Raw genomic sequence first — 72,089 nt, forward strand, 5'->3', positions numbered from 1 at the left:
TAATTAACCGTACTATAACGCATAAACATGTCTGTAGATCGGTCCAAATGTATGTTTTTTTCATTATCATGCAAAATGGTGTTGGAATATTTCTCAAAATGGGTGTAGGCAGAACTGGCTTATTATCATATAAGGCAGCGCAGCAGATGGCAGTAATAAACAGAAGCAGCAGCGTAAGCGCAAATAAATTGACTTGAACAAAATCTAATTGACATTGGCGCTAATTAAATGCAGACTAATTAAAAAATGCGCAGCTTGTCAGCGTTAGCGCAATAGAGGCTAGATTTCTTTAAAAAAACAATTGTGATAGTCGGTTCTCGAAGGGATGATATATAGTCATAATAATCTCGCATATCTGATTTGAACTCCCTCGACCTTTAGAAATTTCTAGACAGGGAAGTTAATAACATAACCGACTAACGTCGGCGGGCGAATCGCTCTCAAACGACCGGCGAGAAATTTTTGTACTGAGAAATTTTTGGCAAAAAAGGTTTTTTCAATGGGTTTTTTGACCGAATAGTGCATAGTTATCCGATTTTAGCCAATTTTTTTGGCCAGTGGGATTATAGTATGTTGCTTGTTACTAATCTCGCACTCCATATAAAAATCGGCACTGAAATTCTGAAACTTTCAGGAGCGTGTTATAAGGGAGAGAGGGGATCTGTTTATCTATGAATGGGGTAATCATCAAACGAGTCGCAGTTTTAAGAGGCATAATGTGATAACTTTCTATTGTTCGCCTATCGAGAAACTTAACTTAAACGCGCATCAAGAATGTCACGAACAGAAAAACAAAAATAAAGTAATTATGTGTACAAGAATTATGTGAAACATGTTAAAACAGACTGATTAAAGATTTCGTTTCTGGTATTGGGATGGTTGGAGAGGGTGGGGTAGTGGGGAGGGGTTGTAATTAACCGTACTATAACGCATAAACATGTCTGTAGATCGGTCCAAATGTATGTTTTTTTCATTATCATACAAAATGGTGTTGGAATATTTCTCAAAATGGGTGTAGGCAGAACTGGCTTATTATCATATAAGGCAGCGCAGCAGATGGCAGTAATAAACAGAAGCAGCAGCGTAAGCGCAAATAAATTGACTTGAACAAAATCTAATTGACATTGGCGCTAATTAAATGCAGACTAATTAAAAAATGCGCAGCTTGTCAGCGTTAGCGCAATAGAGGCTAGATTTCTTTAAAAAAACAATTGTGATAGTCGGTTCTCGAAGGGATGATATATAGTCATAATAATCTCGCATATCTGATTTGAACTCCCTCGACCTTTAGAAATTTCTAGACAGGGAAGTTAATAACATAACCGACTAACGTCGGCGGGCGAATCGCTCTCAAACGACCGGCGAGAAATTTTTGTACTGAGAAATTTTTGGCAAAAAAGGTTTTTTCAATGGGTTTTTTGACCGAATAGTGCATAGTTATCCGATTTTAGCCAATTTTTTTGGCCAGTGGGATTATAGTATGTTGCTTGTTACTAATCTCGCACTCCATATAAAAATCGGCACTGAAATTCTGAAACTTTCAGGAGCGTGTTATAAGGGAGAGAGGGGATCTGTTTATCTATGAATGGGGTAATCATCAAACGAGTCGCAGTTTTAAGAGGCATAATGTGATAACTTTCTATTGTTCGCCTATCGAGAAACTTAACTTAAACGCGCATCAAGAATGTCACGAACAGAAAAACAAAAATAAATTAATTATGTGTACAAGAATTATGTGAAACATGTTAAAACAGACTGATTAAAGATTTCGTTTCTGGTATTGGGATGGTTGGAGAGGGTGGGGTAGTGGGGAGGGGTTGTAATTAACCGTACTATAACGCATAAACATGTCTGTAGATCGGTCCAAATGTATGTTTTTTTCATTATCATGCAAAATGGTGTTGGAATATTTCTCAAAATGGGTGTAGGCAGAACTGGCTTATTATCATATAAGGCAGCGCAGCAGATGGCAGTAATAAACAGAAGCAGCAGCGTAAGCGCAAATAAATTGACTTGAACAAAATCTAATTGACATTGGCGCTAATTAAATGCAGACTAATTAAAAAATGCGCAGCTTGTCAGCGTTAGCGCAATAGAGGCTAGATTTCTTTAAAAAAACAATTGTGATAGTCGGTTCTCGAAGGGATGATATATAGTCATAATAATCTCGCATATCTGATTTGAACTCCCTCGACCTTTAGAAATTTCTAGACAGGGAAGTTAATAACATAACCGACTAACGTCGGCGGGCGAATCGCTCTCAAACGACCGGCGAGCGGTTGGCTTCGTCAGTAGCTAGGCAAAGTCTAGTGAAGCTAGCTTTAGCTTAATTGAAAGGGCGTAAGTGAGCGCAGCGGGGGGGGGCACCGGGGCGCTGATGGGAGTGGCAAGTGGGGAGGGGGGGGGGGGGGGGGGGGGGTTAATCTCTAACAACCGCATCAGGTGAAAAAGCTTCAACTGTATGTTCAAAAATATGCAAAACGATATATGAACATGAATAGTAATACCTAGCAATCTATAGCTAAGGCCTCTAAGCTATTTGCTTTTTGATTTATGCGCAGTGCAGCGAGGTTAACAATAATTGGTCATTTCAGGCAAGTTTCCCCCCTTCTTTCCCCTGAAGGTATGAAATTTCCGGTATTACAGCACGGTTCGAGCAATCTATCGGGTGCTTCACAAACTTACTATGTTCGTTCTAATTCGCATTCATAAAAAGTGACATCTTCTAAAAGTGACATTTTGTAAAAGTTACTTGTTGTAATCAGCAGCAGTTTGTGGAAAAAGGCTCATTAATAACCAATAAAAACATGACCGGCAGATTGCCGGAAAATAGCCGCCGTTGTTTCCAATAAGCATGATTGGCATTGAAAGAATAGATAGAAAGAGATTGAAAGAAAGATTTTTGTACAAAAACATTTTTTAAGTCCGATTTAGTTTGATGGAATTTCGTAGTTGAACATAATTCCATTTCTTAGAGAGAGGCTACAGGGGCTACTATCAATACCAATAAGCATAAGAGATGGTAACTAAGACTTATAGGAACGACGTTCAAATAGCGGGCATCTAAAATTGGGCTTTATGGGTTTATCCTGTTTCTATTTCTGACTTCAATTTTTTATTCTGACTCTGTTCAGTTTGAATTGCTTTGCTGAGCAACTGATGTTCAAATTCACTTTTAGCAGAATGAGAGAAGAGAGAAACTAGCCTAGAGTCAAAAAGATTTCACGCAAAATGTTGAAAAAGCGGCAAAATGGTAAAGGGAAAAAAAGTTCGACGAAGTAAAAAAAACATAGCAGGACAAGTCCTGACGTACAATTCAAAGAATTTTCATTGACTAAAACTAGACCTAGAATGGACTGTGAATTAATTGAGAAAATAATTTTTAAAAAAATCAGATAAAAAATAAAACAGAAAATCAATGTCAGAATGCAGCATGTGAATACAAAAAACCACTAGCGAGAAAGCTAAATTTAATTCAAACAAAAAACTAGGCCGAGAATGGCTGTGAATGGATTGGGAAAACCATTTAGAAAAAAAATCCGATTCATAAAACCGAAAAAACAGTAAAAATCAGTGTGAAATTGCCGCATGTGAACAAAAACCACTACCTAGAAACCGAATTTTTGTTCAAATACCGTTTTCTCACTCTACTTTAAAATTAGAGCGAAAAAAATTCACGCCGCAAAACCACTAGCTTTTTCGCTGATTCGGCGTGACCAAAATCACTACTCCAGTTTGACTTCAAAAATCCTGAAAATGTGTGAAGAGATCTTAAAAAAAACATAGCCGGAAGAATTCCGGAAACGACTCGAAGGAGAAAATTGTCCATAATTAGGATTAAACAACTACCACAACTATTATGAACCCTGAACCTCCACAAATGCCATAAAAAATTTGAGGAATAATAGAAACGGCATTCAAAAACCAAAAACAAATTGAAAAAAAAAACTAGAAAAATTTATTGACTTTTTTTAATCGTACAAGGAAACGTAAAACCGAATAAAATTCCATTAGAGCAATGAAAAGCTTTCGAAACAATGGGCAAGTCATGATAGGCTAGGATACTTTTCTAAGATAAAAAAAAAACCTGCAAAAAAATAAGAAAAATGGTTTAAAATTTCTCAATTTTTCTGTCAATTTTGCCAAAAAAAATACTCTAAACCAAGAAAACTTTAGCCAATTGGTATTTGAATATTATGTAAGTAACAATCTTCTATTCAAATCCCATTTAAGCATTAAAACAAAAAAACAGGCAAAAAATCAATAAATTTCGTCTAAAATCGGAAAAACTGATCAAAAACCTCCAAATTAGCATTAAACTCAAATCAACTACTTGAAACCTTCAAATCCTATCCTAAAACTAATACACTATCATAATCAAATCTAATAACCATCAAAAGTTGCTAAAAAACTGCTTTTAAAAGCCGCACGTGAACAAAATTTTCGCTCGCTTAGAGAAAATTTTTTCACACATCAATATCTCGCTCTCTCAAAAACAGCGATATGAACAAAAACCACTCTCTTTTCGCTCCGCTCTTCTTTTGTTCAGCACCAAAATCACTCCAAATTTTTTCACTCGTTTCATTTCCCTCTTCAAAAATCACTCCAATAAAATTGATAAAAAAAGGACTTCTCCAATACTCCTCTTCGAGTCGTAAAAAGACAGCACCCCAATATAATTCAAATTCTTTGAATTGTAAAAAATAGGAGCGCTATAATAGCCGGCTGAGAAGATGAGGGCGGCTATTAAAAAACGAAGTAGCAACAGCAAGTTTTTGGCAGAAACAAACGGAGATATCAAAAACGATCGAGCGATTTATCAACAAGTAGTAAGTTTTCTATTTGAACACTACAGCACCCTATTTTTCCGGTTAATAGAACTCTAGTGCACACATGTTTTGAAATAGAGTACTAGAGATCAATTGAACAGCCAATACAACAGACCTGAGTTTCTGAACACGCCAAAAACTATAGACCTATCTTATCAGTCTGTTACCAGTGACATCTAATATGGTAGAAAATTTTACCACATTAAGTCATCACTAACTTTTTGTATCAGAAAAGACTGGAAACATAGAAGCAGAGACAAAGATAATTCTATCTTCCAGGCTTCACCTGTTCATCCCGTTTTGAGGCCGAAAAGATAAAAGGGAGGGTCAGAGGAAAAATTAGTCAAGCCAAAAATTGCTCGAAATGACCGCAGCATTAATATAATTGTTGCACAAACTTTGTTTGAGAGCAATTATAAAACATACCCGGCAGATTGCCGGAAAATAGCCGCCGTGGATTCCAATAAGCATGATTGGGATTGAAAGAATAGAAGATATTGAAAAAAAAAATTTTTGTACAAGTACAAAAACAATTTTTAAGTCCGATTTATTTTGATGGCATTTCGTAGTTGAACATAACGTACTTCTGTTTCTTAGAGAGAGGCTAAAGGGGCTACTATCAATAACGATAAGCATTATAGATGGTAACTAAGACTTATAGGAACGATGTTCAAACAGCGGGCATCTAAAATTGGGCTTTATGGGTTTATCCCGTTTCTACTTCAATTTTTTATACTGACTCTGTTCATTTTGAATTGCTTTGCTGAGCAACTGATGTTCAAAATCACTTTTAGCAGAATGAGAGAAGAGAGAAACCAGCCTAGAGAAGTCAAACAGATATCACGCAAAATGTTGAAAAAGCGGCAAAATGAGGTAAAGCGAAACATTTTTTTATTCGACGAAGTAAAAAAAACATAGCAGGACATAACGTACAATTCTCATTTCCTAAGAATTTTCATTGACTAAACAAAAAACTAGACCTGGAATGAACTTTGGATGGATTGGACAAACCAATTAGAAAAAAAATCCGATCCAAAAATCGAAAAAACAGTAAAAACAAAAGTAAAATTGCCGCATGTGAACAAAAAACCACTAGCGAGAAAGCGAATTTTTGTTCAAACACCGTTTTCTCACTCTACTTCAAAATTAGAGCCAAAAAATTCCACGCCGCAAAACCACTCGCTTTTCCGCTCTATTTCCTGTTTCGGCGTGACCAAAATCACCACTCCAATTTGACTTCAAAAATCATGAAAATGTGTGAACAGATCTTAAAAAAAAGACAGCGCCCCAATACAATTCAAATTCTTTGAATTGTAAAAAAAATAGGAGCGCTATAATAGCCGACTGAGAAGATGAGGGCGGCTATTAATAAGCAAAATAATGTCAATATAAAAACTTACTTATTAGTACTAAATGTCACTTTTCCGTGTCAACATAAATGCGAGAGATGAAAACAGCTGATTTTTTCTTTTTAAATTACTAGATTGTGCAGCAAGACAAAACACCTTCATGTACAATGCGTGATAGCTGATGCGCGCAGCTGTATTAAACACATTTTAATTCGGGCTTGTTCCGTTAGCGTCAGTTCTCGGCTTCGAAAACTTAGCGAATTATTTGTAACTGAAGAATTGGCAGGCAGCAAAAGCAGCGTTAGGCGCAAAATAACCCTTTCTAATTCCATTGTAAGGCAGTTGGAATGCATAACAGCGTTCTGGCGCAAAATAGCTTAGGAAGCTCCAATGTTTGAAAACGTTATTTTAACACTTTTCTCCCTTATTGTATTGCGTATAACTTCATAACTATATAAGTTGCGTTTATATTTTTGAGATCTTCAGCGAGATCAATAAATAGCAGCGTATGGCGCAATTTGACGTATTCAAGATGATTTTATTTCAACCAAGTCTTGCGTGGTTCGACAGCGATATTACCTTAAAGACATGCGAGTAATTATTAATGTACTATGGCTAGCTAGTCTTTAATATTGAAATTCATCATTTCTTCAAACGACTCTTATTTTCCGTACTTCGAATATATTGGAAAACGCTGATTAAATTTATAGTTTTTTAGCGGTGTCGAAAAACCCACAATTTTAGATAGGAAATAAACCCCCACTTTTAACGAGCTGCGCATTTATCGCACTTTACCATGCCTTAGCGTCCCGTGAGACTTGATATGAAACTATCACAACCGAACAAATTATCACAACCAAAATTCAAAATTTAAATGGGGGTTTATTTACTATCCAAAACTATGTCCGTTATTTTTCTGTGGAGTTTTATTTCCTAGACCTTTTTTAGCCCCAGCAAAACGTTGTAGATACCGGCTTTTTGATTAATCATTCAAAGATCTGAACCGTAGGAAGCGGTTTTTATTGCCAGAGCCCGCAAATCGCGCACCTAATTCTAGACATTCAGATCTCCCACTTTCTTACTGCTTTCACTCAATACACCCCAATCTATGTCTCAAAATCTTTAATGTTTTATAACAATTTGGAATTACAAGAAACGCCGAAAAATCCTTAGGAGCTTGCTTTGCGGTTATATACTTGCATGTTCTCATGGATCGTTTGAGAAAACTATCACTCCGAAACTTAACAAATCATCTAGTGGCACATGGGATTATTCCAAAAAACATTAAAAGTTTTGCAGAGAAAATCAGACCTTATCGGTACAAATTCTAAAGCGTTACCGTCGGACGAATTGCTCCCGAACGACAGGCGAGGCTATTTAATTTGGAAAGTGGAGGGTTGTAGCCTTAGTGATAGGTCAAAAATATTTGGCACAATTTAGAATGTATATGTGTGCAAAAAGTGCGTACTTTGGGATGAAGGGGGTCAACTCAGCGGCCTCCGAATACCAAACTCCGACACTAAATAATAAGATACCGACTTTTAAACTATTCTCGCTTACAATAGCCCGCAAGTGGTGAAGTCACTCAAGAAGTCAAAGATTATAGAATATTCTAGAAAACTGTCACCCAAAATCTTTGCGAAACTGACACATACGTTTTCAATAATTACTTCAAACTTTGTTCGGGAGCAATCAAAATTATAAGAAATTTTAAAACTTTGCCTACTGCTACAAGTAAATTTATTGCTTTTCAAATAGCCTCGAAAGCAACTGCTATGTTAAAGAACTGCTAAAAAATATATGTCAAGAGTTTTTGGTAGAATACAGCTCGTACGCAACACTTACAACATGCAACTTAAATTAACATCTAACCAAAAAACGACAAAAAAACTGATTGATAAGTCAGTCGAATTTTGCAAAATAAAAATTTTTAGAACAACAAATCCTTTGGGTTATTTGCTTGATAACATTTTGATCATATATACTGAACGCGAAAAGTAAGTTAGCACCTCCTATTTTTACGAAATAGAAACTCATTTTTTGAGGCAATATTACACCATCTTAGAACACATTTCGAAAAAAGCTTTACACCATTGATATCCAGCACTAGTCCTCTCGCCTACCTATGGAATTCAGATGAAACGCAACGTTCACTTGCCGGAAATGCCATGCATCCAAGTTCCACAGTTAAAAGAAAGTTGTTTCTTCCCATCTGTTTTAAAGACATGTTCTCCGATATGGAAATTTATAAAACTTGTATATTGTTCTTTTTGGGATTTATCGTTTAATCTGAATTTCATAGGTAGGCGAGAAGACGTGCTGGGGATCAACGGTGTAAAAAATTGTTTGAAACGTGATTTTAAGATGAGCAAAATTACACTAAGATTGTACTAAGAAGTTCAATAGTGGGCTTCAAATAACCACATTAAAGTTTAACATATACCACTCTTTAGATTTAAAGTAAAAAATGACACCAGTTTCGGCGCACTTTTCATTTGACTTCTAGTTTTAAATTGCCGCCAATTGAGTTCAGCTGCTTGAAATTGTGATTGAGAGAGAATTTTAGATCACGCGAAACGCAAAAAGTCCAAAGGCGTAAAAGTCACTCGAAAAGTCAAAATTGTCAAGTGAAAATTTTGCATAAGACACACTTTTACAATAATTGCTATGAACTTCTTTCAAGAGCAATTAAAAAGAGCAGTTGACGAAGCAATAACCGAGAGTAACGTTATATAGGTAAGCTCAGCTTACTGCTATAAAAAGGTTTCCTCGCAACTATTAGAGTACTCTTAATGACATCACCCATATAGCTTGTCAACAATCTGTTGGCGAACAAAGATTAAAATCATTACCATTGGTATTTGATATTAATCATTTGGCTATGGTATAATTCAGAGTTGTTTTACATAAGTACTGAAAGGCCGACTGCTACGAGTTTGTTTCAGCTACCTTGTTTCAGTTCAAATTTTTCTCTATATGCCAGATATTTCTCAATTGCAAGCATTTTAGATAGCCAACTATGTTTGAGACATTACCACCATTACATTTGTCGAGATAGACCAATGCACAATAGCTTGATCACATGTCACCACGTTTGTCACCCAGAAGTTGTCGATTCAGTCGTGGATGATTTCCTGCAAACATACAGCAAAAAATAAGCAAAATAAAAAAAAAACCGCCAAAAATGTCACCAAAAAGAAAAGCACAGATGAACTAAAACAACATTAGCACCGTAAGCACCCGAGGAGCTGAACATAGATGGCCGTACCTAAACATTTAACAGTTCCGTTTTATTACAATTTGCACCAATTAGTCGTTCAAGACTTTGTTGAATCGTTTTCGCGCGTTTGAGGCTTTTAAAACTGAATTATCATGAATTGTTAGTAATTATGGATTAGTGCTATAATTGTACGAATTTCTTCAACTTCAATATTATGATCAACTTTTTTTAGGAATTATTAATCGGAAATCACAAAATCAAACTTTCCATGAAGTAATAACAAACGCAAGGCATCAATCAGCTCATAAACAATAATATAAAAGGAAAGAAGCATATAGGAATGTGAAAGCACCGTCCGACAATAGAACAACTAATCTAATCAGATTAAAATTATAATAGTAGTGTGCCAAAAATTACTCAAATCTTCCCTCAGCCAAATTTTGATTTTATACAAATCATGGATGGAAAACGTACACACACAACTATCTGGTTTGGGTATGGAAAAATAAATTGAGAGTGAAATAAAATTGAGTTTAACATAAGGCATTTTTAAGCAAATGGAAAAGATTAACAGGAAATATACGTATCTTTTCAGTGAAGAGCTAGCTTTGCTCATTTTAGTTCTGATGCGTAGTAGTTAAAACAGTAGGAAGCACCCAATACACATTGGGATTGAGTTTTCATTCTTTCCAAAGTCAGCCAACACCACTACATCACCCGGCATCATCAGCAATCGTATACCGATCCTGGATCTGCCCATCGCCGAGCTCTCGTCTCTGCATTTGAAATTCGATCATTCTCGCCAGTTGCGACTTTCTGAGCTTGGCCAGGAATCGCAACATCTGTCGGTGGGACATCCAAAGCATTCTTTTTTTTTGGAAAACTCAGTTCCACGAGCGTCCGAAGGCTTTCGTTTCATTTGAAACCACCTTTCAATTCTGGAAGTGCATCGCACTGATACGGAGTGAAAACAATCTTTTTATTTACACATGGCGCAACTACTGACATCCACAATTCGTACAGCCACGGATAACTTTTTTGACCCACTGGCTAGGAATCGAATGAAAAATTGAAGCTTTGCTATTGAATACAAAATATTTACTGGTATTGAATTCATTAACTTCGGGGAATTCTTTGGGCACCCCTTCGCTTTTCATATCACCGTTTGTTTGTCGTGCTTGAGTTCTGGGTTATGTGCTGATGATGGTTGTGGTGGTGATGATGATGGTGGTGGTGATGCGGACTCTGGACTCCACTACCCAGATTGCCTCCGTAATTGAAGGGCGAATGCGAGGGTGAGACCATATTCAGATGCTGGTGATTGAGGTGGGTTTGCTGCTGTTGTTGGTTATTGAGAGCAGCGGCAGCCGCGTGGGATATGTTCATGTTAGCACTCCCTGTGCTGTGTCTGTAGGGTGAATTGGGGGCACTGTTGCCCATTGCAGATGAAAGACTGTGTTGACGCGACAGGTGGTTCGTGTTGTATATATGTCGTGTGTTCGAATCTCGCGCCCTGCAAAAATTCCTTGATTTTACATTCTTAATTTATCATATTAAATGGATAAAATTTTACACATGGGCAGTCTCATCACATTTTTATGCTCTTAAAGTTAAACTCACATTCTCGTTTTCTCAGTGATTGCATATCACACATCTTACAGCTTTCAGCTTCACGTTAATTATGACATCAAATCAATACAAATTTGAACATATCACAGACTAAGTACAGTAAAAGCCAAAATCATCAAATTGACAACTTACAAGTTTTGATTATCTCCTGGTGCTGTAGGATTGACCAGAGACGCTCGATTGTTTGAGGACTGGTTGTGTTGTTGTGGATGATCGCCATTTGATGAACCATTGTTGTAGTCTTCTTTGCTGTTGATACTTGCTCCCAGTATCAATCTATCGCCCCTTCCAGAGACTGCGATGGCTGATGAACTATGGGGGAGTGATACTGCGTTTGAAGCACTGCTCTGAATAGCTGAAATAAATTCCATTTAATACTACTTTTCACTGATTATGATTAACATATATGCTCTTTGCACTATAGCTTTCAGAATCGACTGTTTCTGCGATGAAAATAGATCCATTCAAACAGAATCAGCTGAAACTTCAATCAGCAGTCTTTCACAAAAAGAATGAAATGAAAACAACAACCGTCTAGACTTTCAATAGTAGTTATAAACAACGATGATCAACAAGCGTTACAGGCAGTACCATTAGCCAATTCGTTGCTGAACAATCGCATTTTAATTTTTCAAGATAAATTTACGCGTTTAGAAAACCTCAGGAAAAAACTACCTAATTTTAGGAATAAAATCTAGGAACCCCTCCCCATCCCCTACGGAAATAAACCCCACTTGATAGTCAAAGACAAAGACACGCATTTAGCGAAATTGCCAAATTTTGCGTGCCATGGCCATGTCTTAGCAACCCGTGGGACTTGATGAAACTCGACCAAACAAATTATCATGACTGAGTGCAATGGGGTTTTAGTTCCTATCAGAAGACTGGGGTTATTTTAGCGGCTATTTTATTTCCTAGATTCAAATTTGATGGTCTATTAAATAAAAAAATTTGATGCTATTGATTTATTAGTTTAACCGTGTATAGATGAAACTACAGTAAGGTAAGTTAACAATTAAATTCTGAATTGTACACTTACGCAGTGATTCTGGAGCATTTGGAGTGTCCGACTTCATCTTGTATGGGTAGTGTGCCAACTCAGTGACGTGGTCCGCATTCAGTCCCTGTTCATACCTCGAGTACACTTTGTACATCAGTCTCTCCATGTCTCGTGCATACTGTTGAGTGTTGAACAAAATACCATCTCTCACGTTGTTCCACACCTGAAGACAACTCGCAATTATTACGAATTCTTCGATAACAAAACTGAAATCCAGCTTAGACATCTCTGTGATATTTTTACAATTCGAATGGTTTTTAACCCAAATTATTTGGTCAATTAGATATTTTGATTTCAAGCTCAATCTCTTATGGAATTTAGTGTATTTAAGCACTTCAGAAACAGCAAATATATTATTACGTAGAGACATAGTATAATACTTTCATAATAGTCACAGAGCTCGTATGTGTCCAAAATAATATTGCATGTACATTCTCTAAAATTCATGTTACAATCTGAATTCAAATTCTAATTCTATTATCAGAAATTTATGATCCATAAACAACAATGCTCAGAAAAAAAGACATCCCAACATATACAAGCAACTATAAGCGCTAAGAATGGTCACCTTCTCTCTAGTTGCTTTGTAGAATTCTCTGTCATTGCCCAATCTAACAGCAATGTCCAGGTACTGCTTGGCGGTGTTTGCAACTAGTTCTGGACATCCCAACGCATACAGCTGAGATGCAGCAACTCGCGATGCCAACGTCGTCAACGGCTGACTCACCATCGGAGTTCCAGTCCAAAGAATATCCATGCCTGCAACAGACAAACAAATATTGAAATCTAGGAAGAGTTTAGAGAAAACAATCCAGATTTGCTTAGTCCATTCATCTAAATTTAGGCATGGACCAAGTTCAACACTGAAATTTGGACGAGTATTAATACAGACTGCAGAATAATGACAATCTTATCTTTCTCATCCTTGATTAATCCGAAATTCAGGCTTTTCAAAAACAACCTTGTGGAAAACTCACTCCTTAATAAAAGTCATTCCAACTCCACCAGGCTACTCAAACCCATTTTTACTTAGTACAGCAAGCATAAAGTTATTCAAGAGCCAGTAAACAATTTCACACAGCTCACCTGTTGTATGGCCATTACAAATTGGAGTATCCAAGCATACATCCGCAAGTTGTCCGCGTCGAACGTGCTCCTCTTTAGGCGCCACATTCGAGAATATTATTCGCTCTTGCGGATTCTCAAGGCCAAACTGTCTCGCGAAGTTGAGCACGTTATTTTCACCCCACTGGGGGAACCTCAGCAGCCATAAAACGCTATTTGGTACTTGCGAGAGAATCTGCAGCCATAAATGCATGGTTCTTGGATCCAACTTGTACAACTGGTTGAAATTGCAATACACGAACGCATCTTCCGGCAAGTTGTATTGAAGTCTGGACGTGACAATATGTTGATTTGGACAGAGCTCGCCAGTTGCTGTTTTTGTGTTGATCTGTTGGTTTGCAAGTCCATTCTGCAGCACTTGTCCATCGGCCAGCATCGCAACTGCTAAGTTATTCTCCAACAGAGCTTTGATAGGGTGCACTTGTTGCAATTCTAAATTCATATTGAGCAGTTATACCTTAACCATTCGTAGAGAACATAGGCAGAGAAGCATCTATCAATGTTGATCCTTTCAATTCTTTTAATAAAACTTTTTTAGTCTCACATCCTAATACTAAATTTATAAACTGATCGTAGAGCTTTGCTTTCTGACTAACACAGAGAATTCATCGTGTTCACCGCGGGAAAAACTTAATATACAAGTATCCCAACACGATTATTTTCAAACAATCACTTCGTTTTTGTCCAACACTAGATCTCCAAAAACATCACACTTTGAGAGTTCTCCGATTTCTGATTTTTTTTACCTTGGTTAGGATTGGTAGTGGGCGGTGGTGGCCATTTGATCTGAGCACACATGAATGAGGGATAGGAGGAGGTCTCTCTAACAGTTAGACATCCACTGTTCATCAACTGAGACACATTGTTCGTGTTTATTACTGTGTGAGTTGGTCTACACTTCCCGTTCACCTCCAGCAGAATTTTGTTGCGCAGATGTGGGAACATTTGTTTGTGATCGCCTATATAGAGAACAGTAAGCTTAATACGCGGAATCTTGGCAAAAGATCAGACATTGTCCCTCTTCAATTATAAGGTTTCAAGCTGAAGTAGATTGACATTAAAAAGTAACCGCTGATTTCCTCCATTTCCTTGCTTTGTGTTGATTAATGATCAGAACCCTCAACGTGTTTGAAGTCATCTATAATATGTTAGAATAACCTGGGAAGATACAATTCAAAAAACAGTTCACTACAATTATTTTCATTCACTTAATTCGCAGCTTTTACTTCATTCTGTATGAGGATAAGAATGTAAGGGGAAACGTTGATTAAACTTCCTCACCAACGAAGAAAGTTCTGGGCATGTAGGCGAACTTCTCGCTGTAATCAGCCTCAACTCCCTCAAGGGGAGAGGTGACACAGTCTGTTACAATGTAGTCCATGTAGTTGGCACCAGAAGTACCAGGGTAGCCCAACCACATTACCTGGAACAAAAATAACAACTAAGCTGATAAGTGTAGAAATAGGCGAAAAAAATAATCTGTCGTGATCTCCAGCAAGAGTACAAAAGTTTGTTGCCGTATAAGGCATGAATTTGAAATGTCCTCAACATTCAAGTTCTTTAACATAGCCGGCAGATTGCCGGAATAGCTGTGAAAGAATAGACCTGCGTGCCATATAATAGAGATAGAAACAGATACAGATCTAAATTGAAAAAAAAAATCGACGCCGCTAAAAAAAATTAGGTAAAAAACATTCAGCGATAAATTAATAATTAATAATGCTTGTTAAAATTCATTCCGCAGAAGCCTCTTATTAAGGACCTTTACTGCACAAATGAGTTCCTTTGACCTTAAACAAATTCAAATTAAACTTAAGTTTTAAAGTGCAAAAGTCATTTTATTGAGTGAGGTAAGTCATGTATGATCAAAATCTTATCACGCAAAAAACCTAAAAACTTTTGCTAAAGCGAGTGAGAAATGACGTCACGCGCGCAAATGCCGTTAGTGAGAGGAAGAAGTCATTCAGAAAAGTTGACTTTTTCAGCTTTGCTGTGTGAACAAATGTAAAATGAAAAAGAGCGTCAGACCACGAAACAAAAAAACATAGCAGGACAAGTCCTGACGTACAATTCAAAGAATTTTCATTGACTTAACAGAAAACTAGACTTAGAACGGACTACGAATGGATTGGGAAAGCCACTTAGAAAAAATTCCGATCCAAGTAAATGAAGGGTAAAAAACAAAGTTAAATAGCCACATGTGAAAAAACCACTAGCGAGAACGCGAATTTTTGTTCAAACACCGTTTTCTCACTCTACTTCAAAATTAGAGCCAAAAAATTCCACGCCGCAAAACCACTCGCTTTTCCGCTCTATTTCCTGTTTCGGCGTGACCAAAATCACCACTCCAATTTGACTTCAAAAATCATGAAAATGTGTGAACAGATCTTAAAAAAAAGACAGCGCCCCAATACAATTTAAATTCTTTGAATTGTAAAAAACCAAGAGCACCGCAATATAGCTTCGCTCAGCTTACAGCTATAAAAAGTGGTGTTAGTCGTTATCTATGTAGAGATCAACTAATATCCGCAAGTGAATGTTATTAACTTGTCCATTTCATAACGTAGCCGGCAGATTGCCGGAATAGCTGCGAAATAATAGACCTGCGTGCCGTATAATAGAGATAGAAAGAGACATATCTAAATTTACGCCGCTCAAAAAGCTAGCTAAAAAACACTCAGCAATATATTAATCAAGCTTGTTAAAATTCAACACACAGAAGCCTCTTGTTAGGGAATTTTACTGCACAAATTGAGGTCCTTTTGCGGTCCCTGCACAACCGAGTAATGTCATCTAGTAATCGCTCTAATAAACTTTGATACTGTGATAACCTACGACACTGACTTAATGACCGGGCTTTATAGATTTATCCCGTTTCTTTGATTTTGCTCTTTTGACTTCGACTTTATTCACTACATTGCTTAATTCAATGCCTGCAAGAATTTAAAGTCCATTCAGTTGAAACAGTGAGGTAAGTCGAAGTCAAGCGCGAAAATGGTGACTCATGTAAAACCAAAACGTGATCAAAAGGTAAAGTGAATTAAAAAGGAGAGCGCCTAAAAGATGCAGTTGAGAGGCTATTCAACAAGCACTTTTTTCTTGAATTAAAAGAGTTCACTAATGGTTGTCCAAATCACTTAAGAGTTTATTATGGACCACCATTAGGATTTACAGTGAGAAAACAATAATTTTGGCGCCCTTTTCATTTGACTCTTAATAGTAAACCACCGCCACTTGAGTTCAACTGCCTAAAAGTGTGAATGAGAGAAATTTGGACAGAGCAAAACCGATGAAGTCAAGGGCGTCAAAGTTACAGTGGGTCAAAACAGTCAAGGAAAAATTTTGCATAAAAAGACATGTTCAAAATAATTGTTTCAAACCTCGTTCAAGAGAAATTAAAAAAACCTCATTCCCATTAAACGAAGTTAGAAACCCGAGTTGGGAACCGGATGCATACAGATCACAAAACTTTAAACATATGTATCACGCTTTTGTTATTCTGTGCACAATTAATTGAAACACTTGCACCTGACATTAGAAAATCTAGCGGTATACAAGTGTGAGAAACACTTTTGATTAAAGCATAAATTGAAAAACTATTACCGTTGGATCTTTATTTTACTAAAAATGCTAAGACACGAGTTTTAGATTAAGAACCTTCGTATTAGATTGAGAACCTTCGTATCAAGTCGTGTTAGTTTCATTTTACGGAAGTGAAGTTGTGAAGTTTGTAAAGTTCGCAAATTTTCCGAATGTAATTTTATTACCCGCTAAGGCTACAAAATAGACTACCGGGAATTAGTAAAACATACCCGGCAGATTGCCTGAAAATAGCCGCCGTTGATTCCCAAAACCACGATTGAAAGGAGAAATGAAAATTGAGTTTTGTAGAAAAACAATTTTAGAGTGAGAACTATATTGATGTCAGTTTGTAGTTGAACATAATCCTATTTCATAGTGAGACCATACAGGAGCTAGTATCAATATCAATAAGCATGAGAGATGGTAACTAAGACTTAAAAGAACCAAGTTCGAGTAACAGTCATCAAAAACTGGGCTCTATGGGTTTATCCCGTTTCTATTTCTGATTTCGTTTTTTGATACGACTCTGTTCATTTTGAAGTGCTTTGCTGAGCAACTGCTGTCTTAAAACACTTTCAGCAGAATGAGAGAAGAGTGAAACTAGCCTAGAGAAGTCAAAAAGATTTCACGCAAAATGTTGAACAAGCTGTGAACTAAGGTAAAGCGAAAATTTTTATTCGACGAAAATAGGAGCGCTATAATAGCCGGCTGAGAAGCTGAGGCGGCTATTAAAAATAGCCTTCAAATTGCCGGAAAATAGCCTCAGTAGACCCACATGTATCAAAAAGTTTTTAAATTTGCATTTTAAGTTAGATTCTAAAATTTAAATTAATTCAGCTTCTGTACTGAGGGATAATAGCTTGGTAATAATAATTGCCAGCAAGCGACCACTCCAATGAGTTTTGACAGCTTAATGCAATATGACCTAACGTTTCTTCTAACTTTGCTCTTTTGAAATTGACCGTTATAACTACATTGCGTAATTCCATGAGTGATAGAACTCTAAATCCATTCATTTGAAACAGTGAGGTAAGTCAGGATTCAAATATGAAATTCGTTACTTAAGTAACATAGCCAGAAGGATGCCGGAATAGCTATGAAAGAATAGACTTGCGTGCCATATAATGGAGATAGATACAGATACAAATAAGTTGAAAAATGTATCGACCCCGCTCAAAAAGCTATGTAAAAAACAATCATCGATAAATTAATGAAGCTTGTTATAATTCATTGCGCAGAAGCCTTTTCATTTGGAACCTCTATTACACATGAGTTGCTTTGATCTTAATTTAATTCAAATTAAACTGAGTTTTAAAGAGCAAAAGTCATTTTTATTGAGTGAGGTAAGTCACGTATGATCAAAATCTAATCACGATCAAAACTTTTGCTACAGAGAGCAAGAGTGAGAAATGATGTCACGCGCGCAAAAGCCGTTAGTGATAGGAAGAAGTCATTCAAAAATAATGACTTTCAGCTTTGCTGCGTGAACAAATGTAAAACGAAAAAGAGCGTCAGACGAAACAAAAAAAAAAAATAGCAGGAAAAGTCCTGACGTACAATTCGAAAAATTTTCATTGAATAAACAAAACACTAAACCTAGAACGGACTATGAGTGAATTGGGAAAACCATTTCTTACAAAATCAAAAACAGAAAATCAATTTCAAAATGCCACTAGCGAGAACAAACCACTAACGCGGATGTAAATTTGACTCTAGCAAAAGAATACGCCCAGAATGAACTATAAATGGATTGGGAAAGCCACTTAGAAAAAATTCCGATCCAAGTAAATGAAGGGTAAAAAACAAAGTTAAATAGCCACATGTGAAAAAACCACTAGCGAGAACGCGAAATTTTGTTCAAACACCGTTTTCTCACTCTACTTCAAAATTAGAGCAAAAAAATTTCACGCCGCAAAACCTTTCGCTTTTTTCGCTCCACTTCCAGTTTTGGTGTGACCAAAAATACTACGCCAAATTGATTTCAAAAACCATGAAAATGTGTAAACAGATCTTAAAAAACAAAGCCGGAAGAATTCCGGAAACGACTCGAAGTGGAAATCCATTTAAACGCCATCCAACTACTCTTCAATCTAAACGCGCCTCCACTAATTAATGATTATCTTGAAAAAACCATAACACAAAAAAGTAAAAACAAGAAAATCAAATCTGTTAAAATATGATAAACCTGAACAAATTGTGTCATATATCGAGATTCCGAAATAACAATCTCTGCCAAAATTATTTCATCAAGAAAACTAGTACTTATTAAAACCACTTAGATGAATTTTTTTAAAAAAATACTTGAAGCCAAATTATGAACAGAAAGCTCTTACAAAACTTGCACTAAAAAACTGGAAAAAGTTAATAAATTTTTTAATATTACAAAAACATATAAATCCAAAAAAAAATCATTTTAGCCAATAGGGTATCCAGATGCTCGCAAAAAAATAGGCAAGTCATAATAGGCTAAGAAACTTGTCTAAAAAACAAAATAAACTGCAAAATTAAGAAAAAAACTTCCAATTTTTGCCATTTTTTGTCATATTTCTCAACAAAAAAATTATTCATATCCAAACTGTAGCCAATTTTTATCTAAAATTTGCTCAAGTAGAAGGGGTCGTTTCAGTACCCATTTGAGCCAGTAAAACAAAAAAATCGCTAAAAAACGCAAAAATAAAGCTCAAAAAGAATTTTTATTGACTAAATAAAAAACTAGACCTAGAATGGACAACTATGAGTGAATTGGAAAAACCATTTCTAAAAAAATCAGATCAAAATTTTTTTAAAAAACTAAATCTATCTCAAAATACCGCATGTGAACAAGATACCGCTAACGAGAAGTGGAAATTCGGTTCAAACAAAAACTAGGCCTAGAATGAACTATTAATGGATTGGGAAAACCATTTAGAAAAAAACCCGATCCAAAAAAATTGAAAACAGTAATCAAAGTGAAATTGCCGCATATGAACAAAAAACCACTAGCAAGAAAGCGAATTTTCGTTCAAACACCGTTTTCTCACTCTACTTCAAAACTACAATTTTTACGCCACAAAACCTTTCGCTTTTTTCATTCCACTTCCTGTTTCGGTGTCACCAAAATAACTACGCCAATTTGACTTCAAAAATCGTGAAAACATCTGAACAGATTTTAACACAGCTCGCAAAATGTCAGAAAATAGACGCAATAGCTTCAAAGATCTTTAGTCTAAAAAAGGTAAAAAGGCAGACCAAAAAAGAAACTTACTCTTTTCATTAAGGGCTGATATGTTAGATTTTGAATAAGAATCTGTATAACTTACTGCTGTTTCTATTAGCTGCTCTCAAACAACCTTCTATTAGAAGGACAAACGCTCATTTGACCTTATCTCTTTGAATTAAAGCACAGAAAAGTCAATTTCAGAGTGAGGAAGTCATTTTTGAGAGTGAGTAAGTTACGTGTGACCAAAAATTAATCACGCGAAAGAACTCGCTCAATTAGGAGCGAAAAATGACAACACGCACGCAATTCAGTTGAAATTGCATAGAAGAATGAACAAAGCATATTTGAAGTGGTTGTGACGTCAAATGGTCGTCACGCACGCAATTCAGTTATATTGCATGAACGAATGAACCAAAAGCAGATTTGAAGTGGTTGTGACGTCATATGGTCGTAACAAAAATCGTGACGTCACATGATCGTAACAAACGAAATAACTAACATAGCTGGCAGATTGGCAGAAAATAGCCGCAATAGCGTTTAGATCTGCAGTCTCGAAAACAACAGTGAAAAAGACAGACCAAAAAGATTCGTCTTTCATTGAAGGCCGATATGTTATATTTTGATTATAAACCGGTATAAGTTTTTGCTGCCTCTATTATCTGCTCTCAAATAACCTTCATTTAGAGTGACACACACCCATTTAACCTTATGTCTTATCTTATGTGTTTGAATTGAAGTAAATAAAAGTCAATTTTAAAGTTCAGGAAGTCATTTTTGAGAGTGAGGTAAGTCAAGTGTGCCCGAAAATTTAATCACGCGAATGAACAAAAAAACTCGCTCCACTAAAAGAGAAAAATGACGTCACACACGCACTTCAGTTGAAATTGCACGAACGAAGGAACAAAAAGCAGATTTGAAGTGGCTGTGACGTCATATGGTCGTAACAAAAATCGCGACGACGAAATAAAAGAAAACATAGCCGGAAGAATTCCGGAAGCGATTCGAAGCGTCAAAACTTCACAAAAAATGTAATTGCAGCTGAAGCCACTACCTTTTGTATAACACCATTAACTCATTACCTCCCAAGGTCTGATCTGAAAATTGGTGAAATTTTAACCACTGTCACCAAGAAAAACAAAATGCCGCAAAATTTTTTATAGAAAACGTTGGGGAACGTTAAGTCCGAAAAAATTAGGATGGTCAAATTAATGAGAAGCTGAAAAGCTGACAGGACTATCAATTGCCCTCAAATAAATTATGATTCTAATCTCAGAAAAGATCGCGAAAACAAACGGCAGATAATGATCTTAGAAACTAAATTTTTCAAATAAGAACGCTGAAATTTAAGAATCAGAAAACCACAGAAATAAGATTTCTAATCACTACAATTAAGACAAAAGCAACACATACTTCTTTCTTGTTGTATATATTTTTGACAATATGATTTCATACTTTGTCACTCAAAAATTGAATTAATCATAGAAAAGACTTCAGCAACAGAATGATAGTCAAAGGCAAAAAGTCGTTTCAAACAATACCAGGGGCGGAAGAAAATTGCAATAAATACCAATGAGTGCAAATTTTGGAAAAAAGCTTTCAAGCTGTCTAGCAAACTCTCAGTACTTCCTTATTGTGAATGAAACCAATTGCAAACCAGATGACGAAAACCTAAAAAAAAACTGAAAAAATTCAAATTTTCTAACAACTGAAAAAATTAATGTAACGAACATAATGTAGGTGCCGGGAAAAAGTTAGAATGATACAAACTAGAATATGGAATACGGATATATTCTGAAGAATATGGACACAATGTAAGGAACACCGTAACAAAAAGACTAATTCTTGATTTTTGAAAGTTAAAAATCGAAGTAATTCAAGAAAAACGAATACATTTCATTGTTCAGCATTCGAGAAATCGAAAAGACAACGGTTCATCCGAGAAAAAGATCCATTGTCCTGAACAGAACAATTGAAAAATAAAAAACCAGAATTCAAACATACGAAACGTTGGAACTTTTTGCTGAAAAATGGTCAAAAAATTTCAAGACTGCATTCATGAAAAAAATTAACTGATTTCCAAGACCTTAACGCCAGAAAATGAATGAATTTATATTGAAACGAAATTAAAGTTCCTTATGTTGCACAAAAAAACTATTTCTAGTAATTAAAACCAAAAGACAAAAAACTGACAAAAATTGGAAAAAAAACTACCAAAATCGGATTAGCATATGTACAATTTTATAAAACAAAATTACACCGAGGTAGAAAGAGGCGTTGAGTATATGAATTTCCAAAGGGGAGTTACCCTATTAACTCATTTCTGACAAAAAGACGGCTGAAAGATTCAAAAATGAAGAAATTAATAGAAAAAAACCAAAAAATAACTAAAACCTCAAGAAATATGTGCTAATTTTGAAATTGAAACGCACTTTCAGGCTCTGCAAAACACCGTGGTATCAATTTCCAAGCTTTACCTTTCAATATAGCAACGAATAAAAATCAATTCTACAAAAAACCCAAATTACAAGCAAAAAAACTGGGCATTCAGTCAAAAACTGCTTTTCGAAGTCGAAAAGTCATGCACCAAACGCAGCGCATGATCAAAAAACTTCTCTCGCTCAGACAAAATCAATTCACACGGCAATTTTACTCACTTTTGCTTTCAGGTCAAAACAGCGTCTGAACAAATAGTAAAAAACCTTAAGAAAACCAATACTCCTCTTCGAGTCGTAAAAAAACCAAGAGAAGGCCAATAATAGCCCCAGCTATCGCTGTGCGGCTATTTAAAAAAACCTTTTCAGCAGTTGTGTGAACAAATGAAACGAAAAAGAGCGTCCGACGAAGCAATAACCGAGAGTAACGTTATGTAGGTACGATCAGCTTACTGCTGTAAAAAGGATTCATTTTCTGGGCAACTATTAGAGTACTCTTAATGACCACAAGACCCAGATAGCTTGTGAACAATCTGTCGACGCACAAAGATTAAAATGATTACCACTGGTATTTGATATTAATCATTTGGCTATTGAATAATGCAGAGTTGTTTTACATAAGTACTGAAAAGCTGACTGCTACAAGTTTGTTACAGCGACCTTGTTTCAGTTCAACTTGTCGAGATATTTCTCGATTGCAAGTATTTTAGATAGCCAACAATGTTTTGAGACATTACCACCGAGAAAAATCAAGAGAAGGCCAATAATAGCCCCAGCTATCGCTGTGCGGCTATTAAAAAAACCAAGAGAAGGCCAATAATAGCCCCAGCTATCGCTGTGCGGCTATTAAAAAAACCAAGAGAAGGCCAATAATAGCCTCAGCTATCGCTTCGCGGCTATTAAAAAAGACAGCGCCCCAATACAATTACCGACCCTTATTGTCATTTAGCCAATCAGTACTATACAGGATTTGTTTGAAATTACCTGAACAGGTGCTGGCCTCAGGGCAAATATCTCATTTCTCGCTCCCTTTGTGTATCCATTCAAGTTCATGAGAATGTGGATTCCGTCTTGGTAGATCCTGTCAGCTGCTTTCCCGTTGCATGCGATTCCACTCAAGTCCACAAAATGCTCAGATTCTGTTTTGATTTTGGTTCTAAATGTTGTTCCATCGTCCGCACTCAACGCGTAGCAGAAAATCTCGACGTTTGCCTAAATAATACAAAATAATAGTACCGACGAAATAATCCACAAAATTGCAATCAACTGTTGAACGCTTTTCATCGCGTTGTAACAGATAAAGGATGCGAAGAGCAAGTTTAATAGAAACTGCAGAATTCGCTCAATTTTCAGTTTAAATTCAAATGCTTGTGGTCATTTTAGAGCCAAGAAACTTCCTGCATAACTTTCGCACACGATGTTTTATCAGTTCCCAAAAATCATCATTAATATTCAATTTTTTTACCTTATCATGAAACCCGGGCACACTTTGCATCAAATGGGAAGTGGGATGATTTCCGAAGTCGGAGCTAACGTAGCCAATCTTCAGTCGTTGTCCGTGCTGCAATCTCCCATATCGGTCAGTTGGGAATGTGTAGGGTCCTTTCGACCTCAGCAAGTTCTGCACCTTTTCCAGACACAGCATCGCATGTTTAGCTGCAATGCCTCTGCGTTGTTTATTGCTCAGTGGGTATAACATGGAATGATGCGGGTGCACACTGGGTAGTCTGAATAAGAGAATTGATGTTGAAAATTTTGTCATAGGAGGTCAGTCATAAACTGCAAAAAAGCAACAGAACTTAGCGCGTTGCGGAGCAGATACAGCGACCAAACATAACCGACTAACGTCGGGCGAATTGCTCTCAAACGAACAGCGAGCGGTTGGCTTCGTCAGTAGATAACCACGGTTTAGTGAGGCTAGATTTAGCTTAATTGAAGGGGCGTGAGGTGAGCGCCGCGAGGGAGGCAACGGTGGTAGGGGGATCTTTGACTGCATGGGGCCCTTAAGGCCTGAACTATGTGCACTGGTGGGGATTGGGGGCGGGCTGATGTGGGGGCGGGGGTGGGGTGGGGTCAATTTATAATAAGAACCGCCCTTCACACCATAAGTATAAGTCTCCAAAACATTTTCTAAGAATCGCACACTTGGAGACTAGTGAGCTGAAAGGCTCTATGAAAACTTAATGCCCACTGGACGCTACTTCTTTATCCCGTTTCTGAGGAAGAAAAGCCAAATGGGTCCGACAAAAAATTGGTCATGCGAAAAATCGAATAAAAAAGACCAACAGGAGTAAACTAAACTTTACAAAATTTGTTTGAGAGCAATTAACAATGATTTCCTTAAAAAGTGCTAGTTAAATCATTTACAATAAAAAAATATGTTTGTACATTTCCACCCTAATTTAGCGTTAATGAGGGAATAGATGATGACATCACGACACATAACAGCTGAAGTGCGCCGGCAAAAAAAGAGTTAAGGAAAGAGATAAAGTGAGATAAACCTTAAAAGAGGAATATAATGAAAGAAAGCCCAACCGACAGGCAGAGAGGGAGAGAGTTCAGAATATTTTCCCTGATGGAATTCAACAGTGCAAAATTTAAAAGAAATAGTGTAAAATTTAGAAAAAGTGCAAAATTTAAAAGAAAAATTTCCAGATTTCGCAGTGAAAATATTTAAAACGATTTTTTGTTTCAGGAGTTCTGTCATTTAAACCATCTGCAAGACCCAAAGTTTTGTTGGCCGATAAACTCAAGAGTGGGACAAAAATAATCAAAAATTTAAACCATTGCTAATTTTAAAAACTTGCTAAAAATCGTGAAATTAATATCTTTAGAACCATTTTATTGTCTCAAGCGAATGTTCAGTATCCCTATTTCAAGACTGAAATAGTTTCACTGGCTCATAAATATGCATAAATTTGGAACATTATAATTTTTCAAATTGAAAAAAAAATTAAAATTAATAAAAAAAATGCTAAAACTCGAGTCATTAAAACAATGATAAACATTCCATTAACACTAAACTATGCAGCAGCTTATTATGAAAGCTTTGAAAATACCTGAGCCCCTGGTGCCAGAAAAAAACAAAAGAAATTAAAAAAACCTGATAAAATCGCAAATAGTAAAAAAAAATTGGCTAAAATTCGTGATATTAAAATCTGGACCAATATTCCATCACATCTAGAAATTATGCAGTATCCTATTATCAAACGCTAGAGGAGTTTGCTTGGCTATTGAGGCTGGAGAAACCTAAAAATTACAAAATTTCCGAAATTTTGGATGTTAAAAAATTGAAAACTATTCAATTATCAAAAATGAAAAAGTGCACACTTTGTCAAAAAAAAATCGAAAATTCGTTATGTTAAAATCTTGAAATACATTCCATTACATCTAGAAACTATAGTAACCTATTATCAAGCGCTAGAGGAGGTTTGTTGGCTCTTGAGGCTGGTGACATCTAAAAAATGACAAAATTTAAAAACTCGAAAATTGCAAGTTTAATCAAAAAAATTGTCATATTAAAAAGATGAAAACTATTTCGTGGCCCAAAAGAAATCTTTTGTAACTTATTATCAAATCCTTCATGAGGTTTCTTGCTCCTGGATCTGGAAAAACTTGAGCAATGACAATAAATGTCAGAAAACATTGAAAAAATTGCAAGTTTTGTACAAAAATGCTAAACTCGTGATGTTTCAATGTTAAACCATTCCATTATCCCTGGAAACCATTTAGTAACCTATTATCAAACTCTAAAGGAGGTTCCTTGACAACTAGGGCTAAAAAACTCAAAGAAGTAAAAATAATTTTCAGAAATCTTGTATTTAATTAATTGGATTACCCAAACCTTTATTAACTTAATTTAGCCTCAATTTTAGACTGGTCTACCTAAAAAAATTCAAAAAATGACGAAAAAACAACATAGCTGGCAGATTGCCAGAAAAAAACCGCAATATATTCGTAGATCGGCAGTCTGAAAAAACACTAAAACAGACCAAAAAAATTTGTCTTTTCATTGAAGGCTGATCTGTTATATTTTGGTTAAAAATCTGTATAAGTTATTGCTGCCTCTATTAGCTGATCTCAAATAACCTTCATTTAGAGTGACAAACACCTATTTGACCTTATCTCTGAATTAAAGTAAAACATAGCTGGCATATTGCCAGAAAATAGCCGCAATAGATTCGTAGATCGGCAGTCTAAAAAAACAGTAAAAAAGACAGACCAAAAAAATTCGTCTTTACATTGACGGCTGATCTGTTATATTTTGATTAAAAATCTGGATAAGTTATTGCTGCCTCTATTAGCTGATCTCAAATAACCTTCATTTAGAGTGACACACACCCATTTGACCTTATCTCTTTGAATTAAAGTAAATAAAAGTCAATTTCAAAGTGAGGATGTCATTTTTGAGAGTGAGGTAAGTCAAGTGTGACCAAAATTTAATCACGCGAATGAGCAATAAAACTAGCTTCACTAAGAGCGAAAAATGACATCACGCATGCAATTCAGTTGAAATTGCATGAACGAATGAACAAAAAGTGGCTGCGACGTCATATGGTCGTAAAAATCATGACGAAATAAAAAAACCAAGAGAAGGCCACTAATAGCCCCACCTATCGCTGTGCGGCTATTAAAAATTTTTAACATATTGGGCTCAAAAACTACGGCCTTCCCAGTAGCTTCACTGCACTAAGCACTTGAAGGACTACTAAACGCGGCTAAGGGTCTCCTATGAAACTTAGCGCCCGCTGGGCGCTACCTGTTTATCCCGTTTTTAAGGACGAAAAGTCAAATGCATTAGACGGAAAATCGGTCAGCCGAAAAAATCGCATAAAAAGACCAACAGGACTAATATAATTGCTACAATATCAGACGCGTTTTTACGTCTCAAATATACTGCTGCAGCTATACTTTTGGAGCAAGTGCGTCACAACAAAAAGGAGCAAGTGCGTCATCAAAGTTCTCACTAATTTTGGTTATCTTTGGAAACAGCTCGCATATCCCATATTTGCCTACTATCTAGCGAAGTCTGTTTATATAACAGCCTTTACAATTTTGTAAGACCTATGTTTACTCTTTCTGTTACTGAGTCAATCAGAAACCTGTTTTTGTCCAACTGAATCTGTACTAGTTTCACTATCTTTTTCATTCTGTCTGAATAATCGGACCAGTCACACACGATTTGCTGGCAATGAGCCAGATTACAATACGCATCAGGAAAGTCCGGTTTCAGTCTCAAAGACGTCCTATAGCTGTGGATCGCTTCCTGGATATTGCCAGAATCCTTGTGGACACTAGCTAGATTGCTGTGAGCATCCGCAAAGGCAGGATTGATTTGGATGGCTTTGGTGTAGCATTGTAACGCCTCGTTTACACTACCCATTTCCTTGAAGGCATTACCCATGTTGCTGTAGGCATCCGCAAACGTAGGGTGAATTCTGATTGCCTCACGATAGTGGCTCAACGCCTCCGATAATTTACCCTGAAAACAGATAACTCGATAACTAAATTACACAAGCAACACATTCAGATCAGATAGGTTTTTATTTCAAACTATTATCACAGGCTTATTTTTGAAAATTTAGGTGCTGACATTTATTTTATTAGATTTTGTAAATCAGTTGACAAAATTATCTACGTTTCGCAAGGTATGGCCGTAATTTGCTCCAAACGAGTGGTTGAATCTTCGATCCTACAAGGCACGAGAGGTTGCACCTAACCTTTTTAGCAAAAAAACGGGCAAAAATATGCTACCAAAACTAAAACGCCGACAAAAGGACTTATCTTTTTCTTTTTTTTTAAGCAAACATTCCCTGATATATCTGGCTTTAAAAGTAAATTTCTCGATCAAATTTAATTGAAAAGCTGCAACTGTCATGAAAAGACGAGTTTTTTTTTCGTAACATAGGGCGGAAAAACAATCAAACCTGCTGCTGCAGCACACTGGCTAAGTTGCTGTGGGCAGCTGCAAACTCTGGTTGCACCTCGAGTGCCCGACAGTAGAGACGAATGGCTTCCTCAATGAGACCATGTTCCCGTTTGATGTTGGCCAAGTTGTTCAAAGAATCAGCATGGTTGGGACACAAACGCAAAGCAGTTTGGTAGCTTTCTTCTGCTTCTGACACCAAACCTATAAATAACCATAATTTCAAGTACTGCCACAAAAAACATGTGAGTAGATTATCGTACCTTATCCCTAACCCAAGGAGTATTTAGCTCCCAGAAACTTTTGTATCAACGTTTTTTATCTGTTAATATAGCAGTAGAAGAGAAACGCAGCAATTTTCATTGATTCGGAAAATTATCCAAAATTTTTTTTTACTGAAGGATCAGAACCAACGCAGGTATGATGGTTAAGACTATCAGACTTCTGCGTTTCGTCAACCGACATTAATGATTTGACTCTTTGGCCTACTGTCCTGGTTTCAATTCATCAAAAGCAGTAGTCTACTGTGCAGATACTTCCGAACCTTGAATGAGTCCTGTTATATCTCAATAATAGGAAATTCGATCAAAAGGCGGACCTGGCCAGCTAACCTATATTATGCATCGTATTCACAGTTAAGTATAGTGTCCGTATACACTGTCATTCCGCTATATCCACTAATCAAATAGTCCTTACCTTTCTCTTTGAGAGCATTTGCGAGATTGCAGTAAGCATCAGGAAAATTCGGTTGCAGTTCAATGGCTCGTTTGTACGTATCAACCGCCAAATCTATCAAGCCTTGCTCGTAATACACACAGGCTAAATTCCCATGAACAATTGGATGCAGTGGATTCAAATTCAAGGCGCGCAGATAAGCTCCGATAGCTCGCTCGAATATTCTCGCCTCCTAAAACCAAAGAGTTCTTAATTTCGAGGTCTTCAAATATGTAACACCGATTGAGGATAACCGATTAAATTGTCAAGTTTTACATCAGCTTGTTAAAAATAGCTACAGAAACCGGCTTTTATTATTATTTCAAAAATGATACGCATAGCTGTTAGAGATTGCGAGCAAACAACTGCTATAGTTTCGCAGTTGTTTACTATCTAAAAACATTCCGAAAAATTGGTTTTTCTAATACCTAAAAGTCTTCTGAAACTACAAACAGAAGAAATAGGTAAAACAGGCAAGGAGAGAAAAGGCAAAACTTTGACCCAACACAATTCATTTTCTTGAACAAAACCAGCCGAATATTTTTACATCAAGTAGATCAAGAGGTCACCAAAATAACGAAGAATCTATGCAACCAAAAAGGCTCCCAATAAAATAACAAAAAGGAAAAATAGTACGTAACGAGCGAAAAAGCGCTTAAAACAGCAAAACGACTAGAAAGAGTCCATTTTATCTTTTAAGTCTAACAAAAACGCATGTAATTTTCAAAAAGGTTCTCAAATGTGTATTTACTAGTGAGATTAACCACTTGATCCGAGACAGTAAATTGAAAAAAACCTCAAGCGACGGACACATTTTTTTCGAAAACTGTGAGAGCAAAGCCATAACACTCTTCTCTCAGGTCTTCAATTTTCTTAACCAGAAAATGAAACATCAATTTTTTCGTGCAAAGCAATGACTTACATCGTGTTTCACATTAACTTGGAAGAATCAAAACGTAACCAAATACCGTCGGGCAAATTGATCTCAAACGACTGAGAGCGGTTGGCTTTGCTACGAGGTAGCTGCGACTTAGCTTTTTCTTAATTGCTCGGGGATGAGGTGAGGGGCGGAATGGGGGTTCGAAGTGATGTAGTGATAGTGGTGGGGGGCTCGGGTGGTGGTGGTGAGGAGAGGCTGTAGTAACGTGGGAGGGGGCAAACTCTAAGAACCGACCTCTACATCTTTAACGTATGTCTGTTAAAGTGTCGGCGAATCGCATATTCAGAGGATAGCACTGCGTTAAGGCTCTAGAAACTTCATGTCCTCCGGGTTTAACTGTCACCCTACCAGACGACAAGTTCGTAGTACAACAAAATCACATACGAAGACAAGCAGGACTTATATAATTGTCAGAAACTTTGTTTGAGACCAATTATAAGATCGCCGTAATACTCCCAAGTCGTAAAAAACCAAAATGCAAAAAAGTATCTTCAGTTAGCTCTCCCTATCTCAATAAAAATACGTCACCAGCAGGAACCGTAACTTGAGAAAATAGAAAGTACAAACATAGCCGTCAAATTGCCGCCGTTGACCAACTTGACGTACATTGTGATTGAAATAGAAAAAGAAAAATAAGACACAGAAATTGAGAGAATTTTTCTAAGTGAAAATTTTTTTCTAAGAGTGCATATTCGGTTAGATTCTAAAATTACACTAAATTCGGCTTCGAAACTGAACGCTATTAAGCAAAATACTAACGCCAGCTAGCAATAGCTTTATTGAAACTTTACAACCTAATGCTCTGACTTAATGACCAGGCTTTATATGCTTATCCTGTTTTTGATTTTTCTTTTTACTTTAAACTTATTCACTACATTGAGTAATTTAATGCGTGAAAGAATTTAAAATCCATTCAGTTGGATTTCCCTTCCACGTGAAATTCGCGACTTGAGTAAAAAAACATGATCAAAAGATAAGGCGAACTAAGAAAATAAAGCACGACAAGTCCTGAAGTACAATTCCAAAAAAATTTCATTGACTAAACCACAAACTAGACCTAGAACGGACAATAAGTAAATTGGGAAAACCATTTCTAAAAAAATCAGATGAAAAAACAGAACATCAATGTCAAAAATATAACCGACTAACGTCGGGCATATTGCTCTGAAGCGACCGGCCAACGGTTGGTTTCGTGAGGCTAGCTTAAGCTTAATTGAAGGTGCCAAAGGTGAGCACAGCGAGGTGCAAAAGTGGATTTGGGGACTGAAGTAGGAGCGGTGGGTGAGGGGGGGGGGTGGGATCAATCGCAAAGAACCGCCCTTCACACCATCAGCAAGTCTTAAAAACAGTTTCTGTTAATCGCATACTTGAAGACTAGTGGACTGAACGGCTCTATGACAATTTTATGCAAACCGAGCGCTCCCTCTTTAACCCGTTTCTGAAGACGAAAGTCAAATGTTTCAGACGAAAAATCGGCCAAGCGAAAAATTGCATAAAAGACAAACATGATGGCATTACACCACAACAGCAGCTGAAGTGCGGCATCAACAAAAAAGAGATAGAGTGAGAAAGAGAGAAAACGTGGACGAGAAAGAGAAGGGAGGAAACCCTAACCAAAATTAATCGTCAAGAAACTATCCAGCATCCCTGTTTCAAGCCTGAAGTAGTTTCACTGGGTCAAAGATCCGTACACTCGAATATGAAAAAAATTTTCCGAAAATGTTTTTTAATTTTATCCAAAAATTACTAAAACTGGAGTAGAACAAACCATTCCGTTAAGTCTGGAAACTATGCAGCAGCTTATTAAACCTTGGAGGAGGTCCCAGAAAAATTCAAAAACAAGAAAATCGAAAATTTAAAAATGCTTAAAATTGTGACATTTAATTGCTGACACCCCCCCCCCCCGACTATTGCCCCTGCACCCACCCCCCCCCCCCCCCCCCCCGACTATTGCCCCTGCACCCCCCCCCCCCGTTTCTAGCTACTGACGAACAACCGCTCGCTAAAAACACGCAAATTTTATGCTATTTTGCACAAGCTTTTTGAAAGTTGCTGGCATTTTTTGCTATTTATTAGCCCCTAGGTGTCAAGGAACCTCCTCTTAGTTTTAAAGTTGGTTACTGCATAGTTTCTAGTGGTAATCGAACGGTTTCAACATATTAACATCACGACACATTTTTGACAAAGTGCAATTTTTTTTTCAAAATTGTTGACATTTATTTTTCCTTATTTGGGTTTTTTTAGACCCAGGGGCGAGAAAACCTCCTAAGGGGTTTGAAATAGGTTGCTGACAAATTTTTTTGGGGCCATGGAATAGTCTTTCAACTTTTTAATGTAACAAATTTTAAAAACTTAAAAAAATTGCAAGTTTTATTAAAAAATTTGCTGTAACTTGTGATATTAAAAAGTTGAAAATTAATCCATGACCAGCAAAAATTTTCCAGTAACTTACTATCAAACCCTAAAGGAGGTTTTCTGACCCTTGACGCTCAAAAAAACTGAATAATATCAAAAATAAAATGTCAAAAAATTGAAAAATGGCAGAAATTGTCAACAAAATGCTAAAATTCTTGATTTTAAAATCTTGCAAGGCATTCCATTACAGGAAGGGAATTATAGGAATTATAAAGTAACCTATTTTCAAACCCTAGAGGAGGTTCCTTGGCTCTTGAGGCTTAAAAACCTAAAATAAAAATTTTCAAAAAAATGCAAGTTTTATCAAAAAACTACTTAAAATGAGTGACATTAAAAAGTTGAAAGACTATTCCAAGGCCCAAAAATATTTGTTGGCAACCTATTATCAAACTCCTTAGGAGGTTTTCTCGTCCCTGAGTCTAAAAAACCCGAATCAGGGAAAATAAATGTCAATTTTTTTTTTAAAAAATTCACTTTTTGTCAAAAAATGCTGAAGGAGGAGGTTCCTTGACACCTAGGGCTAGGCTAATAAATATAAAAAATGCCAACAATTTTCAAAAAGCTTGAAAAAAATTGCGCAAAATATCATAAATTTTCGTGTTTGTCGCGAGCGGTTGTTCGTCAGTAGCTAGAAACGGGGAGGGGGGTGCACCAAGGGCTGATGGGGGCAGAAGGGGGGGGGGGGTTAACAGCCCGCGGGGCGACAATAGTGGGGGGTCAACAGTTGAGGGGACTTCAACCTCTAAGAACCGCCCTTCACACCATAAGTATAAGTCTCCGAAACAGTTTGAGCTGAAACAGAGCTGAAAGGCTCTAAGAGCACTTAATGCACGCTGGGCGCTACCTGTTTATCCCGTGAACAAAAAACCACTAGCGAGAAAGAGAACTTTGGTTCAAAAAAAAGGCCTAGAATGAAATATGAATGGATTGGGAAAACCATTTAATAATAAAAACCAATCTAAAAAATCGAAAACAAGTTTAAAAAATCAAAGTAAAATTGCCGCACGTGAACAAACCACTAGCGAGACAGCGAATTTTTGTTCGAACACCGTTTTCTCACTCTTCTTTCAAATTAGAGTGAAAAAATTTCACGCCCCAAAATCACTCGCTTTTTCGCTCCACTTCTTGTTTCCAGTGACCAAAATTACGACTCCAATATGATTTCAAAAATCATGAAAATGTGTAAACAGATCTTAAAGAGAGTTAATCTTAAATCAGAGCTTTGTAGAGTTACCTTAAACTTGGAGCTTTAGAGAAGTTTGGTGCTTTAGCAAACTGTTATTTAGTTCAAACTAAAGAATTTTAAATAGCGCGATAATTGATACTTATATATTGATTCTATGAAGGAACCATCTATCAGAAGGAACCATCTATCAAATAAGGATTGAACAATTTATTGCAAGCAAAGGGCTACTTTTGCGCTTTTCTATATGGGGATGAAGGTTTGGTCCATCCACCACATTTCTTCAGAGAATGTAGAAAGACTAAGTATTTGGCCGAAGTTGCAAAACTGCAAGAAGAAAAGGATATTATCATAGTTGTCATTTTAAGTCCATTACTATACAGCTTGGCCCAAAACTGGCCATGAGCTTAAGAAATGAATAAATAGAACTTTTTGACAAAAATGTCTAATTTTTCCGGCCATTGCTTCTTTGTGGCGTGAGCACAAAAATAAAAATAAGACATCGTAAATGCAATTCTCCATTTGAAATAGGACTAAAGTATCATCAGTTGCAGGGTGCAATAACAGATGCTCCGCAATTTGCATAAAATATTTATTTTGCGTGTATATATTTTTCGAAACTACTTGTTGATTTCTTATCATAGTTTGCGAAAATATTAAAACACTGAAACAATCCCTTAAGTTCGTAATGTCAACTTGGCTTCTATTGGCTCGCAAACCACAATCGCTTTCATTAATATTTTTCAAGGCCTTCCGATAAGAATTATTATTTAAATGTACATTCTTCGATTGATTCAAGGAAGGCCTTGAATCGATATATTTAGGGCCTTCAGATAGGACATTTTTAGTGCTTTCCCCATAAAACATTGTCCCAAGAAAAGCGGTGCGAAACAACGAAACTTGTGATTGGTGTAAGTGACTCATTAATCAGTTATCAAAATTATCAAATGATTCCACTGACCTTTAAAACATTCCCAAGGTTGATGTAAGCGTCTAGAAAGTTGCTGTCGAGTTGAACAGCCTTTTCAAAATGATGAATAGCCAGCCATATTTCACCTTGGGCGTTAAACACGCACCCCAAATTACTCCACGCCACTGCAAAGTCGGGCTTGGTTTCAATCGCTTTCAAGTAACAATGCTTTGCTTCGTCCAAACGACCTAAAAAATTGAAAGCGATTTTTATTTCTTTCGTCAAACGTTTTACCAGTCACACCTGAAGATCAACATGTGAGTTAACAAAATTTATCTTGTGTTTTGAACTTTCAGTATTTTCTTTAAATGTTTTTCATTGTTGGTGAGTCTAGTAAATCAAAAAATCTTATGCAACCTTGTCGTAATGAAGGATTTTGGGGCTTACCTACGGGTTGATATCACCTAAGTCGTGCTCAACAGTTATTAATTTTTTATTCTATATGGCTGTGACAATGGTCAGACTTGACATACTAGGCTGTCGGCAAGACTGTATTGAAAAAATGCTCCAGCTATATTGTTTAGATTTATTCGATATTTTTGCAACGTCAGAGCACGGTACACAATGGCTCTGCAGGGAGCCTTACCTTATGGATGATGTGCATTAATTACTCACCCAGGGCTTTGAGCAAGTTGCCCAGATCACTTCTCACCGCATACAACTCTGGATTACACTGAAGCGCAGACAGATAAGCATGCACTGCTCCTTCCATATCGCCTGCACTAACTAATGCTGCCGCTAGATTGATGTAACCGTCGATGAAATCTGGCTTTAAATTTATCGCATGTTTGTAGTTCTGCAAAGCCTCACCCAGCTGACCGCGCTCTTTAAAGACGTTGCCCAAGTTGCTATAAGCTTCAGCCAAGCCTGGGTTCTTCCTTATTGCCTCTAGTGAGTATTTTGCACTCAAGTCCAGACGCTTGCACTGAAATGAAAGTCGTAAACAGTTTCGATTCAACAAAATGTTTCAATGTCACAATTTTAATTTTTTTTCTGAATTGATTTGGGATCTATTATGTTTCGGTCCCCGGTGCCTTTTATGCCCCTCACTTACCAATTATGTTATATTGCACATTACAATATAAAAATGTGGCACCAACGCCTTAGGGCGTAAAATTTATATATGCCCACTAAGCGGGGGGAGTGGGACAATATTCCCAAAAATTTACGCACCTGGAAATGTATTGAGGAGAGCAATAATAAAGCTGCAACGTTGTCAGGACAATGCGCGTATAACTGCATGCAGTGTCTCTCAGCAGAATCATATTCTCCTCTTTGGTACTCATTGTGTGCCATTTCAACCAGGGCCGATATGTCTATTGTAGTCACGGCAGAAGTGGTCCCCGCTGAAAGACTTGTGCCCGTTCCCGAGTGGAACGTGGCCGTCACTGGCGTGGCCCCATTCACATTAGTTGCCGCCAGAAGCTCTTCTGGACGCAACTTGATGTTGATCATTTCTGATCTACAATAGTCAACAATGTTGCAGCTTGTAAATTATTTATTTTTGAGCGATTATAACAGAAGATATCCAAGGAATAGGCATATCAAAAACAAGATCATACATATACTGTCAAAACATTGCAAAATCAAACTGGCCTCCACTTAATTAGTGATCAATTTTTTTGGTCAATAAATAATTAACAAAGCCGAGAAGCCAAAGGGAAAAGATCCCATTTTTAATATCTACAAGATAACGCTGACTGTAGACTTAACCTAATGCAACAACTATTTTAATTTTCAGACATTGACGTTCAGTTCTAATAAGGTTAGACTTCAATCAGGATGTGGAGCCAGTTATCACATGTCTCGGGCACAAGAGTAATGACTTGGACGCGTAAGACAGCTACTTAAAGAAATTTTTATTTCTTAAATTTGATTGAAGAAACCATATTCCGCTTATTCTGTGAACAATTAATAAAAATTAAAACGCATGATCTCGGGGTTAAAATCCAGCGCCCAAAAAGAAATTTATACTTTGTTGAATGTTAAACTTTTAGTTGATTGTTGCAATAAAAACTTCAAGTTTCCATATTTAATTAGGCATTCAATATTAATTAATTATTAGGCATTATTTTCAATGAAAAACTCAACTAAAGGTCATGTAGCAACATGCAATCTAACCTACAAAATAGCATATGCAACTATAGTACACTTATCTGCTCTTACCGTTAAAAAATAAATAAATCTGCAAATACTTAAATAAAAATGTCTAAGTTCAGAAATTTCAAATTTTTGTGTGTGCGGTATGACACGTTAAACTTTCTTTACTCATTCGAATTTTAAGTATTTTCAACTTCAAAAAAGAACCTCTAAAAGCAGCAGAAAGTTAACAGTGAAGTGAAAAATTTATCTGCAGAATAATTTCTGCTGCATCGGAGGCTGTTACAATTGAAAGAAAAACTTAAGCGTCTGCAGATTTTATGAAAATACTTTTTCCTCATCTGATCATATACTGCGCTTCAATTTTAAATTTGTCATCACTTCAAAGGTTTCATAATCTCGCAAATTGAATGAATTAACTACACTGCAAATAATTGACATTGTAAATAAAACTTGTAAATTTGGCAGTGCGATCTGATTTTCAATTCATAATTACACTTCTAAAAATTTTAATATTTTTTCACAAAAAAAGGAATCTAAAGTTTGGAGGCACCAATAGCTTAGCGGCATCAATCGTTTGATCCACGAAGAGCTGTTCTCTGCCGGAAACATGCTACATAAGACATTTTTGAGGTAAAACAACAGTAAGCGCAAAAATATAAGATTGAAAAATGCTCTCCGAAAAGAAAAAACGATGACAGTAATTTCACCAAAATATGAATATCTTATGAATACAAAATCTTATAAATAGCCTTTCTTAAAATTCTAAACAAGACAGCTCAAGCGAGTCCAAAATAGTTCTTAAGGATACAAAACAACTTTCAAATCTGTCAGCGAAACAGCAGGGAGTATCTGAAAGTAACATGTATTCATTTTTGAAAACCAGTTGTACATTTTAAGCCGAAAAACAAACCATTTTTGGATCTTCCGTTTGTGCCCCCCCAGTACGTTATGCGCCCCCAGTTACAGAGCACGTGTCATTACATAGTAAATCATTATCTAAAAACTTTGCACGTGCTCCTGTGGGGTTGCAAAAAATATGCGCCCACTAAGCTGGGGGGGCACAAACGGAAAAGATCCCCATTTTTTTTGAACGAACAAACTAAAAACATCATTGTAGTTTAATCTCAAAGACAAGGAAGAACCAAACAATCACTCACAAGGCACTTACTACACAAACAAACATTATTACTCAAATACAAAACCCAACACCAAAAGAAAAAATTTTTATTTTAAGTAAAAGAAACCGATTTGTCAAATAATAATTACTTCCGATATTTAAAACCAACATTTTCGAACTTTACGTTCATCGGCAGGTTAAAACTTTTTTACAAATTGTTAAAAGATGAAATGAATATGTATTTACATTTGTCTGACACCACACTTAAAACAATTCCAGGAACTATTCAAAAAAGATCAATCGAAAATTTTTCCTTATGTACAATATTTAGCCTATTTACAACTCATATTTACATCTGTTATCAATTCGTTTAAAATAAGTCCTATTCGGGATTTTTCGATTTTGGCCATGTTTTTGAATATTTAGGGTTATTCCTGAAATTGACCTAAACTTAAGTATCCCTCTAATAGAGGTTTTTGCAAATTTCGTTTTGTCATGCACACAATGTTTTTCGCCCTATGTATCCTCATCTAATCAAAATTATAATTTGAACTAATATTTTAACATGACTTCCCGCGTGTTTTCATCGCGTGTTTTTAGTGCCGGCATCAGCTTGCTGAAGTATATAACTTCGATAATCATTAGTTTTTCAACCGCCCGACAGGCGTCAAAAATTTTCCATTCAATGTCATTCGTGGCGCCACGACATTCAATCAGATGTTGACCCACCTGTGGATGCTTTTTTTGTAATCCTTGTGGTAACATTCCGGCTTGTTTGCCCAGCATAGATGAATCCGCATCCATTTTACTTAATCTCATATACCACGTGGGATTTCAGGTCTCTATCGAAAGACAATTTTAGGGTGGGGAGGCATGATCTCAATTTCCGCGTTGTAAAAACCACTTGCACTTCGCATAGTTTCTTCAATTTGCTTGCAAAGTATTGAGTAAGATTGCCTCTGTATTGTAGAAAAATAGTTGGCTCACCATAAGACCTAGTTTTGCTTTTTGATGCGCTTTTGGTGTTGTTCTCATTTGGTCTTGACCGCCAACTATTATAATTTCTAGAGTCTGGTTCACTTTTTTTTGAAAACCAATCCTCTGGATTTTGATTTTTGGTCCAGCAAGTTTTGTTCTGTTCAAGAGCCTTAATCTATTAGAGGTTGCACTAATAACCCTATGAACCGTCCCTTGAATCACATTTTTCTTATGCTGAAACGGTGCATAACTGCAAAAATTCAGTAAATACACGTCCGGGTCACCACGAACCGTGCAGATAATATCATCCACATACCTTTTTAACATTCTTCATTTCCTCTTGCAGATATGCTCGCAGGATTTTGTTCTGAACAGCTAAAAAAAACATTACACCTCCAAATGTCCGGGAAACCGTGGTTCGGTGCTTTTTGGCAATTATTTTAATTTCATTTTTGTCAATTGGTCACTAGTCAAGGTTCGTCATGGTTCATTTAGAACTTCCGTTTTTTCTAAAAAAAAAATCTAAGTGATGAGTCGTTTGTATTCTTAACTTTTTTACTCTAAGCTTTGAAATGAAACTTTAGAGTTTTAAGAAATTATTTTTATTTCAATTTTTCATGAGAACAACGGGACAATTAAAATTTCAAAACTTTCTCAGGGGAAGAAAATCATTGAGAGTCAAGAACGAGCAAAAGTTCTGGTATCAGCCGGATTTAAATCAGCGAGAGAACTGGAAATGGACACGCATGAAGCCGCAATTTGTAGAAATAAACACTGGGTTTTCTGAAATTTTTCTGACAATTTTTGATTGTCATTTAACGTTACTAGTTATTTTGTGCGTTTCCAATGATTTGAAAACACCAAGATTGACAGATCAGGTAAAATGAGAATTCTTGCTGAAACAACTATAGATTTTAGTAAAAAAAAATAGATTAATAACATTTTCTGTTTTTATTTCACATTTTTGAAGCTATTTTTTGCTATTCTGAGAAGTCTATATTGCCTAAAATCTTCAAGTTCCCAAAAATCTTTTCGATGCAGGGAAAAACGGCGCATATAATAGCTTTCATCTCCACAATTTTCCAACATAAATGTCAGTGAGGCAAAATTAACTTTTAAATTCTGCCAGAGAAACCAGTGGGAGTACGCGAAAGCAACCTGTATGCATTTTAGAAAACTACTTGTACACTTTCACGAAAAAATCCCGTCTTTTGGAATAAAACCAAAAACATAAGTGTAGTACAATCTCAAAAATACAGCACACCCAAACAAACGCCAACAAGTCACACATTACTCAAAACAAGTTAACACTCAAATTCAAAGAAATACATCACACCAAAAATATATAATTATTTAAATTTCCTTTTTGTCATTTTCTCATCACTCAAGTTTCCTCAGTGTTCATTTAGGTCCTCTTTGAGTTTTTTCTAAGAAGAAACTAGGAGCGGGCTTTCTTTTATCAGCACATTTATGAGCTTGCTGATATTTTTTGAGCACATCGGGACAATTATTATAGAAATTGCGCAAAAATTTGATCAGGGAGATTTAATAATGCGCAGGGTTCTGGCATTAGCGAGGTTTAAATCAACGAGAGATCTGGAGTTCGACATATTTCAAGCAGCAATATGTAGAAATTGTTGAAAAGATTTTTTGAAATTTTTCTAACAGTTTTTGATGTTCATTTCACGATAATGGCGTTTCTTTGCATTTCTAAGAATTTGAAAATACCAAAAATGATAGATCTGATTAAAAAAAGGGATGAATTTTTTTTCAAAATAACTCTGGAATTTGGAAAAAATATATTTTTTAACTTTTAGTTTACATTTTCGAAGCTGGCTTTTGCTATTTTGAGAGAAAACAATTGCCTAAATTTTTCAGTTTCCCATTTTTTTTGGTACAGAAATAAAAAATGTTTCAGTTTTTGACTCTTAATTTTCAAACTTTTTAGAGTTTTCAGATATTGTTTTTGATTGTGATACTTTCTGAGCACAACAATCAATTTAATTTTCAAAGTATTGCAGGATTAATGTCAGCTAGATTTAAAAACGAGCAATTGTTCTGTAATCAACAGGATTTAAATGAGCGAGAAAACTGGTATTGGACATATTTGAAGCCTCATTTTGTAGAAACTGTTTAGTAGATTTTTTCTGCATGTTTCCGAGGTTCCCTTCAATATTCTAATTTTTTTTTGCCATTTCAAGGATTCAGCAAATACCAAAAATGATAGATTTGATTAAATGAGAAGAATAATTTGCAAAAACATATCTAGAATAAAGAAAAAAATAAATTTATCTGCTTTAATTTAAAATTTTCGAAGCTGTTTTTGATAAGCCTATATTGCATAAAATATTCAATTTCTCAAAAATCTGATTGATACAGGGAAAAATTTGAATTAAATCAGTGAGAGAACTGTTGTTGGAAAGATTTGTTGCCGCAATATTCAGAAAATGTTTATTGGCTTTTTAAAAACTTATCTTAGAGTTTTGATGTTCATTTCACAATACTAGTAAGTTTTGCGTTTCCAAAGATTTGAAATTACTAAAATTGATAGATTCTATTCATTGAAACGAATCTTTTGCAAAAACAACTCTACAGTTTATAAAAAAATGTACATTTTTTGGCTTTTAATTTAACATTTTCGAAGCCCATTTTTGCTATTTGAGAGCTCCTAATTGCCAAAAAAAACTTTCATTTTCCCAATAATCTGTTTTACACAGCGAGAATGGTTCGTACAATAGTTTTCGTTTAAAAGAAAACAGAGAGACGGATAGAAATTTTATTAAAACAAAAATTTGGGAAAAGAACGAACATATTTAAGTTTTTAAGGAGATTTTTGCTCAAATAGTTCAGATTTTTAATTAAGCCCAACACCAAAAACAAGAAAACATATTCGTTCATTATTTGTTTTTTTGGTCATTTGGTCACTACTAAAGGTTCATCACTTTTCATTTAGGTCTTTTTTGCTTTTTTCTTAAAAATCAGGTACGGTGCGGACTCTCTGAATCAATTGTATTGGTTACTGTACATTTGACTCTAAGCTTTGAAAGGTAATATTTTAGAGTTTTTGATGTTCATTTCACAGCTTTAGTTTTGTTTTCATTTCCAATAATTTGAATATACCAAAATTGATAGATCTGATTAAATGAAAAGAAATTTTGCAAAAACAACTCTAGAGTTTAGAGAAAAATACAATTCTCTGATTTAAGTTTACATTTTCTAAGCTGATTTTGTGCTATTTCAGAGCTATTAATTTTCCTATAACTTTCAATTTTCAATATAATTTTTTGATGCAGGGATAAACAGTTCGTACAAATGTTTTCATTAGGCAGAAAACAGACAGAGGCAGATAGATACATTATTTAACAAAATTTTAAGAAAAACGACAGATATATTGTTTTAACAAAATTTTAAGAGATTGTTCAATTTTTTAAAAAACTGTTTGCTCAAGTAGTTTTGTTAATTTTTAGACTTGAATTTGTAAAGTTTTAGCAAAAACTCTCCATCTATTCAAACTAAATTTACTGCAGTTTTTTTGTTCGTTTCTATCTTAAATTTCATTGCGATCTGTAACTCCCCCCACCCACCCTACCGTCCATTTTAAAGTATAATTTGATCGCAAAAACACAAAAAAAACTATACAAACGAACAAAATGCACATATTACAAAACAAACATTAACACTTAAAAACAACGCCCAACACTAAAGAAAACGTATTTGTTTTAATTTCGTTTTTGTCAATTGGTTATTAGACAAGATCTTCATCCATGTTTTTGGTTTCATTATTCTAGAAAACTAGAAGCACAATTTTGGAGTCAATTTTGTTGATAACTGTGTTTTTGACTTTAAAATTTGAAAAGTTTTTTTCAAAGATTTTTGTGGATTTTTTTTGTATTTTGATATTTCAGAAGCACAACGGGACACTAAGAATTTAAAAATCTTTCAGAAGTAATATCAGCAAGATTTAAAAGCGAGCAGGGATTCTGGTTTCAGCAAGTTTTCAATCAGCGAGAGAACTGGTATTGGACACATTTTGATCCGCAATTTGTAGAAAATATTTTATTATTCGTTTTTTTGGTAATTTGTCACTACTAAAGGTTCATCACTCTTCATTTAGGTCTGCTTTGTTTTTTATTCCTTAAAAATCAGGTGATGTGCGGACTCTCTGAGTCAATTGTATCGGTTACTGTACATTTGACTCTAAGCTTTGAAATGTAACGTTTTAGAGTTTTTGATGTTCTTTTCACAAATTTAGATTTTTTGTTTCCAATAATTTGAATATAACAAAATCGATAGATCTGATTAGATGAAAAGAATTTTTGCAAAAACAACTCGAGAGTTTAGAGAAAAATACAATTCTCTGATTTAAGTTTACATTTTCTAAGCTGATTTTCTGCTATTTCAGAGCTATTAATTTTCCTATAACTTTCAATTTTCAATATAATTTTTTGATGCAGGGAGAAACAGTTCGAACAAATGTTTTCATTAGGCAGAAAACAGAGAGAGGCGAATAGATATATTGTTTTAACAAAATTTTAAGAAAAACGACAGATATATTGTTTTAACAAAATTTTAAGAGATTTTTCAATTTTTTAAAAAACGGTTTGCTCAAATAGTTTAGTTAATTTTTAGACTTGAATTTGTAAAGTTTTAGCAAAAACTCTCCATCTAACCGAACTAAATTTACTGCAGTAATTTTTGTTCCTTCCTATCTTAAGTTTCATTGCGCTCTGTAACTCCCCCCACCCACCCTACCGTCCACTATAAAGTATAATTTGATCTCAAAAACAAAAAAAACTATACAAACGAACACAATGCACATATTACAAAAAAAAACATTAACACTTAAAAACAACGCCCAACACTAAAGAAAACGTATTTGTTTTAATTTCGTTTTTGTCAATTGGTCATTAGACAAGATCTTCATCCATGTTTTTGGTTTCATTATTCTAGAAAACTAGAAGCACAATTTTGGAGTCAATTTTGTTGATAACTGTGTTTTTGACTATAAATTTTGAAACGTTACTTTCAAAGATTTTTGTGGATTTTTTGGTATTTTTTTATTTCAGAAGCACAACGGGACAATTAGAATTTAAAAATCTTTCAGAAGTAATATCAGCAAGATTTAAAAGCGATCAGGGATTCGATTCTGGTTTCAGCAAGATTTCAATCAGCGAGAGAACTGGTATTGGACACATTTTGATCCGCAATTTGTAGAAAATATTTTATTATTCGTTTTTTTGGTAATTTGTCACTACTAAAGGTTCATCACTCTTCATTTAGGTCTGCTTTGTTTTTTATTCCTTAAAAATCAGGTGCGGTGCGGACTCTCTGAGTCAATTGTATCGGTTACTGTACATTTGACTCTAAGCTTTGAAATGTAACGTTTTAGAGTTTTTGATGTTCTTTTCACAAATTTAGATTTTTCGTTTCCAATAATTCGAATATAACAAAATCGATAGATCTGATTAAATGAAAAGAATTTTTGCAAAAACAACTCTAGAGTTTAGAGAAAAATACAATTATCTGATTTAAGTTTACATTTTCTAAGCTGATTTTGTGCTATTTCAGAGCTATTAATTTTCCTATAAATTTCAATTTTCAATATAATTTTTTGATGCAGGGAGAAACAGTTCGAACAAATGTTTTCATTAGGAAGAAAACAGAGAGAGGCGAATAGATATATTGTTTTAACAAAATTTTAAGAAAAACGACAGATATATTGTTTTAACAAAATTTTAAGAGATTTTTCAATTTTTTAAAAAACGGTTTGCTCAAATAGTTTAGTTAATTTTTAGACTTGAATTTGTAAAGTTTTAGCAAAAACTCTCCATCTAACCGAACCAAATTTACTGCAGTAATTTTTGTTCCTTCCTATCTTAAGTTTCATTGCGCTCTGTAACTCCCCCCACCCACCCTACCGTCCACTATAAAGTATAATTTGATCTCAAAAACAAAAAAAAATATACAAACGAACACAATGCACATATTACAAAAAAACATTAACACTTAAAAACAACGCCCAACACTAAAGAAAACGTATTTGTTTTAATTTCGTTTTTGTCAATTGGTCATTAGACAAGATCTTCATCCATGTTTTTGGTTTCATTATTCTAGAAAACTAGAAGCACAATTTTGGAGTCAATTTTGTTGATAACTGTGTTTTTGACTATAAATTTTGAAACGTTACTTTCAAAGATTTTTGTGGATTTTTTGGTATTTTGTTATTTCAGAAGCACAACGGGACAATTAGAATTTAAAAATCTTTCAGAAGTAATATCAGCAAGATTTAAAAGCGATCAGGGATTCGATTCTGGTTTCAGCAAGATTTCAATCAGCGAGAGAACTGGTATTGACACATTTTGATCCGCAATTTGTAAAAAATAATTAGTAGCTGTTCCATGTATCTTCTGACAGTTTTTGATGTTCTTTCATGATACTATTTTTTTGTGTTCCCAAATTCTAAATCTGATTGATCTGATTAAACAAGAAGTTTTTTTTGAAAAAAATTGTAGAATTAGAAAAGGACTTTTTACTGTTAATTTTAAGTATTCAAACTGATTTTTGCTATTTTGAGAGCTCTTAATTTCCTAAGTCTCAAATTTCCCAAATATCATTTTGATATAGGAAAAAAACGTTCTTACAAAATTTTTCATCTAATAGAAAACAGTGAAACGGATAGAAAATTTATTTGAATGGATTTCTGAGAAAAAATAATGAATGTTGTTTTCTTTTTGGAGATTTCCGCTCTAATAAATTAGATTGTTAATTGAGCTCAACACCAAAAAAACACATACTTATTTATTTGTTTTGTCATTTGTTCACTACTCAAGGTTCGTCACTGTTCATTTAGGTCTCCTATGTTTTTTTAAGAATCTAGAAGCGGATTATTTGGGTTAATTGTATCGATAACTGCATTTTTGACCCCTAAACTTTCAAATGAATTTTCTTAGAGTTTTTATAATTTTTTCAATTATGATATTTCATGAGCACAACGGGGCAATTAATTTTTCAAAATACTGCAGAAGTATTATCAGCAAGATTTAAAAACGATCAGGAGGTCTAGTCTTGGCAAGATTTAATACAGCGAGATAACTGGAAATGGACATATTCGAAGCCGCGTTTTGTAGAAAATGTCTATTAGAATTTTTAATTTTACTCTAACAGTTTTGATGTTCATTTCACGATTCATTAGAGTTGTGTTTGCGTTTCCAAGGATTCAAAGATACTAAATTTGATAGATCTTATTAAATGAGAAGAATTCTTGGCAAAAACAACTCAAGAAATTAGAAAAAATACATTTCTTTGCTTTTAGTTCACATTTTCTAAGCTGATTTTTTCTCTTTTGAGACGTCTAAGCTGCCTAAAATCTTCATTCTGCCCAAAAATTTTTATGATGCATGAAAAAACGGTTCGTGCAAAAAATTTCATCTAGCAGAAAACAGAGAGACGGACGGACAATTTGTTCAAACAGTGAGAAAAAACGAACTATATCAAATTTTCAGGAAATTTTTGCTCAATTAGTTTAATTTGTCAATGTTTAGACTTGAAGCTGCAAAGTATTACTGAAAAATCTCCTTTTAACCTAACTAAACTTACTACAGTTTTTTTTACTACAATCTGTAAACCCCATTCACACAGGCCATTCCTAACCTGCTATCCAGTACACTTAAAAAAAGCTATTGCGATTCTCTGCCTAGCAAAGAATGTTCTGACATACATCTCAGGGTAGCGAAACAAACTATCAATTTCCGCCAGAGAAACCGTTGGGTGTAACTGAAAGCAACCTGTATGCATTTTAGAAAGATACTAGTACATTTTAAAGAAAATTTACCGTCTTTTGCATTAGAACAAACTCTAAAAACAGTAGTGTCGTAAAATCTCCAAGACGCAGCAAAACAAAACGAACGCAAACAAAGCACACATTACACAAACAAACATCAACACTCAATTGAAAAGCTCAACACAAAAAAAACTATTTTTTAATTTCGTTTTTTAACCGTTTGATCACTAGTCAAAGTTCGTCACTGTTCATTTAGAGTTTCTAATTTGCTATAAAAAACCTAGGTGCGGAGTTTATCGTTTTAACTGTATTTTTGGCTCTAAAGTTTGAAATGCAACCTTTTACAGTTTTTAGAAATGTTTTTTCATTTTTGATATTTTATTACCAACAAGGGACAATTAAATTTTCAAAATGTTGCAGAATTATTATCGGCAAAATTAAAAAACCAGCAAGTGTTCTGGAATGAGCAAGGTTTAAATCAGCGAGAGAACTGATATTTTGGACACATTTGAAGCCGCAGTTTTTATAAAATGTTTAATGTTTTTTCTAATTTTTTTCTGAAAGGTTTTTATGTTCACTTCACGATACTAGTTTTTTGCCACTGAAAGGATTTGATAAAAACTAAAATTGAAAGTTCTGTTTAAATGAGAAGAATTTTCTGCAAAAACAACTGTAGAATTCGGAACAGAAAACATTATCCTGATTTTTGTTTTACCATTTACCAAACACATTTTTGATAGAAGAAGAAACGGTTCATAAAATAACTTTCATCTAGCAAAAAACAGAGACTGATAGAAATAGAGGGATCGTTCTCTTTTTTCAAAAGTTTCAGAGTTCCGCCTTTTGAAATTTTTGATAATTATGAAAATGAAAACTGTATCCGGAGTTCTACGATATTGTGTCTTTCTTTTTCTCTACAATGCCTCAACAAAAAGTGAAAAATTTGACTGAAAAAAAACAGGCCTAGTATATATTTTCCTCCATGTCTGAAAAAATGTTGGAACAATAAGGCAATTCTGATAATGAAACGAATTGTGAAAAACTTAGATTTTAAAACTTTAGTGGGTTATCAACTGGCTACATTTTAGCGTAGGAGTCAAAAGTAATAGTATAATGCTCATCTATTTGCGATACAGGGGAAACTTAATTACAGTGAAAAAATTATGGAAAACAAGTGAACAATACGACAAGTTGATTTCTGTTATCTTTTTTCCGGAAACACTATTTCACAAAAAAATGTTTTTTAGGAACTTATTCAGAACAATAGCTCGGTAATAACCGCCTAAAGCAGCAATTAAGACTTAGTACGTCAAACAGTCTCCATCAAACCTATCAAGATTATCTTTTGCTATTAGAGAAAGCCCCTTTTTTAAACGATTCAAATAAATATCAGAATGAATATAGATTAGTGAAGTAGTTCTAAGTATATATTAAAGGAGGAACTTTAATAATCGAATGCTTGAATCCAGGCTTTGAGTTCAGTTGACTGTGAATAGCCATTATAATATCAGTGCACTAAAAAACTTAAATGTAGTTGGGAGTTTGCAAAACATTCTAAGCCTCGGGAGAAAAGAAATACCAAAACAGCGTTGCAGAGTAAAATCAAGTTACGTTTGTTGATCAATTGTAAAAGATATTTAATGAAAAAAGCAAAAGTTAGAGAAGATCATATTGCTTAGAGAGAGAGAAGGAGAGAGAGAGAGAGAGAGAGAGAGAGAGAGAGAGAGAGAGAGAGAGAGAGAGAGAGAGAGAGAGAGATAGAGAGAGAGAGAGAGAGAGAGATAGAGAGAGAGAGAGAGAGAGAGAGAGAGAGAGATTTATGACAGCCATTCTCGAGGGTTGACACACTGCAGCCTTCTCAAAAAACTTGAGTGCTTTACTCACCCAAATACTTGAATTTCCTTTGTACATTTGTGAGTTCAATTCCATATAGATCGTACAGTTTTCTGGCATCCTCGTCCATCATCATTCTCGTTGCTTGAAGCATTGTTTTGAATTTTGCTATTCACGACCCACATTGCCAGGAAAATAGAGCGTTGATAGGGTTTTAAAGTACTTCATAGTTGTGCTCGTGGTTGCACCATGCTGTAGGAGAAGGGGTTCAGAAAAATTCAGAGGGCGACTGAAGGGGATCTGAGCGATTATTGCTTCGAGCCTCCTTTTTATAAATTTTCTCGATCTCTAATCCTTCCTTACTCGGCTTCGTATTTTATGATTTTTTCATGACGATCTCCAGCTCTCAAGATACAAACTCCTACTCATTTACCAGAGTCACACCATCCCTTGTTTTTAGCTGGGTTTTTAGCCTGTGTTTTTAGCCTCTTGCATTTCCCTTTTTAGCAGTTCAACGAGCCTGTTACAAGACTCGTGCTGATTCTTAGTGTTGTCTAACAGTTTAATAGTTTGCTGAAGTTATTTAATTAGTCCCCACCCGTACGGTTTTAATGACAAAAGGCTTCCTCGTGCCAAGCACTGGCAGTTCACATCATTTCGCTCTTTTCTATTTCCTATTGCCGGTCAATTAATTTGTCTTGTAGCTCATTTTCTTCCATGACACTGATCAGAGCTCTGGCCAGGTTTTGGGAGGTTGTCGCTGCATAAGTGGTACAAAATATTGTCTGTTGAACGTCATTTCAACGGTCTGATAAACATGGTGTCCTCAGATAAATTGGGAGATCTGATTGTCTATTGCTTCCAGTCTCCACAGTATTCTTTGACGTCTTTTCCGTCTTTGACCTGCTTCGTATTTTTTGATTTTTTCCTCGGCCAGCTCCAGCTCTCCAGATATACATTTCAGCTCAGTTAACAGAGCTACACTGTTGATTCCCAGCGTTTTTTATCCGTTTTTTTGTTTGCTGAAGTTGTTGACAATTTTCCTTACTTTCCTTACATTTTGAACTGATAAAGCTCCTCTTTGAGCCGAGTGCCGCATTTTACTGTTTTTTTGCTGCTCATTGTAATTGTCTTGTAGTTCATTTACTTCAATTACACTGATCGGAGATCTGTCCGCATTATTGGAAGGATCATGCCGCTTCAGTTGTACAACACATCGTCTGTTGGACGTCACTCCAACAGTCAGGCAAACTTAGCGTCTGACTATTGACATGAGTTCTTATAATGGAGGAAGATAGTAGCATTAATAAACAAATTCTTGTTCTTCCTGTATATAGAGTACAGTTAATCTATAGTTCAAAATATGCTATTTTGGGCACAGATTTAGTCTTTTTTGCCTCTAAAGCCACTATTGTTCATTGGCATTCCCAATTCAATTGTGGTCCAATTTCAATGTTTTGTCCCTAGAACGTTGTTTGAGACGATTTAAATACAATAATTCTCACCTTGTGTTAATGGTTCAAAGCAAAGTCACAATATTGGTGTCTCTGCGTGGCATATCAGTTGAAAAAAAAACACACGCACATTACATTACCATTTTCAATCCTATTCAAACAGTCGTCAATCGAGTGGTTACTCCCCTCGCAACATGCGTGATTCGTTTTACTTCACTACCATGGTAAATAAAAATAAAAGTTGCTGCCACTGGTGATCGTAATTTTGGCCCATATTAAGATACTTTATGGTCTCAAGTTGATTTATCCCTACTTGTCCTAGAGAAACATCTCTCCCTGATATCGTTTTTCTCGATTGCTATGATTTTTGGGCCGTCTTGCTAGGTTCAAGGTCAACGTCACTGATGAGCCCATCCTTTGGCGCAGAACTTGACCAATTGACGTAAGCTGTAACTAGGCAAGTTCTCGGGCTGATCAAGCAAAGACAAATGTCGGCCTTACGTTATCCCCAACCTATTATGCAGTCTCGGGTACAAGGGTTGAAAATCGCAAGTGTGAAATCTCTATAAGTTGCTCTAGGAATGGGTTCCATGTATAATATGCCTTCTGAACATTTGTCAGAAGATACCCTTAATGGTATTTCATCGGTAGAAAACATGTTCTCTGCAACAGGGACTATCACTTCAACGCTCTGATAGACCTACAGTACTGCTTCTACTCTTTCGGTGCTTCTACTTGCTCGTCAAGCACCTTTTTTTTCCAATGTTGGATATTTTTGCAGTTGTGATGTCTAAAAATATAACTATCGTAATGGTAATCTCCATGTACTGAATCTAATTCAGATGTGTCTCCTTGATGTAACATTGACTTTTTTGATTCACATGGTCTTTGAATACTAACAATGTTCCTTCAGGTGTTTCTCTAGTTTCATTAAAAAAGGTGTCCGTGTCAATTCCAGCTTCTATCATGCTGTCACCTTTTTGTTGTTTACCTGGAGGATCGCTCCATGGTATATATATATATATATATATATATATATATATATATATATATACATATATATATATATATATATATATATATACTTTACTCTTTTCTAATAGACGCTTTCTTTGAAAGATTTTGATACTTTTTAACAACTTCTGAGTTGTTTCGGTCAACGTTCATCTCATTAAGGATTCATTAAGGACCCATTACATGTTTCTCATCTCAAAATCGCCTAAAACTAGTAACCTCACTTTTTGTCTTGGCCATGCGTTTTGGCAGACTGATCTCTTTATTGTGTAAAGCTTAGAGATTAATTGAAATTTCTCTTTGAGATACCTATTATCGTTATACCAACCACAATTTTTAGTACAAATAACGTAGATGCGACACTATCCAAGCATTTTTTAAAACTTACTACACATGAAACTAGATTGGACAACTCCGTCTTGTTTTGTCTGCTCCTCCTTGATATATGAGTTTTCGCAATTTGTCCGTTCCATCAGTCATGACAACTTACAGCATGTGTAGAGTGTACTTCGAGAAATACCCCACAAACTCTACAGATTTCGAAAATCCCCAAACACTAACCAAAATCAAATAGAGAAGTTTCCAGTTCAGCTGTACATTTGCATATTGTTATATCACCGTTTTGTTTAAAAAATACGTCATTCTATCTTTTATTTCCTCCGATTCGTTGTTTTTGAACAGGATTTTTTTAAATTTCCCTTATATTGTTATTCCCAACGCACATCTTGTTTGCTATCGCCTTTTGCTAAAATTTTGTGAAGCTGTGTGCTAATTTTTGTGCACTTCTGCTCTTATTGTTTGGGTTAGTAGCAATTGATTTTCTGGTAGTCATATCTCATTATGTTGAAAAAAATTCGGTTTTTCTTTTTCCATTCCCAATTGTTTCAGTGTGAATACTAGATTTAAGGTTGTCTTGCCTAATATTCGCCTCAAGATATATATTTTTGTGTATTTTCGATTCAAATTTGGATTGCAACATCGGATTTTCAAACAAAATATAATCAATAACCTCGTTATTGACTATTTCTCGGTTTAAACCTTATCTTCCTAGTTTCTGTTTTATCAGTGATAAAACTTTTTTAAATTGCAATTTAAGGCCCAGTATAAAGTCAATGTTTTTCTTTGACCAGTTTTTATAGTGCAACCAGTCTTTGACAATCACTAAGTCACCTTCTTCGTATTAAGGTCAAAATGTGCTGCAGTCAAATCAAGTAATTTTTTCTGTCCTGGTCCCCGTCAAGGCTTTACCGCATCAGTTTACGGCACAACTGTAGTTAGTCTTTCAAACAAACAACGGAATCACACATTGTCGAAAAAAATTTGTGTTTTATTGTTTGATCAATTCCATTAAAACAGTCGTCAATCTAGTGGTTACTCCCCTGGCCACAAGCGAAGCGTGCTCGTTTTACTTCACAACCAAAGTAAACAAGATTAATTGTTGGTGCCACTGATGATCGTATTTTCAGCTCATATTAACATGTTCTATGATCTCATGTTGTGATACCCTTATTTGTTCCAGAAAACCTCTCTTCCTGCTATCATTTTTCTCGATTGCTCTGATTTTTGGGCCGTCTTGTTAAGTTCGAGGTCAACGTCGCTGATGAGCCCATCTTTTGGCGCAGAACTTAACCAATTGACGTAAGCTGTAACTAGGCAAGTTCTCGGGCTGATCAAGCAAAGACAAATGTCGGCCTTACGTTATCCCCAACCTATTATGCAGTCTCGGGTTCAAGAGTTGAAAATCGTATGTGTGAAATCTCTATAAGTTGCTCTAGGAATGGGGTCCATGTATATTATGCCTTATGAACTTTTGTCAGAAGACACTCTAACTGGAACTGGTATTTCATCGGTAAAAAACATGTTCTCTGCAACAGGGACTATCACTTCAACCCTCTAATAGACCTACAGTACTGCTTCCACTTTTTCGGTGTGCAATCCCAGAGCATTTTGTTGATTAAAGAAAACTTGGTATGAGTTTAATTGGTCTGGTGTAGTCAAAATTATCATCATCGCCAAGTTTTCTGTATGACAGTTTAATAATTTTATTGGTTTCAAATTACTCGTTTCAACAAGCATCTAGTTTTCCACTGAAAAGTAAATTAGTCGGTGAGAAATTAAATTCCGTGATCCTCATTGTTTTGTTTCTGTGGAATGAAATTCTGTGGCTTGTCAGGTAGACAAGAGATTGAATTTTGTCTATCGGTCTTGTCTTGTTTCTGAACATAAAGAATAGTTTTCTTCTTCTGTACAACTTGATCGTCCAACAAGTTTTTCTTCTAGTGTTGGATACTTTTGCTGTTGTGAAGTCTAAAATTTTAACTTTTGTAAAGTTATTCTCCTTGCCTTGATTTTAATTCAGATGTGTGTGTCTCCTTGATATAAAAATGACTGTTGTTGTTTCACATGGTCTTTGAATAATAACCATGTACCTACAGTTGTTTCTCTAGTTTCATTTAAAAAAGAAGCCCGTGTCAATTTCAACGTTTCTCTTGATGTCAACTTTTTGTTGTTTACCGGTTGGATCGGTCCATGGGGTATATATATATATATATATATATATATATATATATATATATATATATATATATATATTTATATATATATATACTTTACTCTTTTCTAATTTACGCTTTCTTTGAAAGCTTCTGATACTTTTTTTAACAATTTCTGAGTCTGTTCAGTCAACATTCATCTCATTAAGGATTCCAATAAGGGCCCATTAAATATTTCTGATCTCAAAGTCGCCTAGAACCAGTAAACTCAGTTTTTCTACCGGCCATACGTTTTGGCAAACTGAACATTTTTTGTGTAAAGCCTAAAAGTTAATTGAGATTTCTCTTTGAGATGCCTATTATCGCTATACAAACCACATTCTTCAGTACAAATAATGTAGATGCGACACTATTCAAGCATTTTTTTAAACTTATTACACATGAAATTAGATTAGACAAGTCATTCTTGTTTTGTCTGCTCCTCCTTGATATATGAGGTTTCGCAAATTTTCCGTTCCGTCAGTCATGACAACTTGCCGCATGTGTAGAATGTACTTCGAGAAATACCCCACAACCTCTACAGATTTCGAAAATCCCCAAACACTAACCAAAATCAAATAGAGAAGTTTCCAGTTCAGCTGTACATTTGCATATTGTCATATCACCGTTTTGTTTAAAAAATACGTCATTCTATCTTTTATTTCCTCCGATTCGTTGTCTTTGAACAGGATTTTTTTAATTTCCATTATATTGTTATTCCCAACGCACATCTTGTTTGCTACCGCCTTTTGCTAAAATTTTGTGAAGCTGTGTGCTAATTTTTGTGCACTTCTGCTTTTATTGTTTGGGTTGGTAGCAATTGATTTTCTGGTAGTCATATCTCATTATGTTTCAAAAAATTCGGTTTCTCTTTTTCCATTCCCAATTGTTTCAGTGTGAATACTAGATTTAAGGTTGTCTTGCCTAATATTCGCTTCAAGATATATTTTCGTGTATTTTCGATTCAAATTTGGATGGCAACATCGGATTTTCAAAAATATGTCATCAATAACCTCGTTATTGACAGGTTCTCGGATTAAATCTTATCTTGCTAGATTCTTTTTATGAGTGATAAAACTTTTTTTAATTGCAATTTAAGGCCCAGTATAAAGTCAATGTTTTTTTTGACCAGTTTTTATAGTGGAGCCAGTCTTTGACAATCGCTAAGTCACCTTCTTCGTATTAAGGTCAAATTGTGCTGCGGTCATATCAAGTTTTTTTCTGTCCTGGTCCCAGTCCGGGTTTTACCGCATCAATTTACAGCACGACTGTAGTTAGTCTTTTTAAACAAATATCGGAATCACACATTGTCGCAAAAATTTTTGTTTGTATTATTTGATACATGCAATCAATTGGCAGAGCGCATTACTTTCCAAAAAGGATGTGAAGGGGACTATACTTGGTCACAGATTGAATTGATTGTCTGTAAACAATCATTACTAGCGGAAGGTGATCTCTCTCACGTACCTTGCAAGATCTTTCAATTTTGCGATTAGTAGGCTCTATGGTTGCGTTTCGTTGAGGATTATAAGCTGTCGATGATGTTCTGTTAATTATTGAGACACATAGGCTGCCAGGAGCCGTCGCTATTGTCGAAGCTCTTATATTGCTCATGGTAATTGCTTCTTAACACTTTGTAAATTGATCTCCAATTAAAAAAAAATAATTGTTTCCCCTCGAAACGGGTGAAGGTCACATAGTGTCCAAAGCAATCTACCAAAAAAGATGATCTGGTTTCCAAATTCTCAGGTTGGAAGCTTTTGTGAGAGGCGATTTCTTTTTGTCTGCAGACTTTGCAAGAATATACCCAATCTTGGACATTTTTCATTCCGGGTTGATAGAAATAATCTTCAACCCCATCAAATGTCTTCGCCATACCAAAGCGTCCGCAAAGTTTATGATTATTTTAAATTTTCATACAAAATTGATCTTTGAACAACTATTTGTGTTGAACTGTTGAATTCGTCAACACGCTTGTTTATTGATTAGACCAATTTCTTTTCGTGTGTTTCTGAATCCTGTCCAGAGTTTCCAAAAGCCTCTGGAAGCTCCTGCAACGTTTTTTCTTTGAGGGCGTTTTCCAGTTTTCAATTGAGTTTCTCAGTACAATCATGTTTCTGATGTCTAATCAGTTTTTTCACAGATTTACCTAGTCTAATAGACCAGATGTTTTTGTCTTCTAAGATTTCTTGATTCACCTGATTGGACTTGCGGATTTTTTCAGCCTGTGGTACTCTTGCAGACAGTCTACATGATAGTTTTCTTTCCAGCTTCGTGTTTGCTTTCATAATCAAACTCTCCGAGGTTTTCTATCTATCTGGCTAGAATCCGATTGGTTGTATAGTATAGTCAAAGGTCGGTAACGATTGTAAACTTTTGCCCAGAAGATAATTTCTGAACTTCTGAGTGAAGTACACTCTCGCTGAAAATCCGTTAGTTGTTCCGCTGACTTTTACTCAGCCTTTTGCTTTGCTATGCCATCACTCTAACACCCCATTGTTGTCTTTGGAAAAAATGGCGTCAATGCCAAAAAGAGAGGCGTCCGTTGTTAACGTATAGGGGTCAATTTCCTTTAGATAACCCAAAACTGGTGCTTTCTTTAGTGTCTGTCTCAATTGCTCGGCCGTCACTTCACACTCTTTGCTCCATGGAAACAGTTTTTTTACATAGTTTACAAGCGGTTTCTCTATTGTTTCGAAAGTTATACGAATCTTCTGATAAAACAAATTAATCCCAATATGGCTCTTAATATTTTTTTTTTCTCGGACATTTCATTTTACTTATGGCCGTTACTTTCTCTAGTTCCAACTTTACGCCTATACAATGTGTCCTAGTAAATGATTTTTTTAAAGAAACATTACGTTTCGAGCATTTAGGTTTCACGCTAGCGTCTTTAAATTGTCCATATAAAAAATCGATGCCGTTGAGATGATCTTCAAAACAGATGATTATGTTAACCAAGCATACTAAAGCCAATTCATAAGGGAGTCCCGACATAAGAATTTCCATTTAGTTTTGGTAAGCCCCTGGCGCTGACGATAAACCCATGGGCAGTGATTTCCACTTCTAGAGTCCCATAGGTGTTACAAAAGCTGTCTCACCTTGGGACTCCTCATCAAGTGACATTCGAAAATGTTGTGATGCCAAATTGATTCCGAAAAACGACAGTTTCAATCTAGAGAGTTAATAACGTCATTTTTTCTTGGAAGTGACAAACTGGATTTTTGCCCAAGAACTCTGTAGTATTCAAATAATCCGTAGCTGCCTCTCTTTTTTTCACCAACACTGATGGTGCTTCCAATAACAATGGAGCGCTTCTATTAGCTTTGCATCCTCTAGATCTTCAACGATTTTTTTGTTTTTTTTGTTTCGAATATCGTGCTGCAATAAACAATAAGTTCTTCTAAATGCCTGTGCGTTTTCAATGGGTTTAAATTTAAGCAAATTTTTGTCTCAATGTCCCAAGTTATTTGATTTTTGGGAGATGTCTCATGAACAATGAGTTGAGGTCTCACTTCTTGATGCCTAGTAGAGAATCCCTGTAATTTTTTTTATGCTTATTATTTAGATTACATTTTTCCAAATCTTCGTGTTTTGCCGTTTGAAACGATTCCAATGATTGTCGTTTATTTTGGTTTGTAAAACTCTCATTAACAAATGAGTTTTGTTGTTTTCGGTATGGCTTGCCACCTTCGTGTTCTTGTACAGGGTCAACGGTCCGTCCATTAGATTTAACACTTCTATCGTGCTAGAACTGGTTTTCATTGATACCTTACTAGTGGCTAGAAGCAAGCAAGTCTTCAATTCAAAATGTTTGATTGCTTCCCCAATTCCTTCCACTCCCGGAACAGTTTTCTTGCTTTCATCGGCCATTTTTTTTTCATTAGGCACTCGTGCATGAACTGTCTGGAAGCGTTTTCTCCGGCAAGTGCAAAAGTTTAAGACTTTGCGTTGTTCTGCTGTCAGCGGCATTGAACTTTCAAATTGACTTCTATGCAGCTTCTCTTCGTATAAGTTTAGTATAGATTTGTTGGATTTTTGGTAATTATTTCCCTAGCATACACGCAATAACTTCGTCTGTTGTTATTACAAATTCCTGTTCAGCCTTTGGTAGTCCTGGCTGTCACTGTACCAACGGAGTTACTCTTCCTGTTATTTCCACAGCTGAGCATTTCGTGTGTGGACCAATTCAAAAGCAATAAACTACTTCCAATGTGTATTATCCCAACGCATGTTCCCACGAAGTATATACCAGTGGTTTCGTTTTCCGAGCCACAGTTTCGTCTCAAGTGTTGTGAACTTCCACAGAGTAAACATTTTCAGCAGTTTTCGATGTGTTCTTATTGGCGACAGGCTTTGCACCTGAAACGCTGCCTATGGTTTCTCCGAGACAGTTCACCTCTTCCAAAAGATCTGTCTCTGTGGCTATGTCTAGGAATTGAAAAACGCCGCTGATCGCCAATCCCGGGATCTTGTTGTTGTCCTCTATCACTTCTGTCATCACCACATCGTCCTTGAAAACTGATTTTTCTCCTGAACGTTTTCCGATGACTTTCATGCTGTTTGCTATCTACCGACATGCTGTTTGCTTTCATTCTGTTGGCCATCTACCGACTTGCTCTTTGTTATCTACCTTCCATGCTGTCTGCTATCTACCGCTGTTTGCTATCTACCGGCTTTCATGCTGTTTGCTACTAGAAGTAGTATTTATCTTCAAATAAATAATTTGTTTCACTTTGTCTAATTACGTCACATTTTGATGTTTTTTTCCTCTCCTTTTGCGGTAACATCTTCCAGATTCAATGTTTCCAAGGTTCCATCTTTATTTCCATCTTTATTGCTTTTTTGCTTCCTGAGATTTAACTTCAACAGACTAAGGTTCATTCCTTCTAGAAATCCTCTCAAAATCAGATAATCTCTAATGTCTTGCGACTCCGTTGACGAGCCTTCAAAGCTTTAAATCTTTCTGACAATCAGTTAGTTTTTCTCCAGGTTGCTGTACTTGGCAAGCCAGGTTCACCTAGAGAACAACCGGTTTTCGCTATAGCTTTCTGGAAAAATTCTAAAGTATTCATAATAGCTTTCTTCTGTAGCTTGCGGTAAACCGAGATAGAACCCTATGGCAGTTTATTGTAGCCTAAGTCCAAAGTTATGCGGCCGTGAATCAATTGCGCGAGCCGTATCTTCTTCTGTTCTTCTCTACTTTTGTAATTGCGCTAACAGCTCAAGGAGTTTCGAGAGCTTTCAAAAACATTTGATCGATAGCTTCTAATAATAGCGTTCTTGAAGTTGACCCAGTCGCCAACTTACAGTTCATTAATTGAATTTACCCTTGTTTTATGACTTTGTTTTTTGTGAAAAGAAACTAAATTCTATTAAATATTCAAGTTTTTTGTCACTGGTATCTTTTTTCCCCTCTTCTAGTTGAAACCTTTTATCTTTTTCTTATTTTTATTTTTAAAAGAAAATTTAGTTCTTCTGCTTAAGCTAATTTTTAATTTTTTGTTTTCTCAAAAGCCGTTTGAATCGTTAAACGCTACTGGTAACGGCATTGTTGAATTGAAATAGTATTTATCTTACCGTTCCCTTGAATTTTACCTTTCTTTCTACGTTTTCGTTTTTTGTTTTAGAATCTATTTTCTATTGAATATTTAAGACGTTTTTCGTCACTAGGGTCGTCTCTCTTTTTTAATTTGGAACTTTAAATGTAATTTTTTACTTACTCTTTAAAAGAAACCTTAGTTCTTCTACCTAATTTAAACTTATTTTCATTTTTTACTTAAATATGTTTTTTCCTGTAATTTGAAGAATTATAAGTTTGCAGTCTTGTTATTAACTACTGCCGCATATAGATGTATTGTGTACATTTTTTTTTAATTTTTTGTACAAAAAAATATCCTGCATTTTCCTTAATTTCTTAATTTTGAATTTGGGCCTACTACTGATGTTAAATTTTTCTCTTCAGTTCGCATTAAAAATTACACAATGGATTTTACTTTTTCATTGTTTTTTTAAGACTTCTCTACTATCAATAATATTATCTTTTTTTGATTTCTTATAATTTCACTGTTGGTCATTTTCTGAGTTTTCATAATTATATTCAACAAAAATATTTTTAAAAAAGCAAAAGTTGGAGAATTTTATATTGCTCAGAAACGGGGAGAGAGGGAGAGAGCTGATTTTTTACGTATAGGTTTGTATTTATGGCAGCTGGTTTCGATCCGATCAAAAATTGTTTTATCTTTATATAATTTTACTAATCTTCATTTAATTAGTTTGGGGTCGTCTCGTAGTTATATTCTACGGCATGGATCCGTTTTAGTGATTCTAATGGATAGCAAGTTGACATGCCAAGCAACCCTTCACTTGTAGAGTCCCTTTGCTGCTAATAAAAGCTGTCACATTCTGGAGCTCTTCATTGAGCGTCATATAAAAAACCCGTTGTCAAGTCGATCTTGGAAAAAAAACAGTTTCCATCTAGAGCGTCACTAACGTCATTTATTCTTGAGCGGCCAAGTGGTTTTTTCGCCTCAGAGTTCGGTTGTCCAACATAAATCTGTATCCGCTATCTCTCTTTTTTTTTAACTAAACTGATGCTACTGCCAATACGAATTTGTCGCATCTAATAGTTACGCATCCTCTAGACCTTCAACGATTTGTCATTGTTTCTTTTTTTTTCAAAACTCTTGGAACAAAAATAAAAATAACAATTTCTTCTGAATGGCTGTGCATTTTTGTTGAGATTGGTAATTAGTTTGGTCACAGTACCCCAAGTTTTTTGGGTATTGGGAGCAAACTTAATGATGTCTCATTAGGGTTTCCTGCAATTCCTCTTCTGATTGTTTCTGCTAATTGATTCTGCTGATTATTTAATTTACATCAATCAAAATTTGCGTGTTTTTCCAATTGAAACGATTCCAGTGATTTTCATTTTTGGTTTGTTAAATTTATATCAACAACTAAGATTTTGCTGGCTTTTGAGACGGATTTTCCTTAATACCGCACCTCCGTGTTACTGTACACGGTCGCTGGTCTTTCCGTAAGATTTTATCATTTTGTCATGCTAGACCTATTTTCATTGAAATCATTTTTACGGCTAAAAGCAAGCAAGTTTTCGATTCAAAATCTTTGATTGATTTCACATATCTTTCCACTCCGCCAATTTCTTTTCCGTTTCAATCCGCTATTTTTTTTTTCATTAGGCACTCGAGAATAATCTGCGTATATTTTTTTTGCCCGCAAAAGCTTTAATCTGTTGTTAGATGTGTTGAAGTTTTATATTGACTACGAAACAGGTTATCTTTGTGTACGTTTATACATAGTTGTTTGTGCTTAGAAAGTCACTTCCCAGCATGTATGCTATACCTTCATCTGCCATTATCACAAACTGTTGTTCAGCCTCTGGTAGTCTTGGCTGTAACTGTACCAGCAGAGTTAGGCTTCCAATTATCTCCAAAGCTGAGATTTTTGCTGTTAACACTGGCTTCGTCAACATTTGCAGACCTTTTCCTTCCCCAGTGTTCCGCACGTGGACCAGCTCAAAAGCGATATACTACTTCCATTGTCTATTAGTCCTACACATCTGTTCCCATGAAGTATAATTCAGTCGTTTAAACAGTTGGTCGTGTTTGTGGATCACAATCGGATGACATGACAGTTTGAAGCTGGTTTCTTTTTCAAACCAGTTTCGTTTCAAGTGTTGGGAACTTCCACGGAGTAAACAATTTCGACAAGTTCTCAACATGTGTCCTTCTGTCCAGAGGCTCTGAACTGGCAATTTTGTCTGTCATTTCTCCGAGACGGTTCATCTCTTCCGAAACAACTGTCTCCGTGGTTAGGTCCTGTGTTAGAAAAGGCCACCGATACCCACTTCGGAGATCTTGTTGCTGTCGTCTATCACGTCCCTTGTCACTCCACCGTCTGCGAGAACTCTTTTTTCCCTGGATGGGATCCACAAAATATTTGGTTCCATTTGGTCTTATTACACCAAATTTTGAGACTTTCTCTTCTTCTATATTGGTAACAGCTTACAAACGCAAGAATTATTGAAAAATTGTCTCAATGTTCACATTTTTTGCTTTTTGCTTCCTGAGATCTAAATTCACATGACTATATTTGATTCTACAACTTTTCTTAAAACCAGATCATATCTAATGCCCTGCCATTCCACTGGATAAGCCTTGAAAAAGAATCAGTCATTTTTTTCCATGTTGCTGTACTTGGCGATTCAGCTGCCACTGTAAAACGACCGATTTTTGTTTAATTGTTTTGGAAAGTTTTAATGCATTCATCAAAGTTTTCCCTTATAACTAGCTGTAATGTGCAATTAAACTCTGTAGCAGATTTTTGTAGACTAAAGGCAAAGTTATAGGGCCGTTCATTGACTTCGTGGGCCGGATCTTCTTCTCTTCTTTTCCTCTTTTGTAATTTTGCTAATAGCTCAAAATGCGTTAAGAGCTTTCCACGTGATTTGAATTGATGAACGCTTCTAGCAATAGCATTTTGAGTTCGAACCAGTTGTCATCTTACCGTTCCCTCACTTGAATTTTACCCTTCTTTTCACGACTTTCTTTTTTGTTAGTAGATATATATTTCTATTGAAAATTCAATAAGTTTTTCTTCACTAGGATCTTTTCTCTTCTTTTTAATTGAAATTTTATATCTATTTATTTATTTAATCTTCAAAAAAAGTTGTTTTTCTACTTAACCTAATTTTTAAACTCCTAATTTTTTCACTGGGTTAGGTTTTTTTTTAATTTGAAGAATTACTAGTTCACTGTCTTGTTATTAACGACTCCCGAACTCAGATGTTTTGTACTTTTCTACATTCTTATGTTTACTTTTGTGTTCTTTTCTGATAGAGGACAGCAACTCTTATCATATTTTTAGCTCTTGGTCCTACTACTTATGTCTATTTTTTTCTTCAACTCGCATTTAAAATTGCACTAGGTTCTTTAGTTTTTTATTGTAATTACTTTTTAACAGCTCTCTATTATCAATAAAATTCTCCTTTTTTCCAATTTGCTGTAATTTTACAGTTAGTCAATTTCTAACTTTCTCCTCTCGAAAATTATCGTGTACTTTTCTGTTAGAAGACAGCAATTCTTATTATATTTAGCTCTTGGTCCTACTACTTATGTCTATTCTTTTCTTCAACTCGCAATAAAAATCATACTATGGGCTTTACCTTCTTATTTTAATTACTTCTGTAAGACCTCTATACTATCAATAAAATTCTCTTTTTTCAATTTCCTATAATTTCACAGTTTGTCAATTTCTATTTTTTTTGTTTCGCAATGGAATTTAGTACATCGCAAATATACTCATGAAACCTAATGAAATAAGCGAATGTTGGAGAATATTATATTGCTCCGCGAGAGAGAGAGAGAGAGAGAGAGAGAGAGAGAGAGTATAGGTTTGTTGTTATGGTGGTTGGTTTTGGTCCGCGCAGAGTTTGTTTTAACTTTGTTTGTTTTACCTATTTTCATTTGATCGGTTTGGCGTTTTCTCATGGTTATTTTTTTACCACATGGGATGTTGTTAGTGAAACAGATAACATGTTTAACTGCCAGGCAAATCCCGTCATGATCAAAATTTCTTGATGATTCTCATGGCTAATTATGATGCTTTCTTGTATTTTGTCGAAATTCGGTTTACTCTTGATCACAACCTCTTTTAATTCTCAAATTTCTTGAAAAATTTTTTGAATTGTGTTTTTAGTTCGTATTTTACAATTATTTCATCCACCTCTTGTTGCGGGTTACTACCCTCTAAATTGAAAACAAAAAAATTATTTAGAGTTTTCATAAATATATTCAACAAAAATATTTTTAAAAAAGCAAAAGTTGGAGAATGTTATATTGCTCAGAAACGGGGAGAGAGGGAGAGAGCTGATTTTTTGCGTATAGGTTTGTATTTATGGCAGCTGGTTTCGATCCGATCAAAAATTGTTTTATCTTTATATAATTTTACTAATCTTCATTTAATTAGTTTGGGGTCGTCTCGTAGTTATATTCTCCGGCATGGATCCGTTTTAGTGATTCTAATGGATAGCAAGTTGACATGCCAAGCAACCCTTCACTTGTAGAGTCCCTTTGCTGCTAATAAAAGCTGTCACATTCTGGAGCTCTTCATTGAGCGTCATATAAAAAAACCCGTTGTCAAGTCGATCTTGGAAAAAAAACAGTTTCCATCTAGAGCGTCACTAACGTCATTTATTCTTGAGCGGCCAAGTGGTTTTTTCGCCTCAGAGTTCGGTTGTCCAACATAAATCTGTATCCGCTATCTCTCTTTTTTTTAACTAAACTGATGCTACTGCCAATACGAATTTGTCGCATCTAATAGTTACGCATCCTCTAGACCTTCAACGATTTGTCATTGTTTTTTTTTCAAAACTCTTGGAACAAAAATAAAAATAACAATTTCTTCTGAATGGCTGTGCATTTTTGTTGAGATTGGTAATTAGTTTGGTCACAGTACCCCAAGTTTTTTGGGTATTGGGAGCAAACTTAATGATGTCTCATTAGGGTTTACTGCAATTCCTCTTCTGATTGTTTCTGCTAATTGATTCTGCTGATTATTTAATTTACATTAATCAAAATTTGCGTGTTTTTCCAATTGAAACGATTCCAGTGATTTTCATTTTTGGTTTGTTAAATTTATATCAACAACTAAGATTTTGCTGGCTTTTGAGACGGATTTTCCTTAATACCGCACTTCCGTGTTACTGTACACGGTCGCTGGTCTTTCCGTAAGATTTTATCATTTTGTCATGCTAGACCTATTTTCATTGAAATCATTTTTACGGCTAAAAGCAAGCAAGTTTTCGATTCAAAATCTTTGATTGATTTCACTTATCTTTCCACTCCGCCAATTTCTTTTCCGTTTCAATCCTCTATTGTTTTTCTCATTAGGCACTCGAGAATAATCTGTGTATATTTTTTTTTGCCCGCAAAAGCTTTAATCTGTTGTTAGATGTGTTGAAGTTTTATATTGACTACGAAACAGGTTATCTTTGTGTACGTTTATACATAGTTGTTTGTGCTTAGAAAGTCACTTCCCAGCATGTATGCTATACCTTCATCTGCCATTATCACAAACTGTTGTTCAGCCTCTGGTAGTCTTGGCTGTAACTGTACCAGCAGAGTTAGGCTTCCAATTATCTCCAAAGCTGAGATATTTGCTGTTAACACTGGCTTCGTCAACATTTGCAGACCTTTTCCTTCCCCAGTGTTCCGCACGTGGACCAGCTCAAAAGCGATATACTACTTCCATTGTCTATTAGTCCTACACATCTGTTCCCATGAAGTATAATTCAGTCGTTTAAACAGTTGGTCGTGTTTGTGGATCACAATCGGATGACATGACAGTTTGAAGCTGGTTTCTTTTTCAAACCAGTTTCGTTTCAAGTGTTGGGAACTTCCACGGAGTAAACAATTTCGACAAGTTCTCAACATGTGTCCTTCTGTCCAGAGGCTCTGAACTGGCAATTTTGTCTGTCATTTCTCCGAGACGGTTCATCTCTTCCGAAACAACTGTCTCCGTGGTTAGGTCCTGTGTTAGAAAAGGCCACCGATACCCACTTCGGAGATCTTGTTGCTGTCGTCTATCACGTCCCTTGTCACTCCACCGTCTGCGAGAACTCTTTTTTCCCTGGATGGGATCCACAAAATATTTGGTTCCATTTGGTCTTATTACACCAAATTTTGAGACTTTCTCTTCTTCTATATTGGTAACAGCTTACAAACGCAAGAATTATTGAAAAATTGTCTCATTGTTCACATTTTTTGCTTTTTGCTTCCTGAGATCTAAATTCACATGACTATATTTGATTCTACAACTTTTCTTAAAACCAGATCATATCTAATGCCCTGCCATTCCACTGGATAAGCCTTGAAAAAGAATCAGTCATTTTTTTCCATGTTGCTGTACTTGGCGATTCACCTGCCACTGTAAAACGACCGATTTTTGTTTAATTGTTTTGGAAAGTTTTATTGCATTCATCAAAGTTTTCCCTTATAACTAGCTGTAATGTGCAATAAAACTCTGTAGCAGATTTTTGTAGCCTAAAGGCAAAGTTATAGGGCCGCTCATTGACTTCGTGGGCCGGATCTTCTTCTCTTCTTTTCCTCTTTTGTAATTTTGCTAATAGCTCAAAATGCGTTAAGAGCTTTCCACGTGATTTGAATTGATGAACGCTTCTAGCAATAGCATTTTGAGTTCGAACCAGTTGTCATCTTACCGTTCCCTCACCTGAATTTTACCCTTCTTTTCACGACTTTCTTTTTTGTTAGTAGATATATATTTCTATTGAAAATTCAATAAGTTTTTCTTCACTAGGATCTTTTCTCTTCTTTTTAATTGAAATTTTATATCTATTTATTTATTTAATCTTCAAAAAAAGTTGTTTTTCTACTTAACCTAATTTTTAAACTCCTAATTTTTTCACTGGGTTAGGTTTTTTTTTAATTTGAAGAATTACTAGTTCACTGTCTTGTTATTAACGACTCCCGAACTCAGATGTTTTGTACTTTTCTACATTCTTATGTTCACTTTTGTGTTCTTTTCTGATAGAGGACAGCAACTCTTATCATATTTTTAGCTCTTGGTCCTACTACTTATGTCTATTTTTTTCTTCAACTCGCATTTAAAATTGCACTAGGTTCTTTAGTTTTCTATTGTAACTACTTTTTAACAGCTCTCTATTATCAATAAAATTCTCCTTTTTTCCAATTTGCTGTAATTTTACAGTTAGTCAATTTCTAACTTTCTCCTCTCGAAAATTATCGTGTACTTTTCTGTTAGAAGACAGCAATTCTTATTATATTTAGCTCTTGGTCCTTCTACTTATGTCTATTCTTTTCTTCAACTCGCAATAAAAATCATACTATGGGCTTTACCTTCTTATTTTAATTACTTCTGCAAGACCTCTATACTATCAATAAAATTCTCTTTTTTCAATTTCCTATAATTTCACAGTTTGTCAATTTCTATATTTTTTGTTTCGCAATGGAATTTAGTACATCGCAAATATACTCAAGAAACCTAATGAAATAAGCGAATGTTGGAGAATATTATATTGCTCCGCGAGAGAGAGAGAGAGAGAGAGAGAGAGAGAGAGAGAGAGAGAGAGAGAGTATAGGTTTGTTGTTATGGTGGTTGGTTTTGGTCCGCGCAGAGTTTGTTTTAACTTTGTTTGTTTTACCTATTTTCATTTGATCGGTTTGGCGTTTTCTCATGGTTATTTTTTTACCACATGGGATGTTGTTAGTGAAACAGTTAACATGTTGAACTGCCAGGCAAATCCCGTCATGATCAAAATTTCTTGATGATTCTCATGGCTAATTATGATGCTTTCTTGTATTTTGTCGAAATTCGGTTCACTCTTGATCACAACCTCTTTTAATTCTCAAATTTCTTGAAAAAATTTTTTGAATTGTGTTTTTAGTTCGTATTTTACAATTATTTCATCCACCTCTTGTTGCGGGTTAATACCCTCTAAATTGAAAACAAAAAAATTATTTATTTTAGAGAATGGTTATAATGTTCAGTGAGCTTCAGTGAACTTTCTCAGAAGAAAATGAACCTGAATTCAGATCAAGTAAAAAAAAATCAAATTACTCTTCCTTTTTCAAAATATATTCTCTGACTTCTTTTGAACTCCCTAGTCGAGGCCAAAAGTTTATCTTGTAAGATCTTACAAGATTCTTGCAAAAAAAAAGTTTATCTTACAAGATCTTGCAAGAAAAAGTTTATCTTGTAAGATTCTTGCAAATACACAAACCAGCTTAAAAAAGCTGGAATATGAAACAACTATCCAACCAAAAGCACAATTGCTATAAACTGAGTGAATAGACTTGCAAAGCAAGTGTAACGTATGACTTTTTTAAAGGTACAACACGATGACTTTCCTTATAACTTTTTTGCGGGAAATTACGGCTTTCCTTAGTTCTTTTTAACGTTTTTGCGATACAATGGAGGGCTAGATATAGCCAAAAGAAGGTTTTACTTGAAGCAAAATTGTCCGAAACAGCAAAGAAGGCCGGTTATCAAAAAAATACTTAGAGGCCACTATAGTCGTAGAAGTTATAATTTTGTTTTTTTTTCTGTTAGATTTTTTTGATAGCATATATCATCCGACCCTGCTTCAAAAAGTCCGGCGGTGATATTTTTTAATTGATGTGTATAATTTAGCGTGGTAACTCGAGATTTGTCAGAAAAAAAATAGTTTTTGAAAAGTTTCAGTAAAAGTTTCAGTCTTTTTTTAAAATGACAAGGAATCCTGTCTTTCCTCAGCTTTCTTTTCAAGGTTGTTGCATTCAAACAGAACATGCAATAGAGGGCAAGATGTGTTTGAAAGAAAGTTCTGCTTGAAAATAAAACTGTTCGAAACAACAAAGAAGGCAGATTATCAGAAAAAAAAACTATTACTGGCCCGATGGGCGTAGAAGCGTAGAAGTTGTTATTTCTTTTGTGTTAATTTGTTTAAGATAACAAATATCATCTGACCATGCTTCAAAAAATCTGACGTTGATAGTTTTTATAAGTCACAGTGTATAATTTTGCGAGATAACTCGCAATTTGTCAGAAAAAATTTAGTTTCTGAAAAGTTTGAGTGAAATTTTTTGCTTTTATTTTTAAATGACATCGAACCTTGTCTTTCCTCAGCTTTCTTTTCAAGGTTGTTGCATTCAAACAGAACATGCAATAGAGGGCAAGATGTGTTTGAAACAAAGTTCTGCTTGAAAATAAAACTGTTCGAAACAACAAAGAAGGCAGATTATCAGAAAAAAACTATTACTGGCCCGATGGGCGTAGAAGCGTAGAAGTTGTTATTTCTTTTGTGTTATTTTGTTTAAGATAACAAATTTCTTTTGAACATGCTTCAAAAAATCTGGCGTTGATAGTTTTTATAATTCAGTGTGTATAATTTTGCGAGATAACTCGCAATTTGTCAGAAAAAATTAGTTTTTGAAAAGTTTGAGTGAAATTTTTTGTTTTTTTTTTAAATGACAACGAACCTTGTCTTTTCTCAGCTTTCTTTTCAAAGAACTCAAAATGCAATAGAGGGCAAGATGTAGCCAAAAAAAGCTTTGCTTGAAAATAAAGTGTGCGAAACAACAAAGAAGGCAGTTTATCAGAAAAAACTATTATTGGCCCGATGGGCGTAGAGGCGTAGAAAATGTTTTTTTTTTGTGTTATTTTGTTTAAGATAACAAATATCATCCGACCATGCTTCAAAAAATTTGGCGTTGATAGTTTTTATAAGTCAGTGTGTATAATTTTGCAAGATAACTCGCAATTTGTCAGAAAAAAATTAGTTTTTGAAAAGTTTGAGTGAAATTTTTTGTTTTTTTTTTAAAATGACAACGAACCTTGTCTTTTCTCAGCTTTCTTTTCAAGGTTGTTGTTAGTGAAACAGTTAACATGTTGAACTGCCAGGCAAATCCCGTCATGATCAAAATTTCTTGATGATTCTCATGGCTAATTATGATGCTTTCTTGTATTTTGTCGAAATTCGGTTTACTCTTGATCACAACCTCTTTTAATTCTCAAATTTCTTGAAAAAATTTTTTGAATTGTGTTTTTAGTTCGTATTTTACAATTATTTCATCCACCTCTTGTTGCGGGTTAATACCCTCTAAATTGAAAACAAAAAAATTATTTATTTTAGAGAATGGTTATAATGTTCAGTGAGCTTCAGTGAACTTTCTCAGAAGAAAATGAACCTGAATTCAGATCAAGTAAAAAAAATCAAATTACTCTTCCTTTTTCAAAATATATTCTCTGACTTCTTTTGAACTCCCTAGTCGAGGCCAAAAGTTTATCTTGTAAGATCTTACAAGATTCTTGCAAAAAAAAAGTTTATCTTACAAGATCTTGCAAGAAAAAGTTTATCTTGTAAGATTCTTGCAAATACACAAACCAGCTTAAAAAAGCTGGAATATGAAACAACTATCCAACCAAAAGCACAATTGCTATAAACTGAGTGAATAGACTTGCAAAGCAAGTGTAACGTATGACTTTTTTAAAGGTACAACACGATGACTTTCCTTATAACTTTTTTGCGGGAAATTACGGCTTTCCTTAGTTCTTTTTAACGTTTTTGCGATACAATGGAGGGCTAGATATAGCCAAAAGAAGGTTTTACTTGAAGCAAAATTGTCTGAAACAGCAAAGAAGGCCGGTTATCAAAAAAATACTTAGAGGCCACTATAGTCGTAGAAGTTATAATTTTGTTTTTTTTCTGTTAGATTTTTTTGATAGCGTATATCATCCGACCCTGCTTCAAAAAATCCGGCGGTGATATTTTTTAATTGATGTGTATAATTTAGCGTGGTAACTCGAGATTTGTCAGAAAAAAAATAGTTTTTGAAAAGTTTCAGTAAAAGTTTCAGTCTTTTTTTAAAATGACAAGGAATCCTGTCTTTCCTCAGCTTTCTTTTCAAGGTTGTTGCATTCAAACAGAACATGCAATAGAGGGCAAGATGTGTTTGAAAGAAAGTTCTGCTTGAAAATAAAACTGTTCGAAACAACAAAGAAGGCAGATTATCAGAAAAAAAAACTATTACTGGCCCGATGGGCGTAGAAGCGTAGAAGTTGTTATTTCTTTTGTGTTAATTTGTTTAAGATAACAAATATCATCTGACCATGCTTCAAAATATCTGAAGTTGATAGTTTTTATAAGTCACAGTGTATAATTTTGCGAGATAACTCGCAATTTGTCAGAAAAAATTTAGTTTTTGAAAAGTTTGAGTGAAATTTTTTGCTTTTATTTTTAAATGACATCGAACCTTGTCTTTCCTCAGCTTTCTTTTCAAGGTTGTTGCATTCAAACAGAACATGCAATAGAGGGCAAGATGTGTTTGAAACAAAGTTCTGCTTGAAAATAAAACTGTTCGAAACAACAAAGAAGGCAGATTATCAGAAAAAAACTATTACTGGCCCGATGGGCGTAGAAGCGTAGAAGTTGTTATTTTTTTTGTGTTATTTTGTTTAAGATAACAAATTTCTTCTGAACATGCTTCAAAAAATCTGGCGTTGATAGTTTTTATAATTCAGTGTGTATAATTTTGCGAGATAACTCGCAATTTGTCAGAAAAAATTAGTTTTTGAAAAGTTTGAGTGAAATTTTTTGTTTTTTTTTAAATGACAACGAACCTTGTCTTTTCTCAGCTTTCTTTTCACAGAACTCAAAATGCAATAGAGGGCAAGATGTAGCCAAAAAAAGCTTTGCTTGAAAATAAAAGTGTGCGAAACAACAAAGAAGGCAGTTTATCAGAAAAAACTATTATTGGCCCGATGGGCGTAGAGGCGTAGAAAATGTTTTTTTTTTGTGTTATTTTGTTTAAGATAACAAATATCATCCGACCATGCTTCAAAAAATTTGGCGTTGATAGTTTTTATAAGTCAGTGTGTATAATTTTGCAAGATAACTCGCAATTTGTCAGAAAAAAATTAGTTTTTGAAAAGTTTGAGTGAAATTTTTTGTTTTTTTTTTTTAAATGACAACGAACCTTGTCTTTTCTCAGCTTTCTTTTCACAGTTGTTGCAGTCAAAGAGAACATGCAATAGATGGCAAGATTTAGCCGAAAGAAGGCTTTGCTTGACAAAAAACTGCTCGAATCATCAAAGAAGGCAGATTATCAGAAAAAACACTCATTGGACCGATGGGCGTAGAAGCGTAGAAGTTGTTTTTTTTTGCGTTAGTTTGTTTAAGATAACAAAAATTTCGGCCTAGTTACTTCAATCAACTCATCTCATAAATACAAGGGTTAAAAATATGTATTACAATTTAATACAAAAAGAAATTTTGTTTTTTGCTGTCAACCTTTAATTTTGTCCAATAGTATTCTTAAATTCCATTAAACTTCGACGTGTACTTGCCCTCATGATGCGTGTTTATTCCTTTTATTCAATCAAGGTGTACCTAAAATTGCCTATGGTGTCACAAGAAGATAATTTACGGTTGTGTTTGTTCAGTTGAACATGTGGTTTTTCAGGTAATTTTTAAATTGTTTTATAGAAACACTGAAAAACTTTAGAAACTGTCTGTTTTTGAGGATATAACAGTAATATTATGCACCAATTTCTTTTCCAGCGTTTGAATGTTCTACCGGCAGTGCAATTTTGTATCAATGGCATCAATATAAAGGCCTCATAATTAATTTATTGTAAGAAACCTGGAAACTTTTTACAAAATTTTATCCTACATTTTTTTGTTCTTTTATCTAGTTCTGCATTATAAATCAACCGATGGTTTAAAGTTATATTGTTTCAGCACTAATTCAGCACGAAAATCTACTACTGTGATCAATTTTTACGGAAACCGTTACAAAAGGAAGGAAAATTGTTCGGAACTTAAAAATTGTGAGCAAAAAATTAGATATGAAGAGAAACTTCTTACCTTATAACTTTTTATTTAAAGAATTAAAAGGTACTTTCAACAGCGCAAAACAACGCTCATTGTACGAGCTTGCCAACAATATTATGAAAAGGTAGTTTAAAGTGAGATAAAAGCTCTTTTTTGCCAATTTTTGCCTAAAATATCTAAAAATTGACCTCAATTTGCGACTCATTGCTTAATACTTTTTTACAGACAGCGAATACCCCATATTACTACAGCAAATTATTTAGCTCATTTCATGCGGATTCTGAAAATGTAATATACTAACATGCTTTTCCTGCAATTTCTTAACAAAATTTT

At 35.1% G+C, this 72,089-nt stretch overlaps 1 protein-coding gene across 1 annotated transcript; it reads right to left on the bottom strand.

Moving 5' to 3' along the window:
• Window positions 1-9,005: 9,005 nt before the first annotated feature.
• On the bottom strand, window positions 9,006-36,057 carry LOC142351945 (uncharacterized). Its single transcript, XM_075404223.1, has 15 exons — window positions 35,747-36,057; window positions 35,189-35,498; window positions 34,565-34,761; window positions 29,048-29,258; window positions 28,353-28,555; window positions 27,528-27,907; window positions 23,891-24,152; window positions 23,410-23,637; window positions 14,494-14,635; window positions 13,959-14,171; window positions 13,174-13,644; window positions 12,656-12,846; window positions 12,067-12,250; window positions 11,160-11,382; window positions 9,006-10,911 (listed from the first exon to the last, which is right to left on the bottom strand). The coding sequence occupies exons 1-15, from the start codon at window positions 36,026-36,028 to the stop codon at window positions 10,557-10,559; spliced, it is 3,852 nt and encodes a 1,283-aa protein (XP_075260338.1). The 5' UTR covers window positions 36,029-36,057; the 3' UTR covers window positions 9,006-10,556.
• Between the last annotated feature and the right edge of the window lie 36,032 nt (window positions 36,058-72,089).

This window comes from Convolutriloba macropyga, chromosome 13 (assembly GCF_964194025.1).
Source record: "Convolutriloba macropyga chromosome 13, txConMacr16.3, whole genome shotgun sequence".
NCBI classification, from domain to species: Eukaryota; Metazoa; Xenacoelomorpha; order Acoela; family Convolutidae; genus Convolutriloba; species Convolutriloba macropyga.

Coding starts and splice junctions, on each gene's coding strand:
- LOC142351945 (XM_075404223.1), bottom strand. CDS start 36,028: ATGATCAACATCAAGTTGCGTCCAGAAGAGCTTCTGGCGGCAACTAAT. Junction 24,153..27,527: donor ATTCAGTTGGACAAAAACAG/GTTTCTGATTGA, acceptor TCTCTTATTCAG/ACTACCCAGTGTGCACCCGC. Junction 14,636..23,409: donor TGAGGCCAGCACCTGTTCAG/GTAATTTCAAAC, acceptor TTTTTGTTCCAG/GTAATGTGGTTGGGCTACCC.